The sequence below is a fragment of the Mercenaria mercenaria genome, chromosome 6 (genome assembly GCF_021730395.1).
Source record: "Mercenaria mercenaria strain notata chromosome 6, MADL_Memer_1, whole genome shotgun sequence".
NCBI classification, from domain to species: Eukaryota; Metazoa; Mollusca; class Bivalvia; order Venerida; family Veneridae; genus Mercenaria; species Mercenaria mercenaria.
The window spans coordinates 77,412,795-77,484,883 of record NC_069366.1 but is presented as its reverse complement, the minus strand read 5'-3'; the positions used below and the strand labels follow the sequence as shown (position 1 = coordinate 77,484,883).

At 33.5% G+C, this 72,089-nt stretch overlaps 1 protein-coding gene across 1 annotated transcript; it reads right to left on the bottom strand.

Moving 5' to 3' along the window:
- Positions 1-25,781: 25,781 nt before the first annotated feature.
- On the bottom strand, positions 25,782-70,803 carry LOC123550000 (uncharacterized). Its single transcript, XM_053546912.1, has 11 exons — positions 70,595-70,803; positions 70,128-70,267; positions 68,567-68,659; positions 67,944-68,062; positions 67,702-67,806; positions 66,761-66,923; positions 30,444-30,578; positions 29,479-29,571; positions 27,707-27,822; positions 27,153-27,257; positions 25,782-26,075 (listed from the first exon to the last, which is right to left on the bottom strand). The coding sequence occupies exons 2-11, from the start codon at positions 70,258-70,260 to the stop codon at positions 25,911-25,913; spliced, it is 1,227 nt and encodes a 408-aa protein (XP_053402887.1). The 5' UTR covers positions 70,261-70,267; positions 70,595-70,803; the 3' UTR covers positions 25,782-25,910.
- Between the last annotated feature and the right edge of the window lie 1,286 nt (positions 70,804-72,089).

The window sequence follows — 72,089 nt, the reverse complement described above, 5'->3', positions numbered from 1 at the left end:
TTTATTTAAAGTATTAACTGAATCTTTTGATAAACTTCTAAGCTCTCTTTTTGTCCAATTTCTTTCTAATGGATTTGCTAATAGTAATTTTTCATACTCTTCTTCACTTATTACACGGTCTGTTGGTGGTAAAAAAGACCCTTCTGCCTTTTTTCTCCCATAATCTTTTAATTCATCCCCCAAATCTATTGGTTTCAGAGCTTGTTGTTGTTCTTTGAATAACTCCGGTAAACCCCGGTATGCTTCTATATCTTTTATTTCATCACCTAGTAATGCTAATTGTTGTTTTATTTCAGGTAATGCTTTTAACTGACTTGATAATTTTTCTTTTTGACTTTCTATTCCTTCAGTAATTGGTTTATAAATTTCAGTGTACATATCACGATTTGTAGCTTTTCTAATTTTTTCTTTCATTATTTCTTCTCTAAGAGCCCTCATCTTCTGCCCGACTAAGTTTTTTCTTATTCTTATTTCATTAAGTTTTGATTGCATTTATATATAATAATGTAAGATAATGTAAAATAATGTAAAATAATGTAATATTATTATATAATGGAAATTCCAAATTATGATACAAAAGTAATAAATCCAATAACTTTAAACAAGTTAAACAATATCCTTTTTTGCCGGATTCATGTTTTTGAATGTTTATATGTGGATCTTCTGGATCTGGAAAAACAAATACATTAATGCATATGATACGAAAACCTCTTATATATTATGATAAATTATACTTGTATGCTAAAAACCTAGAACAATCTAAATATCAGGATTTAATTAAACTTTTAAATGGAATTGCAGAAAAAAAAATCCAAATGAAATACTTGACTATTCAGCTGATCCCAGCCAAATTGAACCTTGTGAGAATCTTGAATCAAAAAAACAAAAAGTAGTAATATTTGATGATTTTGTATGTGAAGATAAAAAGGTTCAGAATGAAATAACAAAATACATCATTCAAGGACTTCACAAAAACTGTTGTGTTATTTATTTAAGTCAGTCTTACTATAAAGTACCAAAAGATATTCGGATTAACTGTTCACATTATATTTTATTTGAAAGTCCAAGTAAACGAGAAAATGATATGATTTGTAATGAACAAAATATTAACCCTAACTCTTTTGCTAATGCAACAAATCAAAAATATGATTTCTTATATATTGACAAACCAAGCAAGTTTTTAAGAAAAAACTTTACTGGTAATATATAGATGGGAATTTTTAATGATGTAAAAGAAAGAAGTAAACCTGACAGTATAAGTAAAGTTAAATTTGATATTGATTTAAGTGATTATGCTACTAAAAAACAATTCAAAAAACTTAAAAAAGAATCGGAGTCGTATCTTCACAGAAATAAGGAACTTGATAACACAATGAGCAGAACATTAGATATGGGAGGTAATAACCTTATAAACCTAGGAAATCCAGATAAACCTAATGATGCAGTTTCGAGACGATTTATGTTTAAAAAAATTCAAGGTGTAATAGATGATTATAATCTTGAAGATATTAAAAGTATGAAACAAACACTAGAAGCAGAAGTAAAGAATATTGAAGAATTAACAAAAGATTTTAAAAAGAATTCATTATTAATAGTTCAATTACAAGATAAAATTGAAAAAGAAATGAAAGCTATGGTTGATTCTATTAAAGAACTTGAAGAGAAATCTGATTTGACAGACGAAAACATAAAAGAAGTATTTCGAGTCAATTTAAACATTTTATTCACTCAAATTCAAGAATTAAAAGATAGTATGATTAAACATGAAGAACTGAAAGACAAGATTATTGAAGCCGAGAAAAAGTTACAAAATATGTATCAGTTAGAAATCAGAACAGAAATAAATAAACTAAATACTGAAACTGAAAATAACCATAAAGATTTATTAGAATTAATTTCAAATAAATTTGCAGAATATAAATCTGAACTGGAAAAGGCAGCTTCACAAAGAGTTGATGATCATGACACAGCATTAGATAACCTTAAAGAAGAGCTTAGTTCTAAAATAGATGAGTTTAAAAACAAATTCGAATTTGGATTAGTACTGTTGACAACCGTCATAATTTAAAGTATGCAGACTTAAGTAATATTACAAAAAAATTACAAGAAGATATAACGCACTTTAATGCTAAAGTTGAAGAACATAAAAATGAGCTGGACCTTGTAGTTGAAAAATCAGTTAAACAAGACGAAGCAATTAACACAATTAATGGTCAGCTAGAAAATTTTAAGAAACAACTCCGGATCTTGATTAGTACTGTTGACACACGTCATAATTTAAAGTATGCGAAATTAAGTAAACTTACAGGTTTATTACAAGAAGATATCAACTAATTTAATGCTAAGTTGAAAAAAAAATGAACTGAACTTTGTAGTTGAAAAATCAGATAAACAAGGGGTGTTAATTACTGCTAATACTAAAGCAATTTCCACCAATACTGATGCAATTAATATAATTAAAGATCAGCTGGATGCATATGATAAACAAGACGTTGTTTTTGAAAAAAAGAATAGACAATATGTATCGTGAAAATAAAAGTTCTGGTGAAGCTACAACAAAACGAGTTGATGATTTAGCTAAAGTAATTCTTGAACATGAAAATAAATTTACAGAATATAAATCTGAACTGGAAAAAGTAAAAAAACGTGAAGTGTTTCTTTTTGAATATAACAGTGGTCTTAATTTTGGAGAACCAATACATTCATATATAAAAATGAAAAAGTATTTTGATCGCCACGATGTCTGGATATATTCATTATATGAAAATGTAACTAATAATAATGCGGGCTATTTTGGTGCATTTAATTTGAATCCTGGTAATGACGTAGATTATAAAGATTTTATAAATACAAACCAAGAATATAAACTAGCTGTACCGGATGTGTTATTAAAAAATGTGTTTTCAACCAAAAAGGCTGGAATTTATATAATAGATATTAGGTTTTATATAACGACGTTTTTTTGTCAGATGGAAAAATGTGAACTATCACATTTTCTTTTTAGGTGGTGGCAAAATGGTTTTACAGGTAATTTTCCCGGTGGGAGTGTAAATATGACACCCGAGATAGTTCAAAGACTTCCCCCACTAAAGATTTATGTAGTTATCAAAAAAATTAAAATTTATTTATCAGAAAATACAATGTTTGACATTCATCCTTATGACGATTCATCATCTACAGAAGTATCTTTTGTTCTTATGAAGGATAGTTTTGCCAAATTCTACATATTGGAGGAATATGTAAATTATAAGAAAGTAAACTTTTGAATTAATTACTGTAATATTTAACTGGAATAATTAATATAATGGGAATATTTAATAATATAAATGAAAAAGTAAGTAAAATAGAAAGACAAATAATAAGAAAACCTCCATTGTTTTTAACATGTTATACCGAAGATACTGATAGTGGATTATTTCAATGGAAAACTGTAAATGCTAGTCCTGGTTTAGTTCAAAATGGTAATAATGTAACAATTAATTTTAATTGTATTTTAATTATTCTTATTGATGCAATTAAATTAGATAAAGGAGAAACTAAATTACAACTAAAAAATAAAGAAACTGTAATTCTTCAAAGTAATAATGCAAACACAAAGAGAAAAAATGAATCTATTTCTATTAATTATGCTAATAAATTTAACATGAATTATGTTATTTATATTACTGGTTTTAATGTAAAAAATATTCAATTAACAATTTATGGTTCTACCTTAAACAATTATAAAAAAATCACATCATAAAGATGTTTTAAAAATAAGAAACTATGTTCTTTCTAAAATTAAAATTAAATCATAAAGATGTTTAAAAAATCAAAAATCACATCATAAAGATGTTTTAAAAAATAAGAAACTATGTTCTTTCTAAAATCACATCATAAAGATGCTTAAAAAGTAAGAAACAATGTTCTTTCTAAAATCACATCATAAAGATGCTTAAAAAATTACATCGTAATGATGTATAAATCTTTTTTTATTTGTAGGCTTGGGTAGTAATTCCATCCTTAAGAATAAATCTTTTATCGTCATAACATGATAACGACGTTTTATTTATAACATAACTAGAAACATTATGTTTTTTCGATCTTATAACTTTAAATTTATGCATACTTTGTGTTGAGTTAAACAAAGTATCTTTGTAATCTTTATGAACTATTGTCTTCTTAACAACACTCTTTTTAATTCCTTTACATTTTTTAATCTCCTGGTTTTCCTTCCCAGGCGAATTTTCTAATAAATATGAATACATTTTACTCCGTAATCCAACAAACTCAACTATTGGAATGCCGGCAGCTTCATCTTTAAATTTTCCTATTACTTTTTTATTATTACCGAAGTAAAATTTTGAATTACTTTCGTAATCCCCTATTATCAAATAATTCTTTATCTTTATAAAGTCTTTATACGCATCTTTAGTTTTAATTTCATAAACACAATGAGTCTGTGTCAGTAAATAATAACTTTGCTGAGTTTTTATACTTTTCTTTAATGTAATTATAATGAAAATCATATATTAAATATTTTGATAAGTCTAGAATGCACATTCCGACGTAACAAGGTCTATTTAATAATAAACTTTCTTTTATTCTATGAATACCAAATAAATTCTTGTTAAACATCGTTGAACTAACAAATGAAGGTTTTGCTTTATACTTCAATAAAAATATTTTCATCATGGGTCAGCTTAATATTAACCCTCTTGCGCAGATTTTCCATCGTCTTACCGAATACAGAGTTGTTCATCAACTTAAAAAAGTCCTTTTCAAATGAATTTTTTGCTTCAGATCTTTTCTGTGTATTAAAGTCAATATATTCTTTTAACCAGGAACTTTCATCAAAAGTTAATACTCTATGTATTTTGGTTACTTTTAAACCGAGTTGTGTATACAGTTCAAGATTTTTAAAATGAACAACAAATTTTTCCTTTTTCTTTAAAGTTGGAATCAACTTCTTTACATTGCTTTTTCCTATTTCAAATTTTTCTTTAATGTTTTTACTGTAATTAGATAACCATTCATCTGGTATAATAATTTGTTCTGGAGCTAGTGGGTAATCATTATGTAAAGAATGTAATTCTTCCGGATATTCCAAATCACACTCAACTATAAAATTACTTTTACCCTTTGCTATTAATTTCTTAAATTGTTTTTCGGTTGTCCATTTAAAGTTACCTGTGGGTAAAGACTGAGACATGGCCCCAAACCCTATAAATTATTAGCATCCAAATACATTATATATTTATGTTCCTTTTCGGGATTATAATTTTTCATATATTTATTATTAGCTTTGCTATAGCGATTGGCTATATAGCTAATTCCACCCCTAAGGCCTTTTTCAATAAATAGATACATATCAATATCTGATATTAAATCTAATTTTGTTTTAGTCATTTTTAACATAGCATCCCAGGCTAACCCAGGACTACTAAAATAATGACATGGATCTAATTTATAATATTCAATGCATATTTTTCTGAAATTTTCAAAAACGTCAGTCAAAAGTAAGACATCAGTTTTTAAATATAAATCATGGTATTCGCCAAGACTTTTAATTTTAAATTTTTTCCAAATATTCCCAGCGTGTTCATATTCTTCGTCAGAAATACGTGTTTCATTCAACGCAGAATAAAATTCTTCTTTGGAAGGTAATTTTGTGTTATTAAATTCATCGAATGAATCCATATAATCATACGGATAAACACCCTTTGTTTTTAATAAATTAATTTTACTTTTGGAAATTCTTCCAGAAGATATTTAAATTCTGGAAAAGTTTTTTCCCAAGTTATCCCAAAGATTGCGACATAAATTGAAATGAATCAATAAATACTAAGTCGCTAATCATGAATGCCATGTATTTTTCCATATTGTTTGGAATAACGTTTATATTTTCATTAAATTTTCCTATTTGCTGCATAATGAAATGGCTGTCATAACCTCTTAAATTATGAAAAATAACAGGAATTTTATGTGTTAATTTAAAATTAATATTACACTCTGAGTGAGCGCTTCCTCTGAATTTTCCTGTTATATGGCAGTGGTCTCTTACTTTGATTGAATCTTCTATATATTCTTTTTCACAGATATGACAAAACTTTTGTTTTTTAATTCTTTTTCGTCTTTTATAGACATTCTTAAATCTTTATTAAAATTATTTTTTAATATTTCTTTACAACGCTTTTCTTCGTCAAGCATTTTTTCTATAAATTTATATACAGCATCAGGTCCTCTATAAACCTGGGTTGGTTTGGTATATTTATCGTCATAGCAACAGACGACTTTATACCCATAACACAATCTGTATGTTTTTGGGATTCTTCTGTAAAGGAAGAATCTGGATTGGTTGACTGCTAGATACCTTTTCAGTTAATGCTTCAAAACCAGCATATATCACAAAAGGTGCTTCTAAATGTTTTTGAAAATTTTTAATTCAATTTTACTACCTCAGGTGGCATTTTAACACCTTGGGTACCATTGATATTTAAACAATTTTCTTTATGCTTATTCAATATTTCTTCTTTTGTAAAATGCTGTAAACATGATTTACAAAAATATTTTTTATGCCGGTTTTTTGTAATATTATTCATTAGTCTGTTAAAATCTTTAATCCAGACATAATGATTTTTCTCATCGTTATTAATTAATAATAAATCACAGTGGTCTTCAAAACCACTTTTTGATATATATAATGTATATACTCCATTAGGTTCTTCATAACCAAATACATTAAATAAAATGCTATTTAAATTTTCTATTTTAGGTATTTGATTTAATGTAACAGGAAACTTTATTCCGGTGTAATCAGCATCGTCTATATGTTTTTTATATTTTGAAACTTCTTGAGGACTTTTTTAATAGGAAATTTATATGCCAAATGGCACCACCTGAAACATTCAACTTTTTTTTAAAACTTCTATTAAATCTTTCGATTACTACAGCCTTACCTTCATTAAATGTATGGTACATGTTAATTTTATATTTATTCAAAAATGATTCAAACTTTTTATTATATAATTCTTTTCCTTCATCTACCCATAAATTTACTGGTAATCGTCCTTCTAAAATTATTTTTTCAAATGCTTCAGTAACAGATTCTCCGGTTTTATTCTTTAATGGAATAACCCAAGCATATTTACTGAATATATCAATAACGGTTAACAAGTACTTTACTCCTTTATTATATTTTGAAAAAGCTTGCGTATCAACTAAATCAGCAGACCACGTGTCGTCAATATCATTAACTATCACTCTTCGTTTCCTAAATTTTCTTTTAATTGGTTTGTGTAATTCTTCTGCTAATTCATCACTCCAATTTATTTCGGGGGTAGAGTATACCCCCTTTTCCCGTTTTTTGACTTTCGTTTTTGTCCGAGACCAAGTTTGTATTTCGTTTTAATTATAGGTTTCACAACTAAATGTTTTGCAATCTTTTCTCCAAATGTTTTTGATTTAGTGTTATTTAAGTCGGAAAACATTTGCTTATCGCATTTTTGTTTACTTACTTTTGAACTGTAACAGATATCATGATCTCTACATACTGCATCTAGTTCATTTATGGGTTGTCCATTATCTAAAGCGTTTCCGGGCCCACAATAACGGAAGCCGCCTGGCAAAAAAAGACCTTTCTTAGGTAATAAAGGTAATATTGCTTTATGAATATCAATTGCACCTCCAGAGCGTTTAACAAATTGTGTTTTTATATTACCACAGGATGCACATTGAGCTCTTAACATAAGTCTACCATTTTTTGTTGCAACATATTGAGGATTTATACTATTAGTAAATTTCCTTTCTTTTACACAATATATTTGTTTTTGATTCATTTATATTATATGTATTTAAAATTATTAAAAAAAACCCCACTTTTACCAAAAAAACAAAAGAAAAAAAACCTCCTGGTCCTGGAATCGAACCCCCGGCCGCGGCGGTAATAAAATCTATTTCGTTCCATCTAACCGATTGAGCTATGAACGCTTGTGTATAAACGTGTGTAAATATCGATATTTATAATTAAACGGTTTACCTCTAGCGAAGCGTTTCTTTGATTCTGATGTATTTATATTTTTCTATGTTGACAGTGTTTTTTATTTTATAATACATTTTCAGTGCTTTTAATTAATTTATCAAATAATTTCAAAAGTTAAACATTAAAAAAATAACATATAATTAATCAAATACTTGGAATATTAAAGATAAATTAATCTTATGAAGTTATGAAAGCTGTCCGACTGAAGTACGGATCTGTGTGACTGATAGCTTTGATCACGTTATTGTTCATACATTTCACTACTTCAGGCGAACCTTCCGTGCATTTCGAGACTGTGGAAGGTCCGCCAAACGGGGTAGCTGAGATCTGTCTAAGTTGAACTGGTATCAGGCACTTGAATAAGTGTGCCAGCTGGTTAGAAGGGCCGCCGGGAATAAGTGAGAGAGGTGAAAGGTTAAGTTTGCCCGACCCGGCGGCTCGCAGTCACACAGCGGGCATTTTGTCATTTTTTCTTTTCTCAATATAGTGATTGTTAGTATATGAATGAAGAATGCGGAAGTAATATGTTTTTCAGTGTGTGAATTTTTCTTCCGGTTTTTTTTACACCCATCAATCGGATGTTTTCATAAGTTAAACTTACATTTTTAGATGTTTAATTCCGCTTATTTCCGTTGTATATCCAACAATACAAACTTATTTGTTTATTTACGTCCAGATATTTATAAAGAATAATCTAGCATATCGATTGTCACTCCGCGCGGTAAACTCTCTCTTTGTCTGGGCCAGTATTTGCTATGCAGGACACTTCTATTGAAAATTGTTTCTTAGTGTTTTAAATGAAATATATTTTATATAAAATATATGTTTTTCAATGGGTACAAATACGCTGAGTTAGTATTTTGAGATAGAAACTCTGTTTCTCTTTAAAGACTGGTTGGTTTTGGATTTTTTAAATTTGAATTGGCCGGTGTTGGATTTTTTTAGAAGAGCGTGGGTAATTAAAATTGAAAAAATCAGGCCATAAGTGACAATCTGTATACTACTTAAGTAGTCACCATCAGGTTTCACTGATTCTACACTAGACAAATGTAACAGCAAACACGAGCTTCCTTTTTCAGCTTTTCTAATGAAAACTGTTCCGCGTTTCAAGTGTTGGTATATGAAAATATCGTTAAATTTATTAATTAATTAACATCTTAGAAAAAAGAATGAAATATCAATTAAGTCAAATGCTCTGTGAAGGTATTGATTAAAATCATGCACGGTATTCCTTTCAGTGATGAAAATATAGTCATTCGATAACTTGTATTGTCAATTTCATATTGATAGCAAAGTTATCGCGCTTTTTGTCAATAAATATCACTGATTTTAAAGGCGTATGCTAGAATTTCACCATTTTATCCCAATAACAGATTTTGTTCATATTTCATATATTGTTAGTAACTCTAACTCTTATGTTAGCTCATTCTAGAAGTAACCAAAAAATAAAAAGAAATATGGGGGTCACCGACTTCGTTTTCATTTTATTTCAGGTCATAATGCATGACTAGGGTACAAGTGTATCCTGAAATCTATAGCGTGTCTGCCATAGCATATAACATCAAGGAATCAAATAAATTATTCATAAAGTATAACTGATAGTCAAATCTCATAAGACATAATTATTTCCCTTCAAAACAAAAAGAAATTTTAATGCGATTCAAGAAATAGTTACATGACACTTGTTTGTTGTTGTTGTTTTCGAAGTCAAAAAAGCATCATAATTATAAAATATTGTATATTTCCTTCAATAGATAATATTTCCAAGTCTACATTAAGGAATTTGATTAAACTTGCAGAATGGCAGAATATAAGGTTTGCTTTTAAAATATAAAAAGAAAATGGGTGGTCACCTAATTAGATTTTTCAAAATTTCATTTTGTAATATTGCCTTTTTAAGATGCTGGAGTTTGACCTTCATGCCAAAATAAAAACCGTTGAAAATCCAAAGAAGTCATAAAATTGTGGCCAGACTCCAATAAATTAAACACAAATATTCATAAAGAAACGTCAAATGGGTTAAATTTAATTCACAATTTTAAATAAAAGACTAAAATCTTCGGAAATATGATGTGAGTAAGTGCGAGGAGATATCTACCCCGACACCGGTTTTAGTACACCTTATAGGAAAATTTTCCATACTCAAAATGTGTTATTTTCACTTAAATTGTACCAGTAACCTAAATGCATTGAAAAAATACCAGTTTCAGTTTGATACAATCAATTTTCAAGGTTTTATGGCTTTTTCAGTAACGTATGCTAGCACGCCAAATTTCCTAGAAAATAGCTGTCGCGACATCATTTATGGCCACTTTTCCTTGCTTGGGCTTATTTTTGCCATATTTTATCAAGTGTTACTATAAACTGCACTCAAATCACACACTGTTATTGTAAAATATACCCAAACTCACCCCTGACACCTAATAGTTACAAATATTTAGTCAATAAATATGTATTTTTGGAAAAATAATACACCCAAAACAGTGATATTGAAATATTTTTAGTTTTTCTTCTTTTTCTCTGCTAAATTGCACTGAAATTGTTATTTTCTATCATAATCTGGCCAAACTAGACTATTTACAGCCACATCTAAACAAGTTTCAATTTTTACCCCTGCACAACTTATAGGTTACATTCAATCTATCAATTCAATTCCTTATTTATTTCATATTAACAACAAAACATTCAGACCTCATATTCGGCAATTTAGAGCATTTCAATGAAAAGAAAACCATACATGGTCATTTAGTATAACATGTTTTCTTATCAAAAATAGAAAAATATTGACATGTTATGTTGTATATAAGAAAAATAATCTGTTCTGAGTAACATCACCCTCTAAAAATGCCCCCATGAAAACAGCCGTTTAGCAATTAGGCGTAGGTAGACATTTTTCGCAAATAATAAAACTTATTCCAGGAAATTCACAATGAAAATGGTCTAGATCTTTTCTCAATACAGTCAGCAATAAAAATAAGCCAAACATTTAAATGTCAGCTCCTCATGTCACTCATTATACAGATTTCATCCATAGCATGGAACTACATTTTGGACTACTTCACATGTAACACTGAGTAGTCACTTCCGGTTTGGTGTAATCCGTCCTCGAACTGCGGATGACACTAAAATGACCGAAACAAAACACAAAACATACGTTCAAAAATGACAGCGAGACAATTTTATGCTTTAATGTCAACAGAAATTCATTATCGGAACCGTTACCTTTACAAATACATTCATATGTACATGTACAAGAAAACGTACCCAACAGACTTCATACGGGGTTTCCCTACAAAAAATACGCAGAATAAGCTTGGACGTGGCGGAACAGTGACAGTCAAAAGTTATCAAGCTTTCCCGAAACGTACATCCTATTATTGGTACTAGTTTTGATCACGCGTTAAAAATAAAAGAGGCGATTGTCCGAATATCCAAAACCATGCAACTTTACCGGAAACGGTGCGTCGTTCGATTTCTGTCTTGTGAAATTTTTATCTTGCGTACGCTTTCATTGGGGATTTCCTTACAGAAATACGCAGAATCAGCTTGGACGTGACGGGACAGTGACAGTCAAAAGTTATCACCTTGTCCCGAAACGTTCATCCTATCATTTGGACTAGTTTTGATCAAGCGTTAGAAATAAACACGCTGATGTCTGATTATCCGAAACCGTGCAACTTTACCGGAAACGGTGTCGTAATCGGTGAGTTGTGCGATTTCTGCCTCGCGAAAATTTTATCTAGCATACACCTTTAATACAAGTTTGCATCAATAACTTAAAAAAGATTTTAATCTTTATTTAAGACTCTTCAATGTAGATCACATATTATATGTACACATACAGAAGACATCATTAACAAGAAATACATTGCCATTCAATAAATGAATTATAAGAGACTATGCACAATGCAAAACATATACGATTCATTCGGTAGTTTACACAATTATCTACAAAATAAAACTAAGAAGAAGCTGCTAATCGTTGTTTTAAAAATTAATTAAGACTGCAAATATATGGTTAAGAAAGTGAAAAAAGAAAAAGAGCGCTAATGCACAATTAAAAAAATGTTTAACAAAATCAAATATCACCCGGTCAGACCGTAGATGAACTGATTAGCAGCTACTTCATGGGGTGGTGTAAAATCAGATTCTAAACACATGATTAAAATAATGACTATACATTATATAAACAAATAAAACATTCTCCTATTTTAAGTATTATAAAAAATTTTAAGTATTATGGCACAAAGTCTGATCAAGGATTGCTCAAAAAATGAGCTGGTGTTCTTAAAGAGTAGAGACGTTGACATAACTTTCTGAACATTCGTATTACCAAGTCTGGCTTTTGGACTTGGTTTTCTACTGATACATGTCCGATTCACTCAACATACTTTATCAGGCATGAAACGATAATAGTAATGTTGTAGGTATGTTTCTGTTAGACTTACAGAAAGCATTTGACACAGTTGATAATTCCATTCTTTTGATGAAACTTCAGGCTTCTGGTGTTGGTAATGGCATTTTAAGGTAGTTAAAGGTGGTGTCCCCCAGGGCTCAGTCCTAGGGACTCTCCTCTTTTTGGTCTATGTTACTGATATGGTGAAAAATAATTTTTTTGTTATATGCTGACGACTCTGGAATACTGGTATGTGGCAAAAAATTATCTGATGCAGAAAATGCTGTCTCAGAAGATTTGCTTTTAGTGATCAATGGCGTGTTGACAATAGCTTATCATTGCATTAAAGTAAAACTGAGTCAGTTGTGTTTGGTTCAAAGCACAAATTAAGGTCTAAATCAAAGTTAAATGCTACATTTAATGGCAAAACTATTGACACAACACAACTGTGAAGTATCGTGGGGTTAGTATGGATCAGCAATTGTCCTTTGGTGCCATGGCCAAGTCAATAATGAGATTGCCCTAGGCCGCTCACCGGAGAAACACACCATAAAAGTGTAAACCTGTTTGACCTAGTGATTTCATGAAAACGAATATTCTGACCAATATTCATTAAGATTGGACAAAAAATGTGGTCTCAAACAATTATTTTCTTTGATTTGACCAAGTTACCTAGATTTTTGGCCACACGTGACCTAGATTTCATCAAGGCAGCCATTCTGACTAAATTTTATGAATAGCCAGTGTAAAATGCAGCCCCTATTGCATACAAAGATTTTACTATGAACAGGTGACCTAGTTTTTGATCCCAGATGACCCATATTCGAACTTGACCTAGATTTCATCGAGACAAACATTCTGAATAAATTTCATGATGATCAGATGTAAAATGCAGTCTCTGTTGCATACGCAAAGATTTTAATTGATTTGACCTAGTGACCTTGTTTTTGACCCAAGATTACCCATATTCAAACATGACCTCGATTTCATCAAGGCAGCATGAAAATCCGGTGCAAACTGAAGTCCCTATTGCATATACAAGGTTTTTCTTTGATTTGACCTAGTGACCTGATTTTTGACCCCAGATGACCAACATTCGAAACTGACCTAGATTTCATTAAGGTAATCATTCTGACTAAATTTCATAAACCTCAGCTGAAAAATTACAGCCCCTACCGCATACAAAACGTTTTTCTTCGATTTCTCCTAGCGACCTAGTTTTGGACCCAAGATTGCCCATATTTAAACTTGACCTTGATTTTTTCAAGGCTATCATTCGTGAGTATCCAGCGCTATTCGAGAAATCCGAGCAGAGAAAGTAGAAGAAAGGAGAAAAAGAAGGAAAAAAAATAAACAGTAACTAGAAAATGCTTTTGTAAAAAAGCGCATGTCTCCCCCAATGCAAAGTCCTATAGGCAAGAAGTCAATAGGGGTCAGGAGTGAAAGTCAAAGAGACACTGATGGTTGGCTGCAATAGAGATCATCTACTTGGCATGTCCAGTCATCCCGCTAAATTTCAACACTCTTGGCCTAGTGGTTCTCAAGTCACTGTTCAGGCTCCTGTGACCTTGCCCTTGGATCAAGTGACCTCAAAATAAATAGGGGTCATCTACTCTGCATGTCCAATCATCCTATTAAGTTTCAACTTTGTAGGTCAAGTGGTTCTCAAGTTATTTCCAAAAAATGATTTTACATGAACCGGCCACTGTGACCTTGACCTTAAATAAACTGACCCCAAAATCAATAGGGGTCTACCCTGCATGTTCAATCATCCTATGAAGTTTCAACATTCTTGGTCAAGTGGTTCTCAAGTTATTGATCGGAACTGGTTATCAATGTTCAGGCCTCTGTGACCTTGACCTTTAACGGAGTGATCCCAAAAACAATAGGGGCCATTTACTCTGCATGAACAATCATCCTATGAAGTTTCATCATTCTGGGTCAAGTGGTTCTCAAGTTACTGACCAGAAATGGTTTTCAATGTTCAGGCCCCTGTGACCTTGACCTTTCATAGAGTGACCCCAAAATCGTTAGGGGTCATCTACTCTGCATGACCAATCATCCTATTAAGTTTCAACATTCTGGGTCAAGTTGTTCTCAAGTTGCTGACCGGAAATGGTTTTCAATGTTCAGGCCCCTGTGACCTTGACCTTTAATGGAGTGACCCCAAAATTGATAGGGGTCATCTACTTTGCATGTACAATCATCCTATGAAGTTTCAACATTCTGGGTCAAGTGGTTCTCAAGTTATTGATCGGAAATGGTTTTCAATGTTCAGGCCCCTGTGACCTTGACCTTTGACGGAGTGACCCCAAAATCAATAGGGTCATCTACTCTTCATGACCAATCATCCTATGAAGTTTCAATATTCTGGGTCAAGTGGTTCTCTAGTTATTGATCGGAAATGGTTTTAAATGTTCAGGCCCCTGTGACCTTGACCTTTGTCGGAGTGACCCCAAAATCAACAGGGGTCATCTACTCTTCATGGCCAATCATCCTATGAAGTTTCAACATTCTGGGTCAAGTGGTTCTCTAGTTATTGATCGGAAATGGTTTTCAATGTGCAGGCCCCTGTGACCTTGACCTTTGACGGAGTGGCCCCAAAAACAATAGGGGTCGTCTACTCCAGCAGCCCTACAACCCTATGAAGTTTGAAGGTTCTAGGTCAAATGGTTCTCCAGTTATTGCTCGGAAATGAAGTGTGACGTACGGACGGACGGACGGACGGAAGGACGGACGGACGGACAGGACAAAAACAATATGTCTCCTGGGGGAGACATAATTAGTATTAGATGTAATATTACTATTTCCTGCAAACGTTTGTTGCCATATAAACCAAGCAGTACGAAGCAAATAAATTATTTTTATTTATTTATTTTTATTTATTTCTATGCCAATGGAAATCATACTAGTATTACAACACATGTACGCGTTAGCTGAGATTTGAACTCAGATCTCTTTCCATAAGAGGAAAGTGTTCTTGCCATAAAACTACTAAGGCTTCCTGTTTTGATATTTGTCTTCTGGCCTGTTTCGTCGGGCCCTTAAGGGTGTTTCTCTTGTTGCTGTGTCTTCTGAAAAGGCATTGAGTACATACGTTTTTGGTTCTTAAGGTTTGCTTATTATATATTTATACACGAGCATTTTTGTGTTTTACATGCCATGCCTTTTTGTTTCCATTACGTGTGTAATAGATTCACCTGGACGGGATTACTTTTATTTACACTGCCCCGTGTCTTTGGAACATGGTGGGGGTAAGAGTGAGGTTGGGTGCTCACCATAAACCGGTTTAAGCTCCCCAGTGGTGTTTTTGCCACTGACCGTTCCAAGGCGGTGCCCCACTGTATTCCTTTGTTTGTTCGTTTTGTCCTGATGTGTTGGCTTTGTGTGTGTGTGTGTGTGTGTTCCTTTCCTTTTGTCCTAATGTGTTGGCTGTGTGTGTGTGTGTGTGTGTGTGTGTGTGTGTGTGTGTGTGTGTGTGTGTGTGTGTGTGTGTGGTGCACGCGTCTGCGTGCTGTGGGTTTCGTTTTGAGGAGGCTGCGTTTTTGGTGCGTGACATTCCCTGTTTGATATTTGTCTTTGTTTTTTTCCTGTGTGTGTTGTAAAAACTAAGTATGTGTAAGAGACTGAAGACTAACTCAGGTGTTTATGGTAATGCAGAAAACTAAAGTTTTATAAATATAAAAGTACTTGAAAAAATCCACTTTTCTAATGAAATAAGAATGGCAACACAACATGTGTTGAAGGAACCATTCAATTGGACAGACTATATATCAGCTTGTCTATACCAAAAACCGGGAAAGATAGCTTGAACCCCAGTAATTACAGACCGATTGCCCTTACTAGTTGTTTATGAACGTATGATAAATTCTAGGCTAGTTTGGTATCTTGAATCTCAAGGCATAATTATTAACTTTCCTTAGCGGGTTTCGCAGACAGCGCAGCACAACTGATCATCTTGTTTGACTGGAAAATTTTATTGGTGATGCATTTGTTAAAAAAGAGCATCTAGTGTCTGTCTGTTTCGATTTACAAAAAGCTTATGAAACTACATGGAAATATGGTATTATGAATGATCTTAACGACTTAGGTTTAAAAGGTCGCCTTCCAACATTTATATCACAAATTTTATCTGATCGCAATTTTTAAGTATGTGTTGGTTCTACCCTTTCAGACTCTTTTGAGCAAGAACAGGGAGTTCCACAAGGTTCTATTTTATCTGTTACACTTTTTAGCATCAAAATTGATAATACTGTGAAATGTTTGTTATATGTTGATGATTTTCTGATATGTTATCGTTCAAAACATATGCGTACGATTGAACGCCAAGTAAAACAGTGTTTGAATAAAGTTCAAACTTGGGGCATGGAAAATGGTTTTAAATTTTCCCAATCAAAAACTCAGTGTATCCACTTTTGTCAATTACGGAAACATCATTGTGACCCTGAGCTTTTTCTAAATAGTACAAAAATACCCGTTGTTGACGAAGCAAAATTTCTTGGTGTTATTTTTGATAAAAAGTTTTCTTTTATACCACATATAAAATACTTGAAAGCCAAATGTTTGAAATCACTGAATCTTTTAAAGGTAATTTCAAATACTGATTGGAGAGCAGATCGCAAGGTTTTGTTAAGACATTACAGAGCTTTAATTAGATCCAAGCTAGATTACGGTTGTGTTGTTTATGGTTCAGCCAGAACGTCGTGTTTACAAATGTTGGATACTATCCATAACCAAGGATTTCGTATTGCTCTTGGCGCATTTAGAACATCGCCTGTTATAGGTTTGTATGTTGAAACAAACGAACCCTCCCTTTACACGAGACGTGAAAATCTGCCATTGCAATATGCTCCGAGGGTATCTGCCAACAAAACCAATCCTGCTCATAAAATCATATTTAAACCCAAGTACCACGATTCGTATGACAGTAAACCAAAGTAAATTAAATCTTTTTGATTTTGCATCAACGATTCTATGAAGGAAACTGATTTTGAATTTGATGATGTAAAAGTAAATTTAGTTCTGAATACACCATCATGGACTCTAAATTCTCCAACAGTTCTTTTTGATATGAAAACCGCCTCGAAAACCCTGAAATATTCAAGTCCAAATATAATGAAATCACGTCGACTTAAAAAGATCATTTTCCAATTTTTACAGATGGTTCAAAAGATGTTTCTAAGGGCTGATGTGCCGCAGTTAGCCACCTACCTCAATCAAAATTACGTTTGCCAAATAACACTAAATTTTTTTTTCAGCCGAGGCAAAAGCTATTGATTTGGCCCTAAATTTTATTTTAGAATATAATGAAGAAAAGTTTATCATCTTTTCCGACTCACTTTTAGTATTACAATCAATTTACAACCGAAATACGGAAAACCCTCTTTTTGTGTCGGTTCGTCGTAAAACCCAACTCATTCATTCCAATTTCCAGTCGTTCAGTTTTTTTTACCATTTTAAACAATTATTAAATGTCCAGTAAAATTATTCAATGGAATTGTCGTGGACTTAAAGCTAATCTTAATTAAATTCTGCTCATCTTGTCAAAATATAATCCTTCACTTATGTGCCTTAGTGAAACATTTTTAAAGGAAACCGACAATATATCTTTAAAAAATCACTCAGTGTATAACTTTATTAATTCTAATGCAGAAAGAGCTTCTGGTGGGACATCTATTATTGTAAATAATACATGTCCACATAGAAAAATTGGTCTAAATACTAATATTCTGTCAGTTGCATTTAATGTTACATTGCATCGACCGATTACTTTTTGCTCGATATATATACCGCCTAATTTCAAACTTTATCTTGAAGATCTGGACCATCTTATAAAACAATTACCACAGCCCTTTTTCCTTATGGGGGATTTTAATGGTCATCGTGAATTTTGGGGCTGTTCTGACAGCAACACTAGAGGACAAATTATTGAAACATTTATTGAAAGAAATGCCCTCTGTTTATTCAACGATAAATCAAAAACATATCTTCATCCTGCAACAGGTAACCTTTCTTCACTTGATCTGACAATTTGTCAATCAAACATATGTTTCGATTTTGAATGGAAAGTACAAGATAACTTGCATGGCAGTGACCATTTTCCAGTTATTATTTCAAATACTTCTAACCCGCCTTCAGACAACCCTTCATATTTTAAATTTAACAAAGCCGATTGGAAGCAATTTCAAACTCTGTGTAAAAATGATTTGACTCTAGATAATTTCACAAATTTTTATGATCCTGTTGATCGGTTTTCTGTTATTTTATCCGATATTGCTGACAAGTCTATTCCGAAAACTTCAAAAAATGGTAAACATAAAAATAAACCGTGGTATGATGCCGATTGTAAGATCGCTGTTAGCAAACGTAGAGCTGCGAATAAAAAATTCAATATAAGGCCAACTAAGTAAAATCTACAATCAGTTAAAATTTTGAGAGCAAAAGCGAGTAGAACAATTAAACAAGCAACAAGAAAGTCCTGGCAATCATACGTTTCTAAGCTAAATTCCAGATCATCAGTTAAAACAGTTTGGGCTATGATTCGCAAAATTAGCGGTAAAAGACAATCCTCAAACTTTGGTCATTTAACCAAATCGGATCAGTTGATAGCATCCTCAAAAGAAGATATTGCAAACACTCTTGGTGATAATTTTTCAAAACAACTCTTCGTAAAACAATTATGATCAACTTTTCCAAAACGTTAAATCAACTGAAGAAAATAACCTTTTACATTTTAGTTCAAGTAATGATGAAGATTATAATAAACCTTTTTCACTTACAGAATTACTTGACTCCCTTGAGAAATGTCACGATACTGCAGCTGGTCCTGACCAAATATACTATCAACTTTTAAAACATTTACCACCAGAATCATTGGAGCTCCTCCTCGAAATTTACAACATCACGTGGAAAACTGGAATTTTCAAGATTCTTGGAGAGAAGCTATAGTTATTCCCATACCAAAACCTGGGAAAGATAATACCTACCCCAGTAATTATAGACTGATCTCTCTAACTAGTTGCTTATGTAAAACATTTAATTAGAACGTTTGATTAATTCTAGATTAGTTTGGTATTTAGAATCTCAAGGCCTTATAACAAACTTTCAAAGTGGTTTTCGCAAACAGCTTAGCACATCTGATCACCTTGTTCGACTGGAAATTTTTATTCGTGATGCATTTGTCAAGAAAGAACATCTTGTATCTGTCGTTTTCGATTTAGACAAAGCTTATGATACCACATGGAAATATGGCATTATAAAGGACCTTGACGACTTAGGTTTAAAAGGTCGTCTTCCACTATTTATCTCCGAGTTCTTATCAGATCGCACTTTTAAAAACAAAGAAAAATATCAAACAGGGAATGCCACGCACTAAAAGCGCAGCCTCCTCAAAACGAACCCCCCAGCACGCAAACGCGTGCACCACACACACACACACACACACACTCAAAGCTTACACATCAGGACAAAACGAACAACACACACACACACACACACTCAAAGCCAAGTTCGTGTTGGTTTTACCCTTTCTGACTCTTTTGAGCAGGAACAGGGCGTTCCGCAAGGTTCTATTTTATCTGTTACACTTTGTAGCATTAAATTCAATAATATTGTGAAATGTTTGTTACCAGGGACAGATTGCTCATTATATGTCGATGATTTTTTTTATTTGTTATTGTTCGAAACATATGCGTACAATTGAACGCCAGTTAGAGCAGTGTTTGAATAAAGTTCAAATTTGGGCCATGAAAAATGGTTTTAAATTTTCCAAGTCTAAAACTCAGTGTGTCTACTTTTGTCAAATACGGAAACAACACTGTGACCCAAAGCTTTTCCTAAATGGTACCAAAATAAGCAAAATTTCTTTGATAAAAAACTTTCTTTTATACCACATATAAAATATTTGAAAGCCAAATGTTTGAAATCATTGAATCTTTTAAAGGTAATTTCAAATAATGATTAGGGAGCTGATCGCCAGAGTTTATTAAGACTGTATAGAACTTTGATTAGATCAAAATTAGTTTACGGTTGTGTTGTTTATGGTTCAGCAAGAAAATCTTATTTACAAATGTTAGATACCATCCATAATCAAGGTTTTCGTATTGCTCTCGGTGCATCTAGAACATCGCCTGTTGAAAGCTTGTATGTTGAGGCCGAGAAAAACTTTACAGTATGCTTTAAGGGTGGCTGCCAACAAATCCAACCCTGCTCATAAAATCATTTTTAAGCCCAATTACTTTGATTCATATGAGACCAAACCAAAACAAATCAAACCGTTTGGATTTCGCATAAAATCTTCTATGAATGAAACTGACTTTGAATTCGAAGTAATCAAAAGAAAATTCAATTCCGGATACGCAACCATGGACCCTTGCTTCCTCTACAGTTCTTTTTTATTTGAAAACAACCTTTAAAAAGTCAGAAACAAATCTTGAAATATTTAAATCCAAATATAATGAGATTAAGTCACTTTACAAGGATTATTTTCCAATTTACACTGATAGTTCGAAAGATGATTCGAGGGTTGGCTGTGCGGCCATCAGCCACCTTCATCAGTCAAAATTACGTTTACCAAATAACGCAACAATATTTTCAGCCGAGGCAAAAGCAATTGATTTGGCCCTAAATTTTATATCAAAATATAGTGAAGAAAAGTTTATTATTTTTTCCGACTCGCTTTCTGTTTTACAGTCAGTTCACAACCGAAACATGGAATGTCCTTTCATTCAAAATATTCTTCTCAAGGTTCATGCACTATCTTTCAAAAAGTCTATCATATTCTGTTGGATTCCTAGTCATGTTGGTATTGATGGAAACGAGGATGCTGATACCGCAGCAAAGAAATCCCTTTTATTATAACAATCTAATATGAAATTACCATATACTGATTTTAGGCCAAATGTCAAGAAATACATTTTATCTTTATGGCAATCGTCATGGAACAATGCTTCGTTCAATAAACTTCTTTCTCGTTGTCGAATAGGTCATACCCGTTTGACTCATTCTTATCTTCTGAACAAAAAAGAACAACCAGAATGTGTACCATGTCAGACACCGCTTATTATTAAACGTATTTTAGTCGACTGTGTGGATTTCCTTCCACAGTGCTGTACATACTATGACGTTCAATCTTTGAAAGAGTTGTTTGAAAACATTTCAGTCAGCAATATCTTGTCCTTTTTAAAGCAGATTGGCATTTATCACAAAATCTGAAATCATATATTTTTCTTTACACATTTTGCAATATTGTTGTTTGTCACTAATATTTTAACCCTTTATATACGTTTTTGCATAAATGTTTTAGAGGTGCTTTACAATTTACTTTACATTTTATATGTTTATACTTTTTTACATAATTGTTGTTTTAGAGATGCTTTACAATTTACGTTTTCAAAGCGCTTGTTTTCGGCGATATATGGCCTTTTTGTGTCGGTTCGCCGTAAAATCTAACTCACTCACTCACTAACTCATTCATTTTAACACTGAGGGGCTCTCGATTCCAGCAGTTTTGGGAACACCATACTGCATTTAAATTTAGCATCTCTTTTTCTGCGTACTGATTAGTTCCCTGCCTTTGTCTCACGTGATTTTGCACACGATAATATAGCGAATAGAAACCAGAAACGTAAAACAATTATCACAAAGTTTTGGACAAATTCGTCGTTACAACTTCGTCTGCCGACAAATTCAACAGTCAAAGCACAAAAAGCTCGCCAGTACGAGTCAGAAAGTTTCGTATGGCATGATGGGCAGTCTTCGGGGTATTTCTGTTTAATATTCGACTACCTCGCTGATTAACAAAAGCAAGTGTTTGATGCTTATTTTTGAAACAGTTGCAGTATTACACTTTATTATGTTTGCTTTTTACTACCTGTAGATTATTGTCCTGAACAAAAAAAAACTATTAGTTTCATGCATGCTTAAATGTTGCAAATCTTGGCAAGTAAGTTTTGTCTGCGGACAAGTAGATTTTTAAGTCTCATTTGTCCGTGGACAAGTGAAAATATTGGGATTTCCACACCCCTTCCACTTGATGAACAAAATGTAGGAGTCACATTTCCGGTAAAAGTAATTATAATTATAGCATTTGCTGAACAGATTACATAAAGGATATTACAAGAGTGTCTTTTCATATTTGATATATTACACCAGTTACATAAAGTAATAAAATGGGAGACTCTGCCAAGCATTTTATCAATTTTATTTGTGTATAATAAATTCAATGAGGAAAGTCAGAAATGTAGTATTATTTGAATTACGTGCTAACTTTTTCTCTCGAAACTTCAAGAAATCTTTCTTTTACTATATAAACGATTCAATTTGACAGCCTCTCATAAAGCTTTATTACATGAGTGTTTTATCATTTGTTGTAATGAATTTGTTCAGTGTAATAATGTTGAATCGTTAAAAGAGTTGTTTGAACAAAGTCCTGCCGACAAAATTTCACAATTTTTGAAACAAGAAGGCATATAATTTTAAGTCTAATTGCAGTGCAAAAAAAATAAATATTAAAAATGAAACTAAAATACCGGTGTTTATAAAACGAAATATTTGATTTTCACAGCTGTACAGAGGTACAAATAGGCCAGTGCATTTGATTGCAGCACCTTTATAGAGCATGGAGTTATATACATGTATATGATATCATATTAATGATTGAAACATACCTTTCTATTAATGTATCTTGCGCACTAGTTTGATTAGTTATAACAGATAACAAATTTAAGAAAGTTTGTTTATGTCAAGATATTGCTATATGACCCAGGTATTACCTAAGCCTTTTATATCTAAAGCTATGTAATGGGTCCAATCGCTAAGGTGACTATAGCTTTGACTAGCTGGCGGTTTTGAATGTCCTTTGTAAAAACGTAAAGCTTGCGACACCTGTCTAATCTCACCTTAGCTATTCGTGTATCAATGATTTTAAAAGCTATCAAGCAAATAAATCAATGCATACAACAAATAACGGTCAGTTTAACCTCATATATGCTGGAACTATTATAATACTTTACTGACGCTTTAGCTTAGTTCCTGTCAGACTTTGAATCAACGATTTGCGAGCCCTATCTTACGTATGTTCGGCTTATGTTTTCTGAATTCAAGCTGCAACTCTATATATTTCCCTGATTCCGGATACACTGCATATATGAGCTATCTTATATAGCATCAGCTATAAATACGATCCCTTGTCTGTGCTTCGCAAGTCACGCTGAACCTCGTCTGTAAGCAGGAACTCTTGTACTGCTACTGCATGAAACGGTCACCAACTATGTGTTGAAATTCTTTGTCCAAACCCTCCGATGCTCATCTAATATATGATATCATCTATAGCATTTGACGACTCTAAAGGTATAACTTGTATGTGCTGGCTCTGTAGCTCAACTCCTCATCTAGGTTACACACTGAAACTCTTCTTAGTTTATACTAATTTATTTTAGGTCGATTGTGAAGCAAGTTCTACAACTTATATTAATCACTCTCGACACCTCATTCCTGATGGAATCCATCGCCACGACAGTATGAGAGAAGAGAAGCCAGTTTCCCTTTTAATGCTGAGCGCCAAGCAAGGGAGCTACTGGTACCATTTTTCACGTCTTTGGTATGACACGGCCGGGGATCGAACCCACGACCTCCCGCACTCGAAGCGGACGCTCTACGACTAGGCTATCAAGGCGGTTAACTCTTCTTCTGCCTATGCAACTCGAATTTCATCTTTAGAATAATTTATCCACCCCAACAGTAGCTACAAAAACGTCTTATCAATAAACTTGGAGAAATTATTTGGTTAATCTTCGATGTGTTTACAATAATCGCTTTTAGTAGGAGGATATTGCAAGATACAGAAAACGCTCCAAGTTTAGAAGCTTCCCTGTTTCTTAGCGTACTAAATTAAATGTAAACAATCCATACATGGAACTCTTATCCCAATGGGAATTTTAGTCAGAGCGGGGGATAGAATTCACGAACCGTGTCTCCTGGTCCTCTAATGAGCTCTCTGCCACCTGACTGCCTACTTATATCTCAGCACTCCTGTGCTATCTATGCAAATTCAATAAGTCCTATTAATAGAGACCGATTCTGATTGGTCTAAAATCGTACATAGTAATTTACAACGAGTATTTGGTCTAAAAAATGGCTGATTCCCTTTAAATCTTGCATGTATAATAATGCATGATACCGGTGTCCAGCTGTGAATTCAACCGTACCCAATTCGTATTAATAACAGAAATTCAACTACATTATTATTTGACTAAGATTAATATAAGACAATATCCAGCTGGCATCCAGACTACGACATTGCCGAAGAGCAAAGAAACATATCTAATCATTTCATTATCCGTTACATTTCCATCTATGTTGTTTCAAAGGCTTACTCTTCATAGTAACTCAGTGTGAATAATTATGCAGTAAGAAAAGACACGTTCCAGTCATACAAAAACACATAGCGGTATGAATGGATATGATCATGATTAATATAAATAGATAAAGTAATACCTATAGCTAACGAAGACGAAATAAAAAATAATGATACAGAGCACAACGGGACACCGCATTGGAACCGTCAGTTGAAAAACACAACTGGTGGGTGTGTTTGCACCAGATTAAGATGTACCAAACTTCACTCTTAATCTTTAACTCTTAAATTAAAAGTTCAATAGTTACAAGTATAAATAAAGGTTCATCTTTTGGACACATAGTGGTAACAGAAGATATGGTGTGTAAAACAGAGAATTTTAATGATCTTGAAAATTTATGTAAAACAAACATAAAAAACTTGAACACTAACCTCGTAGTCAACCAATCTGAAGAAAACTGAGGGAATATGTATCAGTTGTATAAATGATCAATTTAGGGTATATCATCTAATAAGGGTAGAAAGACTTGTTCTGGAAAGCTATTACATATGTCAGATAATACATCCTTTTAGATTTGTGAACAAAGTTGCCTCAAAATTGGTTAAACTTTTAATGAAGGCGGCCTTCGATACATTATTCTTTTCAGAGACGAAATGTTTAGAGAGGAGTATTATCCAAGACGCTTATGAAACGGGAAAGTCTTTTTTTACAAATTACATCTGCTCAAAAGTAATTTTCTCGGTACCATATACATTTTTCTCGTATATTTCGCAAATGAAAATTTTCAAAATGTTGTCACTGTCAACAAATAGCTTCAACTATGTTTTTCTAGAAAAGTGAAGTTTATTCAGTATATTAAATGTGTAAAGTTCTGCTATACAAATAAACGGTGTTCAACTTATCTGAATACTTGTTCAACTAGGTGTGCCATTGGCAGCCACAATAGATAATAAAACATGAACAAAATGAATCAAAATTTATTTGTTATAAATTGTATGAAAGAGTCACAATGAAAAGATAGCCCTAGAGCGATAAATGTTAATCTAGATCTTGCACATCAAGTGGAATTATGAAAATATCTGTAAAAAAAGGTTCCTGTCTCATTTCTCCTAATGTAAAAAAGAATAAATTATGACATTCAAATGTCTGTAACCTTTCTTTTCTTAATATAGCTGGCTAGGTTTGTCATGGATGCTATGCGTTCTCTGTGTGCTTTCAACTTCGGAAATGAGTCCATGGTGTTTGGGGTATGATGCATTGGGGTGTCAAAAATGTCCAAGACTGCGAGATCTGCTAGTGTAAGCTGAAGAAAAAAATACGACAATAAATTTCTGTAAATGCGTACTCTCTTTCTTCATTTTTTTTTGTTACCTTAAAGAAATGTACTTTTTTGTTCGATCTGGTTTAAAGCATAATGTATACAACAAAAGAAATTAAGGGCCACTATAAAATCGAAAAGAAACACGTACGGACTTTTTGACTGTGTGGTTTTATCAAATCAAATTCTTGTACACGTAAATTACTTATACAAAGAAGTTTTGAATCTGATACTAGATTCATTAAACAGGTAAACATATTTATATTATTTCTCTCTTGTTTTAATTTTAATTCTTTATTTATCATGGTTATCATTGGAGCAATTTTGAATTTGGACAGTTATATCAGCGAAACTCACAGAAGTCGATTAATTTCGTCTTGAGAGAATGTAACATTAATGTCTTAAAATAGATTTTATTTTTGAAATTTACTATAAAACAAAATGTACTCAGAAACATGTTGATACAATGGATTAAACCGGTCCTAAATAATAAAATCTATAAGGCGATCTTTCTGGAAAAAAACAACAAAATAATAGCAGACTCAGTTTGATTGATTCTGTTCTTGAGGGGCAATGAAATGTGTAACACCCTTCACTCCACCAAAACTTCATCAGTTTACGTCCTCAAGATATTCTGTATAGAGTCTATCATAAAAAAGAAAAGCTTTGGTTTCATCAAGCGGGCAAAGGTTTTAGAATGAAGATTGTTTTTTTTTATTTAAGAAATTAGTCAACTATCAAACAAAACGACGTTGTATTGATTGGGATAGGATTTCTTTCCCTAGTATGGGAATCGCTGGTTTATAAATCTGAGACATTTAATGTGTTTTGTGATTTTCAAAAAATTGGGTTTTGTCGTGTTTTGAGGAAATTGCTATCATGATTGTAACCTTTTATTTTACTGAAAATCCAAGTTATTCACAAAAGAATGTTTGAAATTAATGTGAAATTTCACAGCACTCATTTTAAGAATTCTATACTTTTAGATACTTGCGAAATATAAGGTTTTGTATTGTATACATCTTTATTCTTCACCTTACAATATAAAACATAGACACTTACTTCATTTCCTACAAAGTATTTGCCTCCATTCTGTTCAAGAGCATTTTGGAATAATCCACAGTATTTTGGATAAACATCTTCCTTAAGATTTTTCAGGCATTCTTTCTGGAAAACAAAATAGTTTATCATCACATATAAATTTAAACTAATTTCCATAGATCTAAACACAGACATATTGTTAATGATGAAATTTCATTCTGACTCAAGGGCAGAGCCAAAATCTCATTATGACCTACATCAACGACATAATGACGTTATGATGTCGTAAAATGTGACGTCATACACAATTTAAAACCACAACACAGCCAAAAAAAAACTACCAACTACAAATGTTTGCAACACTTAAAAAATTACCTTTGAGTTATTGTATATACTTGGTCTACATCACTTCTCCCAGGTCGATAAATCCTTATATTGACATCACTATTTGGCAATAACTGGTTCATATGTTTTACTTGTTACTCAAAATTTTATTAATTTGGAAAATATGTCTGTATCTTTTTCTTTAAATGTAAAATGATGTTAACCTTAGCAAATAAATATTTAAAAAGTACCTTCTTTTCTTCATCTTTTTCAAAGAACCATTTAACAACTTCTTTAAACATATCCGCTGCAAGTTCCATGTATTGGTCCACCAAACCTTGCTCCCAGCTATTCTTTCCAGCCAATCCTTTAATAGCAATAACATTTATCTATGATATGTATTCAGCAAATCATAGAAACTTCACTGTGGAAAAATTATTCACGTTCCTCCATTATTATCATTGGGCCACAACGTTCATGTTCATTGATAAAAGCTATCGCAAACGAATCTATATAATGCAATCCATTGACGGAATTCTCAGTGTAGTCAACAGCTTAAGGAATGCGTCTTCCACGTTTCATTTTAATACCTGACGATATTGTTATATCTTCATGTCTTGAAGATTCAATGTTATTAGTACGTTACATCATTTAGCTGACAGTCATTAAACGAACAGTTATGAAGCTGATCGAATTATCAATGTTGGGATCCCGTTGCGTTAGATGCGACCAATATTTACAGGGAATAAGTTTGTATTTTATTGAATAAGAAATACTACATCGGTATTCTAAATTGTTTATTTGGCTTTGAATGGGCCTGACATTGCTTAAATAAAAACAACAAGACTCAAGACACTCGCCTGTAGAAGGATGCCCTTGATATACCAAATATAGAACAAATATTGATCCTGAATAGATTTTGTCAACATCCATCTTATTACCTCTAACGAATATAAAAGAAATTACTTAAAGGGCCCAAACGCCAGTTTTATTTTGTATAATTGTCCTTAGGTATGTATGTTTTATTGACAGATATTCATGATTGTTAAGTTTTACAAATTTTGTAAAGGCCAGCAGGGTAAACTGGTAAGTTTCAATTCCACGGGTCATGCAAAAGTACCGTCTATATGATAATAAATAGCTCTTCAGCGTTTATAAAATAGTTTGTTAGGTACAAGGTGTCATTACATGAACCATTAATATTGATAAAAGTATGTTCCTCAAATCTTTTAAAAGAAGTGAATTGGTTCTGTTAAAAGGGACGTATTAACTTATATCAATCTCTTGTTTCTTTTTCATGAGTATACAGTATTCTTAATCAGTATTGAATGGCATGCCGGTCAGTAGACTGAACTATTGCCAGAGGTGTTTTATTACATGAGATCAGAAATTAATTTTCACAGTTTTATTTTAGAATCTTTTGACTTATTTGCCCAGCAAAATTTTGACGAGTACAGGCCAATCATATGGCACAAACTATGGACCGGCCTTTATGTAAAGAGTCATGTAATAATACTAATTAATGCCCTTCCTGATATCACTTTATTTGGCATTCTGAAGTGAAGGCAATTTTCAGTTTTGTTACCTTGTAATACTGTTGCAAAGCCATTTTGCCTGATAGATAAACTTGTGTATTATATTATAACCAATTTTCCCATAATAAAACTTGAATAAATAGGTATGTGGATATTAGTGAAGACTTGTTTTTGTTTGGTATAAAAACGACACATACTCTAGTCATTTTGGAAAACGTGTCAGCTAAGAAGTTCAATATAAACACGTTTATTTTTTAATACCGGTGGACAATTTACCTATTAAGATCTATTTTCATTTTAATTACTGACAGATCATTGTTAGAAGAATAGATGTGGTCATTGATATAAGTTATAAATAATAAACGTTTTTATACTTATCTGCTCAATTGCCAACTTTTCCTTAATTATCAGAACAGGGACGAATAACAATGGGAAATAGGAAATGGTGTTTTGCAACATGCTATAATTGATTTACATTCAATTCATACCAAATTCCCGTGCTAAGAATCGAGCAATAGCGCCACTTTGTCCCAGTTTTTTGCCATCCACATGAAGAACTGGCAGCTGGCCAAATAGGGTCGCTGAAATATACAAAAACATATTTTAATATCAATAGTATAAATGTTAAATGCTTCATTAACTGATTGTTTTCACCTACTGAAATACCCACACATATATATATCAACAAGTCTCATTTTGACTCATTGCTAATTGCAAAACCAACCAATCGAATGGTTATAATAAGATCAATGAGAAGATCCTTTGAAAACGGTAGAACACAACCAAGGTACAAACGTACTGTTGATTTAGATGTTTTCTTTTGTGTCATTATGCTTATTTGTTTATCATAAACTTTTTACGAGTATATGGGCTACTAATGATCTGGCATTTGTAATTTATGAAACTCAGTAAGACATTTGTGCACATGCTTGCTTATTTGATATTGTAACTATATGTACGAAATACAACATAATGTTATGGCTATTTGAATGTATTGGTATACACTATATATTCGTGACCCTGCATTATGATGTCCGATAATTTGTCCTTTTCATGCTTTGTTTAAATAAACTTTGTACAAACACTACTGTGTCCTTGTTGGGGCATATTTCAAATGGATAATTTAAAAACTACCTTAAACACTAGGCATTCAACACTTACCGATAAAACTAACACTTAAGATTTAACAGGTACCTAGTTTGTATTGAGACCCTATGCTTTTTAACGCTGAACATTTCGGACTATTAAAATATGCTTTAACTTCCCACACATAATCGCGGCTAGAAAAAGATTTTTTAAATTTAAAAATAATAGAATAAAGATTATCTAGTCAGAAACCCGCGTTACTCGATCAATGTATATCTCCCAAGAGCTTCTGCTATAGCACAAGAACAGTACTTTTCCTTCCAAAATGTATAAAAAAACCCAGAATTTATAAGGACATTTAACTTACATGGTTTCACGGATGGCCATTGTTCAAACGTGTATCTTGAATCCTCGAATTCTTTACCAGAAGCATGAAATACATATCTAGTAAGTTCACCCCGAGCTCGACCGTCAAAGTACTCGAACTTGTAAGAAGGCATTACTCAACTGACGTGTGATAAAAAAAAATATATATATTATTAAACATTATAATAGCATGGGTCATATCCTATTTTTTTTATGTTTCTAACTCTTTGATAACTATTTAAAAAGTTAAAATTCACATTCCTTTCGTTTACAAAATAGCATATTAAAGGAAGATAATAAAATACTGACTGTCGAATAATAAAACACATTTGCCACATGTCACTGCAGTAAACTGATTTTCCTTCTAACATAGTCCACCTTGACAACCTCATGTTATGTATTGATAACTTAACCTCATCTTACGTGATTAATTACAGTTATATCCAGTAAGCTCAATAGAGCGCGGATCTATGGATCACGGGATTGGGAGTTCAATCCCTGGTCGAGGCGTATGCTCTCCGTGACGATTAGATAAAAGACATTGTGTCTGAAGTTATTTCGTCCTCCACCTCTGTTCAATTAGGAGAAATTTGCAGTTACATGCGGAGAACAGGTCAATACTGGTACAGAATCCAGGAACACTGGTCAAGTTAAGGGCCCGCCGTTACATAGAAAAACGGCGCTAACACAAAAACAAACAAAGTTGTGTTATGCAAAAATTAGAACATACTTAATAAATCTTTAATTAGCCACATTTTGAATTTTAGAATGGCTGTCCTACGTGCCTCTTTCCTGAACGAGACTACGTATGTTATGTTATTACTTACATTATTCCTGAATAAGTTTTGAAAAGGTATAGCACAGAAAAGAATACAAAATGAGCACTGTCGGACGTTTCATTGTTTTATGCATGGATCTTCTAGTTTTCAAACAGTCAAAGAAAAACTTTTGAAACAATGCTGACAGTAAAGGTAATGCAATTATCAATTAAATAAATTTGCATTTTCTTTAATTTGCAACCCTTTTTCCAAGTAGAGATTTTGTGGTTAATGTATAGGATTGTTTATTCATAGATATAGAAATTAACTCGGAATCTACACCCACTTCAAAGAAGAGCGTACACATTGCGAAAAAATTGTAAGGTAAACGATAAAAATGTCGTGATTAATTTAAAATCGGATTATGAAACATAAATTGTAACTATTCGATCAATCGTTGTTGAAGATATTGCAACTGAGTTATAAGAAATACTAATATTTGAAGTATGTTTTCTTCCTTTAATTCCGTTCTGTAGATGAATGAGAAGCTTGACCCATGTATAATATGTTATCTTGCTTTGTCAAAGAAAATCAGCAGTCGCCTTAAAGTCGCAGTATACAGAAAAATGTACAGTGTTTCAGTTCAAGGTTTTATGTCTTTTTAGTGCTCAGAAATATCTGGTCAGTGTCATATCAATCTGTACAAAAACTAACTTGCAGTTAAAAGTGTTTGTGTTATGGAAACCTATTTGCAAAGTTTTGACCATTTTTTCAAGGTCAGTGAAACATACGTTTACGACCTCCACTTTGAGAGAGGAAAAAGATCAACATTAAAATACTACACTGGTTTATGTAAAATAACTGATACTACATGAAATTGTTTGTACTGCTTGCTTTCGTATTAACATAAACGCCATGCTAAAATTAATATATTTGATGAGGATTTAATATCTATTGATAAAATATTTCAGTAAAAGATGTTTGGTTGTTTATTTGCTTTGGGTTTAACGCCGTTTTTCAACAGTATTTCAGCTATGTAACGGAGGACAGTTAACCTAACCAGTTTTCCTGGATTCTGTTCCAGTACAAACCTGTTCCCTGCAAGTAACTACCAACTTCCCCACATGAATCAGAGGTAGAGGACAAATGATTTCAGGCCCAATGTCTTTTATCAAATCACCACGAAGAACACACGCCCCGCCCGTGGATCGAACCCACAACCCCGAGATCCGTACATCAGCGCTCTCCCTCTTGAGCTAAGCTGGCGGGCTCAGTAAAAGATGTGCAAACAAGTCTTGAATTTGCGCATTTGTTCTTACTAAGATACTGAAAGTCTTACAATATCTTAATTGCCATAACAGGTATAATTCTAGAACGTACAATGTTTTAACTTTCAGGCCGAAGACAAAGCAAGCAAGACAAGCTAATAAAAAGGATATTATCAATAAGCCAATAAAAAGTAAAAGAAAATAAGAAATTCCTACCTTTTGAAATGTTTTAAAACAAATAAATTGCTAAACAAAAATGAAAATGATGAACTGCTTTAAAAAAATATACTAACTTTTATTTTACATCCAACAGCCAAGTTTGTTAATATACATTTAAGTCGGGGTTTTAATCTGCTATATAAACGTTTTAATTTATATGCAGATACATTGTATGAACTCTAAATGAACTATATCTGTTTGACATTTAATAGTTTTGTACAATCATTTTGTATTTGTAGATGACATAGTCAAAAGTAATTTAAAATAGCATTGAATGGAAGCCATTCTAACTACTAAATTAAATATTTGTCTGTTGCTTTTGGAAAGCAGTTGTGTCTGTTTAGAACGATCTCGTTTAATAGTTTGATCATAAAAATAACTATTTCTACGTGTAAAACATCAGAAAAAAGCAACGCAAATTTCAGGTTAGAATGACAATTCTATAAAACATCATATAATTTACCTTGCAGATTAGAAGTTCATCGTCCAAGTAATGTTGTATCCACTGCGAAAAAAGAGTTAATATACGGGAGTGTACTGGATCCCGATATTACCCGTAATACGTGAAGAAATACGGGAATACTAAATAGCGGGCGTGTACGGGCTGTAAATTAAAAGTCCGTATACAATAAAATACCGATTTCCGTATACTTATGAATACGGAATTCTTAGTCTATCGATACCCCTATATTATTAAATACGGAAATTCCCTAAAAAGGGTTAATTCTATCGTATACAACATCTCGTATATTCCCGTATATTCTTGTGTAAGCGGTATATTACATAAATCCGTATATTTACGAAATACGGGACGGAATATTTCCCGTTTCTGATTCATATACAACACCCGTATATTTCCCTAATATACTGTATATACGGGAAATGTATATTTTTGTATATTTCGAAAATACAGGGATTAAATATCCCGTATATTCCTTCGTATACAACTACCGTATATAACCGCGTATATGCCGAATTACGGGATTTTAAATAGTTTTTATATTTCGAAAATACGGGACTATATGTCCCGTATATGTTTCATAAACAACCCCGTATATTTCCGCGTATAATCTGGATATACGGGATATGTATAGTTTGTTATATTTCGAAAATACAGGGATTAAATTTCCCGTATATTTCTTCGTATACAACTCCGATATTTCCCGTATAAAGCCGGAAATACGGGATTTAAATAATTTGTATATTCGAAAATACGGCACTGTTTATGTCCCATATAGCTTGGTTTTACAACTCTATATTTCCCAGTATATCAGGCAACGTAATTTAATACGGGATTTTAATAATTTGTATATTTTAAAAATACGGGACTTATATTTCCCGTATATTCTTTGAATACAACTCCGTATATTTCCCCGAATTCTGGATATACGGGATCTGTATTAAGTTTTTATATTAAGAAAGATACAGGATTAAATTTCCCGTATATTCTTCGTATACAACACGTATAATTTCCCGTAATGCCGGAAATATATACGGGAAATACGGATTTAAATAATTGTGTATAAATTCGAAAAAACGGCGACGTATATGTCCGTATATGCTTGGTATACAACACCGTATATTATCCCGTATATGCCGGAAATCGGGGTTTAAAAAATTATAATAGTTCAAAAATACTGGAATGGCAGTCAATATGGTGTAGTGAAAATTATATTCCTCCGTCCATTTCAAATTGCAAAACGTTTTGCATGTTTTCGAACTGTACGTGTATGTATAATGAATGCAAGATTTGAAAGAAAGAAAATGTTTAATACTAATAGACATGAACTGAAAAAAGCATTCACGGACGCATAACAGGTAGTAAATTTAAAATCAAACATGAATGAATCCATCATTTCACTAGCGCGTATCACCGATTTATTTAAACAATTAAATCTAAATAGCCATTGAGAAAAAGAAAAGGATTAATCAATTCATCCCTAATTTTATTTGTAGGTGTAAATACATCCGTGGAACATCGCCATTGAAAAAATCTAATGCAAGCATAAATTAACTCTTTTTCTGCACATTCCAACGGCTTTTGCATACAAGCAAATATTTATAGAAAAAAGAGGAACAATCCAGTTATATTTTGTACTGAAAAGTATAAAAGACATGTATTGATACTTTTACATATGAATTCAATTCTACTATTTTTTACAACGAAAAATAATAGATGTAATGTGACTGCGTCCAAAGATTCGAACAAACGCCTTTCGTTCGAATTAATACAGTAACGTCTGCTAGCTGACGCTAGGTAGGTCGTTTTTTGTGTTTGTTGGGATTAACGTTGCGCTGACACATCTTATTGGTCCTTTAGGCGACTTTCCTGTTCTTGGTGGAGGAATACCAGGTGCCCTAACGTGTCATTATTTCATCGTGACGACGACGCATCTCTTAATGTCGATCCTCACAAGGAGAATTTTAACACTCTGAGTGAGGCTTGAACCCCATAAGCGGTTATGGCAAACTGGTTTGAAGTCATCGATCTAAACCACTTCGACCACGGAAACCCACTCCAGGTGGTCAAATCTTTAAACCAACATGTAGATAACAATAGCAATTTTGTAATAAAATAAATGCACATAATCTACCGAAGTCATTCATATAATTCAAAGAGCTATAAAATATGTATTTTTATACCTTCTTGTTCGAATGTTCCCTTTCCACTTGTTACTTAATTATAAATCCTTAAGGCGTAAAAATATTTTCATAATCCGCTGACTTTGTTTCGAAGTAATTCTGTGCAGATGTTTCTATGTATATTACTGTGGCATAGCTAGGACATAGAAAAAAATTTAAAATATTTATTTTTCAGTGCGCACGTGTTAGCTACACGGTGCGTATGTGGTAATTACACAGACGGCGCGGTGAGAACTAGACACGTGCGCAGTGACAGCGCGTTTATACAACCATGTGCCCATGTGATAACTAACACGTGCGTTATTTATAGATAGCGTAAATTACGAAGCAAGTGTTTTCTTGTTTTGAAAAAGACTGATATCTCGGATTAAGTTTCGTTTGGTAATATATCACGTTTCGCTACGGTGTCAGCTAACAACTGCGAACGTGATAGCTATCACATGCGAACGAGTTAGCTAAGTATAGTTATAACGTGCGGCCTACGTGTTAATCAACACATTCGCACTGTATCTAACATGAGCGAATGTGGTGCCTAACACTAACACGGTGCACTGAATAAAAAAAATGTTCCCTATGTCCCCCTTCTATCCACTGTAGTATACACAGTAGCAGACTATTTTAATTTCTCGTGGATTTAGGGTCCTTTAGATTGACCTAGCACATTTGAATATTTCGTTATATTTCCATAAATTCATTTTCAATGTCCAAACATAAATAGCGATACGTAATATTACATATATAATTCTTAGTTATATTATACTATCGCCTGTCAGGTAGCTGGGGCGTCAAGCGTTTAGCTGCAATATCAGGGTAGGTGGTTCGAGTTTTGTTCCAAAATGTGATACCTTTTCCGCCATAAATTATTTGCAAACTTTCCACTTATTTGTCGAAAAAAAAAAACGCACCTGATATTAAGGTCGTCATTAATAAAATTTATCATTCACACCGTGGTAAAAAAGTCAACTTATTTAAAATATTCTAGACAAAACGAAAGACACATTACCAGTCCACAAGTCGTACTAAAAAATAAATATCTTTAAATGAAAAAATAATAATTTAATAAAGATAAAACAGTAACGGATAACATCACATTACTTTTACTTTAATGCAATGATAACCGTCGTAACGTGGATGGCGTGACACAAGCTGATTGACTGTAAAAAATACAAAATTGCTTAAAATTAACGAAACGCTCGAAAATATTGGCAAAGATAAATGAGAGCTGTCTTTCTTAAACCACATGATATAAGCAATATTTACACATGATTTACGCATCTCCACAAAAATTAACTGTAGCATTAATTTCTGCCGAACAGTTTTACTGCAACATATTTGTTAATAATTGTACTGCATATTAACTAAATCAGATAGATTATGCCATTACCCTAAGCCTGTAAACGCTGTCTGACAATTTCTAACAACCTTTTAGATTTAGAGGATGAATATCATTTCGTAATGTTAATGACCATGTTTTCAAGATATACGAAAAAAAACTACTTGAAAAAATATTATTATGTAAACCGTCTATGTAAAAAATTTAACGAATTAATGACTATAAGAGTCAAAATAGTGAATCGTCTTGATAATATATCCAAATATAACCACGAAGCTATTCATTAAGAAACGTCAATTTTATAATTCCCAATAGAGTATACATAAGATAATTGTTCAGCCTCAGTAAACAGTCAATGTGTGATTTCTTTGTGTTTTGTTGTATATGTTCATTTGCCCTGTACATATTCACGTGATTAATGATAACTATTTATATTGTTTAGACAAGACGATGTACTTTTGTATGAAGTCTGGAATAACACATCTGTCTGATTCATGTTCTAAACATTTTCTACCCGCAAATTGACAATATCAGAAACTCGATAGAATGCCAATTAACACAAATTAGCGCAAATTAATTGGATCCGGGGGGCTTTAATGCATAGATATTAGTATCCACGCTTCGTCACGAGCTTCGCGCGTTCATAACTAAGCGATAGACATCTGGCTCAAGTGACCGCACGCGATAATCTGTATATTGCATAATTTCATAGGGAAAGAATTTCAGGATTAAGTACTTATTTGATTTATATGTTTTAATTTTTAATAACTATTTTTTTGTATGACAATAACCAGACCATTTAATTATATTTCAATTAATCGGAAACATGGGATGCTTTTTAATGCTTTAACAAATTCAGAAGCGTCCAAAAAGGTCAGTTCAATTTTGTAATCATAATATAAAAAAGAAATTCAATAACCGTTAAAATATTCATTCATTTATTCATTCGACTGATCATTCTTCACAACTAATCATTTAACTATTATTTCATCCATTCTTTCATCCGATAGTCCTACAAGGATTCAGTTACCAAATGTGGGATGTTACAAGTGTTTGAAATAAAAAAAGAAAAAATATCGGCAAAAATCATTTGATAATACCATGGGGTTAAAAACGAAGATTAAAGAGATAAAGAACAAAAACAACTCCAGAGAGAAGCGTTTTTAGTTCGTAGAGAAGCTAGTTAAGGCCGAGTGCTAGCTTAAGAATGAATAAGGAGGCACGCACTCATTCATATAGATTAAAACTTAATCTTCGGAAAAGCTTAATAAAGTTAATAATAACAATCTTTATAATTAGAAAATGGGTACCGGTATCTTACAAAATAACGCTTTTTTTCTAGATGACACTTTTGGCAAAAATATTACAACATCTCTTGCCTCTGTCTAGAGAGAAAATGTTTTTGCTCTGCGAAATATCAGTGTCAGAATGAAGAAATATATACTATTACATATTATTTTATCATCTACAGACTTTGTAAGTCTATGTAAGAGCGGTTGTGATGCGTAATTTTTCAAATATTATATAAAAAATGTTAGGTAATATATAAAAAATTATATTATGTAGGATTTGATTATTAATCTTGAAAGTTATAAGAATTTATAGTGACCTAAAATACATCCTTTGGCATTACCAATTTTTAGAACATCCTTAAACCGATAAAGCGGGAGAACTAAATAATCCAATTTGTCGGGATGTGGCCGGACAAATGTTGTGTTGTAAACCAAAAGAGCTATAATTAATTAAACTTCTTTGTTTGTAACACGGGGTGTTTGTTTGTGGGGTGGTTTGGGTGAATCGAAAACTAATAGCTTTGTTCATAAATAATTTTTAACTGAAGTCATTAAACAGGCAAACGGTTGACTAACGATGTACTTGAATGAAGTTTTAAATTAATATTAAAGTGAAAGGCGGAACAAGTCGAATATGTATATAATATTTTATTTATGTCAAATAAAAGTCATATATATTAATATTAATATGGTATCTAACATATTTAAAATCGTTACATTATTATACATCTAAAACAAACATTTACTTTCAGGACGAATACAGTACATGTACAAACAATAAGTAATTGCTCAGATTAGTCTGTTAATTTAAAACGATTTTTCAACGGACATTTTGACATTTTACAATTAAAGTTGACGATATTTCCGATTGACTGGTATTTTTTACATACTCAGTTTTACTCTCATTTTAAGCCGCTGTAAATCTCAAATATGACCACAAACGTCTTTTATCAGCAGTGGCGCAAAATCATGTACTCAACAGGTTAACCATAAAACCAAAAATTTAAAGTACCTACACTTGTAGTAAGTGGGTTTAACCAATTTAATATGTGACTCCAGTCTTTGAAACAACACGACCGGTAATTCTAACCCAGGCAATATTGCAATAGCACAATAAATTTTAACGTGAGATTAAACATTTGACACAAATTAAATTATCTTATTTTTTAGTGTATCTGATTCAATAAAGGTGGTTAAAATAATTTAAGGAATAACGCAATGTTTAACGAATACTAAAAAAAGCACTGGCCTCCAGATCGTCCGACAAAGAACAGAAAAAAAAAAAAAAATTGAGACGAGCCATAGAGAAAACCAACATAGTACTTAGTTTTCGACTACATGGATCGAGAACCAACCTTGCGGCATCCGCGCAGTCCTGCTCAGGATCCATTCTGTTGCGCTAACAGTTTTTCTAATTCGCAATAGGCTTTGAAAGCGCACAGCATGGATCCTGACCAGACTGCACAGGGGGGGGTGGGGGGGCAGCCCGGATGAGGCAGGCTTGTCTCTATCCATCTATTCCGCAAACCCACTATGTTGGTTTTCTCATGGCACGGCATTATATTTTTTAGATATATGGATATTAATGGATAATAAAATTTATATTTATGCTACGTATACTGACAGACTATAATGTAGCGGAAACATCATGAGAATTAGATGTTTTAACTAAAGTTTACGATAAAAATTGATATTTAAACGCGCATTAACACTAACCCTCCATTGCGTTATATTTGGTAACGACAGTGGAAAACTTCGTTTATTGCCCGCTGGGGGGGGGGGGGCGGGGCAGGGGTCGTTACCCGCGCGACCATCTTTTCTATATATACTCATTTTTATAAGTTTATACGAAACAAAATGATTTTCCTATTTTAAAGTTGCATAATGTGACAGACTTCAGCTTAAAAGGTATCCTTGAAGAACTGATAATGTGATTTTTAATCGAACCTCCTTACAATATTTTACTCCGTAGATGTTTTTGTAGAATTTTATCGTCAAGTCATATCCTGTGCATTTAAGGAATATTGATTAAGGAATAAAATTGAAAGCCTGTTTGCCGTGGTCTATATAATTCAGAAAAAAAACTGTGAAACAATAAACATCTCGCGGGAAGGTCTATATTTGCATGTGTACGGTTTTTTCGGTTACTCTAGCCAGGCCTTACACAGTGCGACGAATAGACATGCCTCGTGCAAACATCATGTCTGAAAACAAAGTGTTCATTTAATATGAATGAAATCGGTAAGTCTGTAATTCGATCTTCGAACATTGCATCAAAAATAGTACCATTCTTTCATTTTACCACAGATCAGACATGTATACACTGTTACATAATTTAAATCGAATTTCGGCAACTCTATAGAAATAATGTAAATTATTTGATACCCTGATATTATTTATTATACTTTTAGTTATGTTAATCTATGAGATTTGATAATTTAAATCCAGATTTACAGGTGGCATATATTTATTTTGAAATATGATAAAGAGATGGTACGTTTATGATGAATTATATTAAGGTCAGTTTTAATTATACGACCGCGGAAATTTGAAAATTCTGGAAGACTCTTCAGATTGTTTAACCAAATATTAAAACGTTTTAGAGCAAAATATTCGTTCAGAACTTGTTTCAGTCACAAAGTTTTAAGAGATGTTTGAATAATTAAAATACAAAAAAAAGCTAACAACGCGACTGTTATGCTTCTCAACAGTCAGATTTCATCAAAATCCCTGAACCACGTAGACCTCTGGTACGAGGAATACTTTTATGTCACTCCTGATAATTTTAATCCAAACTGTACAAAAGATTATTGTGCATTTTGAATAAGTCTAACATCGAGGATTGCGTAATGCGGACAGTAAAGGACCCCTAATTTAGCATAGTTTACGTTAAGACTAGCTTGTTTAAATTATATCCAGTGGCTGTAGTTTTTGACATTTTGGTTAGGAATAAAAGGGGAAGTGTTTTTGATCCATTACGCACTTTATGTGCTATTGAAGTTTTGTGAAGTCAAATCCTCCCTTGAAAAAGTCTCTCCCACGTATTTATGTTATTACACTATGTCAGTTTGAAGACAATCCCATCAGAAAAATGAGGTGAGGAATGACCGACAACGTGTGACGGCACTATGACCACTCATGCATTTTATATTAAATATAATTTGGGAAGATAGATTTTAACTGTAATATAACCATAAAACAAATAAAACACTACTAGATAACTTGGTATAAAATATCAACAGGCAAGTTTAATGATATATAGTTTCTTTTCGCGACGAATGAGTATGGGCGTTCTGACACTTATGAAGTTCGTCATCCCATGATGTCATTTTATATCGTCAAAATTTCACAATCAATTAATAGCTATAATTATCAGTATCTATGAACGAGCAAGAGTCCATTTTTTTATAACTTTTAATGCGTCGCATATTTTTTTTTTTATTCCAGGTTGACAGCAAGAGTTGTTTACTGGAATCAGAAAACGGACGGACTATTTATTTTCACGATAGAGATAATATACTTATGAGTGAATTTTCTACTAGTTTTGTTCAACAGATGCAGACAGACAGGCCGGATGAGCCATTCGTTCTCTAGTGACATTCGTGAACAACAGATAAAAGCTTATACTTATTGAGATCAGGTAACTGATATTTCATTTGGTTCATCATTTGTAAACTGTCTTACATATCGTGTTCCAGTAACAGAACGCAACATGCTCTTTTTAAAGTACATCCTCAAACATTAGGAGTGGTGAAATGCTCGATTTTTAGAAGAGGGGGCGCAAATCGAAAAGCTATAGCGGTAATCTGCATTCATGGGAATAACGAAAACATGTAACAGACAATAGTATAAGAAGATGATACTCAAATGATTTGTTGAGTCAACCGCGTCAGAATTAAATGTGGCGAATTGCAAGTTTTTTCAATTAGAAATGTACATAATAATATTAAGAAATGCTTGATGTTATTGATTACTCATATTTTAATTCTGCTTAATTTCATTTGGACAAGAAATGAAAATGATTACATAACTCGTTTGAAAAACGATTTAAAAAGTATTTAGAGTTGAATAAAATGTAGTTTAATCTGACATGTCTCCAATTAATAACAATATGATTTTTTTCTCAAACCCCTGTCTTTGTCTATTGCTTTTTTCTAAACATACCGTATTCAGCTTAGGTAATCCGACGACATTCATTTTTGTCATCTTCAGTATTGCCCATATACAAAATCAGTTCATATAAAAGAAAAATAACGGTATTTGTATACTACACCTCATATACGGGAAAAGTCTGGTAAATGTATCTTTTAGACATACTGGTCCGTGATTCCCCCGAAAACGAAAACTCACTTCAGTCTAAATGTGACAGAAAAATTCAAATAAAGGAATCTGTATACTCTGGCATATATTGCAATAAACGGGGAAAAACCTGGCCCCGTATATCAAAAACTACAGGTTCGTATATCCCCTGTATAACAATGCAAATACATTCCGTAAATGAACACAAGTACGGATCCGTATATTGCCGTATACCAGCATATACGGGACTCGTCCGTAGCCCGTATAGTAAAAAAATACAGTTGTCGTATTTTCCCTGTAAGTGCCACAAGTACGGGATCCGTAAATTGCGTATACCATGCATATACGGGAACTATCCGTAGCCCGTATATCAAAAGAAACAGTTTCGTATATGACGCCGTATATGACAAAAGTACGGGATCCGTATAATAGTATAACATGCGTATACGAAAAAATCCGAAGCCGTATATTAGAAAATACAAGTCCGTATATGACCCGGTAATTAGATGCAGAGTCATAGTCCGAATATGACCAAAATACGGGATCCGTAGTACTACGAAATCATCGGTAATACGGAAAAAATCCGAAGCCCTGTATATTAGAAAATACAATGTCCGTATATGCCCGTATATTGAGATGCAATTCACAGTCCGAATATGACAAAAATACGGGATCCGTATACTACCGTATATTCGGAAAAATACAGGCTCGTATACGTGTTTCCGAATATTCTAAATACGGAAATGTATCCGTGAAAAAAAGTCTGCAAGACCCTTCGAATACATAAATGAAACTTATGTTAAAGGCATGACACGAATAAACACCATTTCTAGGGATTTTTTTTTAAAGTTCGTATATGCATATATACAGGGAAAATATACATATATGTAAATTCGGCGTATAACGGGATCCCGTATATACAATGACAAATATACGGACTTCCCGTATACTAGATGTTCCGATACGGATCGTATATTAAGGTCCTTCCGTATATTTGTAAAATACATCCCGTATACTCCCGTATTTTCGAAATATACGGGACTGTACACTCCCGTATATTGACCCTTTTTTCGCAGTGATCCCTACAAACAAAATTACAAACGCGCGCACGAGGAATGTCCAAAATGTATTGCAACTTAAGGTAGTGTTTCTACATGGAAAATATTTCTTTGTATGTTGTAGAATTAATTTAGCTATGTTTTTCATATTTAAAAATAAAGCATTGATTACTGGAGAATTTCAGTGAATTCTAAGCATATATTTATTTCACTTTGCAAGATAATTCATTTACTGATACAATAATAACATCACCCCGGTCAAATGAATGCTTAAGGAATTGAAGACTTGTACAGCAGCCGTAATATATAAAAACATAGCATTCAGTTAAACTATATGTATTGGTAGCCCACATGTTTCATGAAGTCAGATTCAATTTTGAAATCACGCGATATGACATACTTGTGATGCATAGCCGTAAAGAAATAAAACAAGACAGAATATTTCACGTTGGAAATCTGTTTCAAAGATTTTTTTCATTCAGCTGGATTGAGTGAATACTCAAAAATCGAAAAAGCAACGTGATTGTGAAAAATGGTATATTTGTTAAAGTCATGATAAATCGACGATGTGGATATTTTGTGCTGATTTATAATCGATCTGGAAATTTTGACTGTTCTAATTTTAAAGAACAACTAAGAAATAAGAAGTAATAATTTAGAAGTCTCCCTCCGGCTTTGTACGTACACGAAGCTCTGACGTTTATAACGAGTCTTTGAACACTATGTCTTGTCGCCACTGGATAAACCTTTTCAGGCTATTCAAATATCTATTAAATCATGTCAATTTGCTTTTAAATCATAGGTAGTCAAATCTTAATGGTCACGGATTCAACAAAACAGATAACCTGATCTCTAGCCTGACTGGGGTTCTGTCTTTAAGTAAAGAGAAATATCTTATTCAGTTATAAGCTATCACTTTTTGAACGTCCCTTTGAAAGCCTTGTCCTAATTCTTAACACTGTATTCATGTTTGAAATGTGTCCAGATGATTTAAGATTTACCATTGACCGCCATGTTCCAATTTTTAACTTACATTCAAACTTGAGATAAAATCCTCTACCTGTACAAATATTGATTCATCAATTATGTTATTTGTACGGTGTTTAGGTTGGAAAATTAGTGGTCGCTGTTTTGGTTGTTTCAAATTTACACAGCTTTACTCTGTAGTATAGTGTTTATCCTTGGTAGATAGCGTCTAGCTCTAGCTCAGTCGGTCCAGCGAGGAGTGTGAAACGCTGATCAATGCGGATAACCACTAAGGTGACTATGAAGGTAGACTGCTTCCAGACTAAGTATGACCGGAAATCAAGTACAAGCTTCCGTTGAAGGGCATTGCGTCATGCATATATTGCGTACCAACGAAGCAGCATCCCAAAATCACCACATTCTTCCCTTTTCTAAAAGGATAAGATCCATTCTGAAGAGAACTAAGTATGTTACTGGCTAGTGGATGTTTCATATTATGTTAGCTCATAGTAACAATGACCGAGCATACAACTAAAATGAATATCGCATCTGGAAGCAACCCGTCATCCGTTGCTATTTTTGCCAAGAAGACCCTTTTAAGCAGAATATTGTTGCATCATCAGAAGTGTTTATGGAAAGATGTGAGAGTATTAAATGTACCTGAATAGACCATTCCACCTATAACAAGCTAGCAGGATGGCTTCCTCGCATGAATAATTCTACGTCTTAAGTGCGGTTTCGAACCAGTGTCATTGAGGGGCCAGTGATTTAAAGTTAGCGACTTTAACCACTCAGCCATTGAGGCCCCACATTAATTATAGAACAATGAATAAATTAGATATTGGTTATCATCAAAATGACATGTTTGCAGACAACAGTGATGGATGTGTAAGGCAATGTGGCAGTACGAGAGAAAGAACAGAGATGTACTCGGTGCAAAGCCAGGTGACATATAATTTCATTGAAAGTAAGAAAGTATACACTTTTATAATAATGTAATATGTAAAGTTAGCTGCTGTGACTACTCACAAATTGTCTTAAGAGAAGTATTCAGTGCAAAAGTAGCATACCAGTAGTTACAATTTGAATGTTCACACATAAAGATAGTTTGAACCACTTCAAAGATATTGTAACAAATTGCTCAGATGGTAAATGACAAAATGAAATCTGATTTCGTGTTATTATCTACTCACATTTTCTTAAAAGAATTTAAACAAGCTGACCCTCCATTGTTGTTCAAACAGTTCTGCTCTGACAGTCCAATTTTGAAGTTATGCTGGGTTATATGCCAAACAGCATGCAGTGTACACTCACTTTAGTCTTCAGGAAAAATAAGCCAGTTCTGGTTTGTATTCCAAGTATATGCGTTTGGAGAAAACACTGCGAAATACTGTTGACTGTAGCGTAAAATTGAAAAAGTGGAAAACCACAGGTCGCCCAACACGACCTAAACGACAATGTTGCAGGCTCGGTTTGATTGAGCCTGTTCATGGACGGTAATGGAAATGCAAGCTACCGTCCACGCCCTCTAGCCCCGTGTTGAGCAGAACTCTTACATTTACACACGTTATAAGTATCAGAATATAATTTAGCGACACCAACAAAACTCATATCAAAGGGAACACAAGGCATGTGACGGACATAAAATAATTTGTCAAGTCGGATCTATATTATGTTTTCATATTAGTTCATAGCATTATTTATTAGCGAGTCAAGGAAAAATGCATTTTTTGCAAATGTTTTCCATTTGATTCTTTGTGCATTTATTTAAGATAAATTGGCAGATCTGCTTAACAGAAAAGGAAACATGCTGCAATTCAAGAAACACCGAAGACATTCACCAGAGAAACGCAAACAGAGGTGCCTTACACCCGGTCTGAAAAGGATGAAAGGGAATTAAATTCCACTTTTAACAGTAGTGCTAATGAAAGTTATTCTAGGGAGGATCTGGACTGGCCTCCTTATGAAAGTGACATTGTAGATGAAAAGACAGATGAACAAACATTAAATGAAAGTTCAGAAAGGAAATTCATCGTCTTTGAAAAACAGTTGGACCAATCGTTTGAAAAGTGTAATTTATGTGGAAGTAGACTTCTTATTACAAAAAGAACAAATGGAACACTTTTGAAAGTAGAGGCAATGTGTGAAACATGTCATACGAGGAGTGAATTGTATAGCCAACCCATGTGCGGAACAATGGCCCTTGGCCCTTGGGAATTTAATTATTGGGGCAGCAATTTTGTTTGCAGGTTTGAGTCCTGCTAAAGCATATAAACATGTTTACCTTCTCTAGAATTGTTACATTTTGTGATAGAACGTTAGGAAATTGTCAGAGACTTTAAAATGTACCGAGGACTTTGAACCAGGTTTAGCAAAACGAAGAAATCAAACGGGTCGGAAAACCAGGACGCCTTGGAGGGGGTGCCAGGTGTGATTCGCAAAGTCACACTGCAAAGCAAAGTATGAATCATACTCTCTAATGGATTTAGAACGCAATGAGATCCTGGATTGCAATTTGTTCAGATAATTTTCTTTTTTACATTCCATAGTTCAATCAATATTTTTTCAGTTAATAGTACTGTTCTTAACAAGTAACTGACTTTTCCTAATAAATACAGAGATGTCTTACACTTGTCATTTCCAGTCAGACATCATTCAGTACACATGCATTGCTAAGGATTCAAAACAACAACATCCTATAAGGAATTACTCTGCACCACCAAGTGATATAACTGGGTGTGTGAATATGGAAAACAACATATGTAAAATACATGTAGTAACTACAGAGGATAGCATGACCATTCCTTATACAAGTAGTTTCATTACTATTATTACAGAGTAAAATGGTAAGAATTTATAAAGGTGGTCATTCGTCCTGAGCCTGAGATTGAATATATAATGCACATTCAACTTAGAATGTATTGTAACTTAACAACAATTGAAAACTATACTATGATGTAACTTAAATTTAACATACAGCAAACAAGAGAACATGCTTGTTGCCAGGCCCATACCATATACTAAATGTAACTAATTTAAATTATTTCAATATGTATTGCAAAGTAATGCGGTAAAGAGTTCTTACTGGATGGAACTAGAAGGTTTGAAGCGCTTTAAGAGTTTGTCAACGAGGCAGGTCTGAAAATTTCCCACTGGTAACAGACAGACATGCCCAGGAAAGAGCAACGGCTAACAATTACCTGCTGGTTTGATGTTTGGTATTTTGCAAAAGGTAGGGTTTGAAAATGTAAAGTTTGAACAAAAGTTATGTTAAATTATGGAAAAACGCTAAGCACATTGACTGTTTTTAGACATTCAACCAGTACTGCTTGTGTAAATATATATTGAGGATACGCCAATTAAGTTCCAGTCTCATCAGCATTTAAACCTGTGACTTTTTGCCTTCACCTGTAGCTGTAGCCTGGAACTGATGATGATAAGCGGCAGTGCCTAGCTGTATGATTAATAGACATTTCTAACGTAAACGTAAATCGGAAACGGATTACTGAATCCGTAAATGTTATTTGCAAATAATGGTCTAAAGGAGATACTATTGCATTACTATTGGATGAAATTACCTCCCCTAGACCACAAATTAGCCTAAAATTTTACGGATTCAGTATTCCGTTTCGTAATTACGTTTACGTTAGAAAGGTCTAATACGAAGTTTTATAGATGTGTAGATTTTGATAAATTCTAGGCATTTTCGGTATGCCTGTATGTGTTATACTGTTTTAGGAAAATGATATGGAGGCCCCTGATGCCTGTGATTCTTTAAATATACGGAATTTAAGTATGTGCATCTATTGTTAAACAAAACACACTGTTTTGCTTTAATATTTCACTCTTAAAAAATTTTGTATAGTAAAGTCATTTTGAAATCAAGTGTCTTATTACTGTTACTTTAAAGCACAATCGAAGGATTTTATTGTCCCTCTGGCCATTTAATGCTCGGGTTTATCCCTTAATTATTGATCCCTACGTATATTTCCAGGAATATACAAGAAAACTGAGGCAGTTGGGAAGAAAAGGGCTGTGAAAAGGTTCATCAATGGGCGAGATCGATAAGCAATCATATGTACTGGTGTGTTGCGTCTAGTGATGATGATGGGGAACTGATCGCACAGAAATGGCTGTTGATATTGAACCATGTCAGGAATGTCTATGAGGGTCACGGGGACATATTTCAAGCATGTTTACACGAAGCATTAGAAAACAGACTATGGATGAAAAGGGGTATATTTTTTTTATTACTTGGGTATACACACTTCTCTAGTTGTACACATTTGTTGAAAATATGTAAAATGTACGAAGCTGAGAACTGTATTTTTGTCTCATGGCTATGATATTCTATATTGTTGTCAAGAAACAGCTAAAACATCGTGATCACAAGTTAAATATCCTGTGGCTACAAGATAAAGAAAATGCCTACACTTGTCACTTCGGAGCTTTTGTAGAAATGTGAAAAAAACAACATCTTGAAACAGGAAATCAAAACAAATAATTTAGCTATGTTTTGTCAAACACTTATTAACAGTATGTTAACCATGTTAAGTATATATTCGTTTTTGCATTTTTCATTCCAGGTTGTGCCTGGCTGCGTTACATTTCAACGAGGATGCTAATCGAGCACAGGCAACAAAATGGGACGGCATACCACAATACTCTGTGTCGTATCAAAGAGGGCGTGAAACTGGAGTTTCTAAAGAAGTGAAAGTTGAAATGACTTATGGTATAATTTATTAATAAATTTCCTGCCTGATATCATGTAGTCTTAGATGACTTCTGCAGCATTGCCAATACACAAGGCACTTGAAAAATTGTAATTAATGATTTACAAGATACCGTCAGCACTTTTCATGAGGAAATGGGAAGAGGCCATGGCCTTTCAAATTCGGAAATTCATATTCGATGATTATTCATTTTGGGGAAAAAGCATTTGCTTTAAACAAACGTTTTTCCTTTTGCAAAAGATGTCAGTAGTTGCAGAAGAAATTTGATGACTTCCTAATCCTAAATGGGCTCATTACTTCCTTATTTGTGATTTGTTTTCACATTTTGAGAAGAAGTTTCACTGCTGCAGTCGGGGTAAATAATCTTGTTTTTAATTGGAAGGCGGCCAAATATCGGCCTCTGTCACATATAGATAAAACACCTTGCCTGAAGTTTAAGAATATAGAAGCCAGACTACAGTGGAAAAAAAACTTTGCAGACCAGCTTTTTCTATTGTAATTTACAAATATTTAGACAAAGGAATTTTTAATTTGTACAAAACTTCAAAAATCAAACTTTTCCTATATTCACCTTTATGTCGCATATTTGATGTTATAACAATGTATTTTCCATCGCATTCTGTTGAAAATAGTTGTTTTCCTAAAAGCATTCGTCTGCCATTTCTGATACGGTTTCACGGTGTATAAAAAACGGAATTCCGTTCAGCGAGCACCTGGAAACAGCACGTGACAATGAGAGAAATAGTCAATAGAGCGCACACGTAGCTGGCACACAGTAACAAAATGACAGTAAGAATTCTGGGTAAAGAGGTTAGATATTTAACGGCGAATTTTCTAATATACGGTCTTGCATGCGATGTAAATCATCGTTAGGGTTTTTTCAACAGCTTATAGACAAACTGTAAAGGGAATGTGACATCACTTATTATATATAGATTTAAAGGTAATTTTAATGTCTTTTAAGTGCATGTATTTCAAAGTGCATACTTTGAGGATGGATAGGGTGTGATAAACAATTTTGTACGTATGGTATCAATGGAGAAATGCCGTCAGCGACCATGATCAACAACACACACCCCTTATGGCAGGGAAATGACAGCACTTACTGTACATCAGGTGTAAGGTATCTATATTGTCTTTCAGACGCATTTAGGCCCAAAGTCATATATTGGGGATGAATAGGGTATAGAATTCAATCTTCTACTTTAAGTCTTCTTACAGAACGCCGTTCGGAGCACTTTTGAACAGCACAAGACCCTCTTTTAGGTAATGTGACACCGGTTGTTATACATCATTTGAAAGGTATATATACTGTCTTTCAAATTCCTATCTTGGAGATGAACTACGTAGATCATTCAATCTTCTACCGTAAGTATTGGGTGAGGAATGCCGTTCGAAGCATTTTGAACAGTCCATAGACACTTTCACGGAATATGACACCACTTGCCATACATCATTTTTAAGGTAGTAATATCTCCTTTCAAATGCGTTTATGCTCAAAGTGCTTTCTTGAGGTTGAATTTGGCATATCATTAAATCTTCCACATTAAGTATTATTAGAGAACGCCATTCGAAACCCTTTAAAATTGCCCACAGACCATCTTTCAGGGAAGGTGACACCACTTGTTATGCATCATTTGAAATGTATTTATACTGTCTTTGAAATGCATTAAGGCCCAGGTTCTTTTTTGGGGGAGATGAATAAGGTAGATCATGCAATCTTCTACCGTAAGTATTATAAAGAAAAGGCCCCTCTTTCAGAGAATTTGACACCACATTTCATACATCATCTTGAAGGTAATTACATTTTCTTTCAAACGCATTTACGTGGAAATTCCTATCTTGAGGATGAATAGGGTGTATTATTAAATCTTGTACCATAATCATTCCTTGAAAAACGTCGTTCGGAGCATTTCTGAACAGCCGACAGACCCTCTTTCAGGGAATGTGACACCACTGACCAAACATCATTTTAGAGGTATTTACATTGTCTTTCGACCGAATTGGTAATTACACCCTATCCATCGTCAAAGTACGCACTTTGAATTACATGCATTCAAAAATACATTAAAATGTATAATAAATGGTGACACATTCCCTGACAGTTTGTCCATAAGCATTTGAAAATACCCTAATAATGGTTTGCATCGCATGCAAGACCGTATGTTCTGGGAAATATCTGATAAAAAAATCCTGTCATTGCATTGGTGAACCAAAAATTAATTGTCAGGTCTGACTTTTGCATGAAAATCTGTGTGTAGATAACATTTTACAAATGTTTTGCTTTACAGATTATGTCCGTGAGCTTATGGCAGAAGTTCTCCTTACCCGGGAAGTATGCGAAAAGCACAAAAGTGTTCTTGAGAGAAGATTTCTGGAACAGAGAACAGGACCCAGTGCAGGGGATGACACCCGAGTTTGCCCGGTACCACTTGCGCAGAGTACGCCACATTGACGGCCATGAGAAGATCTTATACACAACAAATTTCAAGATTTTATAGATGAACTATACTTGCCACCTGACAAATTGCTGACATAGACTTAGTGAACACTTCAGAGACATAAGTGGAATGGAATAGTAAAATAATGAATACTTTGAAAGATAAAATATATTCTTTTTTTGTCAAAACCACTTCAGTTGACTGCAGTGTTTATGTTAGCTTTTGAAATATTTCAAGATGTAATTTGATTAAATTTAATTATTCCATCATAAGCTAATGAAACTTTCAATGGTATTGTTTTGACAGAAGAAAAGCCCAATAAAATTTTGGGGCTTGGTACAGAAAACAATCATTGTTCAAGGATGAGATTATTGTTACATGTACCATTGATACTGCATTTTTATACAGTGCTTACTGCATCTTACTTGTTGCAACTTCAGGTTTATGTCCTCTTTTGTTCAGAGAATACTTTTGTGTGTAAATAATTTTATTGTTATAAAAAGTAGATAGTTTGTAAATCATTTATAGAAACTCTGTACTGCATTACACAAACAGTTAAATTTGCTATTCCTGTGTCGTAGTCGAAGATATCATAGACTTTATTAATGACTGATTATCTATGTTGATATTCATTAGCATGACCTGGTTTCTGATTAACATACCCAAAAATATGGGAAATATTCCAGGAGCTAAAGCAAAGCAAACCCCGACTCAGAAAAAGTTAATAGCTGAAGGTTAAGATGCTGGGTGATAGGAATTCTACGAATAAAAAACGGCCGAAATAAAAAAAGAGGAAGAAATCGACGTTGAACTGCAAAATTAGTAGTGCGAATTCTTCAACAGTAGAAAATCGAACCCTAAAATTGTCGGTATATTATTTCTGTATTTTCTCTTACATAAAATGTACACAGTGGGAAACACAGAAAGCAATGTCACCCAAGACTATTACATAAGAGTTATCCACAAGAAAAAAGACGCCGATTCAAGTAAGAAAGCTCTTTTAATTTTTTTTATTCGGAATACACAGCTCCATACGCCCAACAATGTAATATTTTACTGTAATGTTCCATGTTGTGCGTATAGCTTATAGCTTGCGTTTTCCTGAAAATGCGAGCAATTGATAAAGAGGGCATGAGCAGTACCAGACTTTTTTTCTAAGAAAGCATTTATAGAAAGCCAAGGGCGTTCCCATAATACGTCCCGTCTTTCGGACGCGCGTATAGAAAGAGATGGCTGAGTATTATGCTAGCCACTGATATTAATTTAAAAGTCAAAGCTGTCTTCATTTCACGAAACTACGTCCAGAACGAATGTTCAAAGACATAAGTGTGGTACTGCTCATGTTCTTTATGCAATTGTTCGCGTTTATTTTGGAAATATTTTAACTTTACGTACAACATGGAACACTACACTTCTCATTTGTTGTTGATTGATTGAGAGTCACACCTAAACAGCGACTTTCCCAGCTGTTGATAGTTGAGGAAGATACCAGGTTCCCTTTCGAGCATTATTTCAGTTATTTCAGGGACGAGCGGGAATCTGCATAGAACAAACGACATTCCGTAAGCAAGCTGAATGACTTCCTCGCATATAGAATTCTGTAACCAAAGCCAGGTGAGCGGCAAACTATTTAGCGACCTAAGCCACTCAGCTCTGCAGGCCCCACGAATCAATACTAGAAATCAATATTTGTAAACCTTTACATCAAAGTAAAACATGTTTTACTTGTATTTATGCAACTATTTGACAAAAAAAAAACTAATCATCGTGAGCTTTTATGTACTTGTTTTGCCGTGAATCGCTTCTATTTCGAATATAGCAGGTAGGAAATATTTGTCTATATGAAACGTAGTTCAAATTAAAACTGTGTTAATTGAGGTCTTAGATTAAGTCACTAGGTCAGATCATAGAAAAAAGTATTGTTACCACTGAAGGGATCACATTTTCAACTTGATCATCAAACACCTTTGTTAAAGTGGCATTATGCTCATCTTACTGCACATAGTGTGTTTTGGTGAATGTTTTATAAAACCAAATTTCGGTTGCTGTGGATTTAAATGTGTTAAATTAACGATAATTTTAGTTGTAAGTAAAATGGTATTTTTCTTTTAAATTCTCAATTATATTTTTTTAATATGTGCCACATAGGTTAGTGCAAAATTTATCAGTAATACTATGAAAACTTGACTTAAGGCTGTGTCATGTCACCAATAACAGGGACCACAATGGAAATAAGAGAAACTTTGTGTTTATCTTTTTTTGTGTTATCCCTGGTATTTGGTGTGCATATCATGGTTCAAAAATCTCTATGTGTTTTACTATTGCTTTGTAATGTTTTCATTTTATATTTTATATATCATACATTGTTTTATGCCATGATTAAGATGCATGTGCACTAATTGCCGAATAAAACTTACTTACTTACTTACTTACTTACTTAATGTCGCATAAGTATTTGAAGTTGATTCTTTAGAAATAAAGAAATCGGACTAATAAATTAATAGTTCTTTTCTTCAATCTTCAACGCAGTGATCTCCTTTACCTATAGGTAGAAATTTCTGAAGTTGAAGGGTAGCAACTCCTGCGTGCAGTTTGACTTTTCTTAAAAAGACTGCCCCAGTCAAAATAAGAAAAGTCATATTTGGAAAGTTATTATTTCGTACTGGTAACAGGAAGAGTTTGGTATATTGGGTTAAAAGCTATAATTCCCTCAACCCTTTTTACACACATCTATTTCAGCTGGATTTTTACTTGAAAAATGCGCATATTTCCACTTTAAAAGGTCTGGCTCAATAAAATCTTGGTCGAGTTCAATACTAGGTTATCTTAGGTCCAAAAAGTAGGTCACTAGGTTAAATTATAGAAAAATGTGTTCATGCTTTCGAGGTCAAATTTTGTATTTATCATTAATACATTATCAGAATGTTTGTCTCTATGAAATGTAAGTCAAGTTTCTGTGTGAAAATCTAGGTCGCTACATTTAGGTCAAAACATTTAAAGCTGTTACTTTTCAAAAGGACATTTTTTTTTACCTGAGCTTCATGAGACTTGTTGAGAAGTTTGTCTGTTTCCAATCTAGGAGAGGCTTACTTGACCAAGTGGTTAATGTCGCTAACTTCAAATCACTTGCCCCTCAGTGATATGGGTACAAGCCTTATTCGGGATGTTGAATTCTTCATATCAGGAAGCCAGTTGGCTTACGGAAGATAAGCGGATCTACTCAGGTGCCCGACAGTGATGAAATAATACACAGACGGACATCTGGGCTTTTCCTCCACCATCAAAAGCTGTAAAGTCGTCATATAACTTATCATTGTGTCGATGTGACGTTAACCCCAACTAAAACAAACACAAGAATAAATCTGTAACTTGGTCACTTGTTTCTTGTCTGTTTTTGCGGGAGGTAGGGTGTTTGTAGGTAGGATGATGAGGGGTGAGAATAATGACACGATACTTAGAGACAGTATCAAGATATACCCCCATGCCTAAGCTGTAAAGCGTGAGCTGTGAGCAAGCTAGGGCCATCATGACCCTCTTGTTGTTTTTTCTGCTGCTTGCATGGTAGAGGGGTTGCGGAGGGGTTCGATTACAGATGCTAATATGGCAATGTGATAGTTATCCTGCAGCTGAGAAAACTTTCTGCTTGATAACTGGAAAAGACTTGGAATCAGAGCATTTGTACTTTGTTGGATGCTTGCTTGTGCAGTTTCTGATCTTTAACTAGAAAAGGATTTCGACCGTCAAACTTCACAGGATGAATGCCTGTGGTCAATTGATGACCCCTACTGGTTTTGGATCAGTTGATTAAAGTTCAAGGTCAGAAACTAAAATGTTTTCCGATCAACGTCTGAAAAATAATTTGGCCTGCGGCCATTAAACTTGTGTACAGCCATCAGATGGCCCCGTATTAGGTCTAAATCAAGGTCCAAGTATACTTTAGACTGAAAGTTTAAACACTTAATAACATCTGACGGGTCGTCATGGGGATTGTGCAACTACTCACGTTATGCTAAATTCAGCAATTGTGTGGTATCTATTGAAACAAACGCTTTCAAATGTCTTAAACTTTCATGAAAGGACAATATGTGTTTTCTTTCAGTTTGTTTATTTTAGAAATGCACGGCAGACACTTGAGACTGACTTTCTCGATATGCTTCGTATGGCGTAGACCATCTTTTTAATGGTATTTGTGTCTAGGATAGCAGTATTCACAGAAAACAAAATAAATGAAGTATGTCTTAACCAACAACGATTCGCTCAATTTAAGTGACCTTAAAATTGGTAAAACTTTTAATTTTTGATAACGGCCTTTGGTATATTTTTCTTGAAAGAGAAAACTGTTTTGAAAGCAGAGTCATCAAAGACGCTTTTAAAATCATATAGTCTACATGAGTTTTTAGAAAAATGTTTTACCTGCTTATGCGTTTTTTTCTTGGTGCCATATAAACATTGTTCTCGTTCATTTTGCAAAATGAATGATTTCAAAATTTTCAAGGTTAAGGTGTTGTTTCAATCTTTTTACTATAAAAGTAAGGCTAATAGTTGAATGTAAAGATGTTTACATTTGCTATCCAAATAAAAAGTGTTCACCGCATTCAATACTTATGCAACTAAGCGTGCAATTGGCAGCCACACTAATGAATAAAACATGAACAAAACGAATCTAAATTGGTTTATTTCATATTCTATCGAAATGTCACACTGAAATGATAGTCATACAACTATATATAACAATATCAAAATCTTGAACATCAATAGGGATAATGGTCATATCCGAAAAACATTGGTGTCCGGCTCATTAATACAAATAACTTATTCAATTTATTCTAAATATTTTATGTTTTTTCAATATAGTGTGCAAGGTTTGGCAGGGATGCTATGCGTTCTCTGTGTGTTTTCAACTTCGGAAATGAGTCCATGACGTTGGGGGTATGATGCACTGGAATGTCAAAAACGTCCAAGACTGCGAAGTCTGCTAATGTGAGCTGAACAAGAAAAAAAATAGAACAATTGACTTAGTAACTGTACAGACGTTCTTTCTTTACTGTTTTTCCATGTCTCCTTATCATTAATGAATGTATTTTTTTGTTTGATACAGTTAAAATATTAAAAGAAACTATTAAAGATCACTATAATTGCGTAAAAAAGTACTCAGGAAATTTTGCACTAAATGGATTATTTCTTGTAACTAATTTTATACAAAAAAGTTTTGAATTCGATACTAAAATCATAAAACAGATTGACAAATTCATCGACTTTCACCCTTGTTTTATTGCTAACTCTTATTACATATGTGATTGAATAAGCAAGCAGAAATTTTCAGTTCAGACAACCACTTTAGGGAAACGCACAGAAGTGAATGAATTAGAAGTTTTGATAGTAGGTAACTCACTAATTAAAAGTAGATTTTATTATTTAACAATAATTTTACTACAATATGTAGTTCATAATTTATTGAACATTTCCAAGAATCAAATAATCTAATCATAAATAACAAAATATGCGAATGATTCTTTGGAAGCGTAAAGTGCAACCAAGAAAAATGATAGCAGATTCGGTTTGACTGAGTCCGTTCAAGAGTGGTATTTAAATGTGCAACACCCCCCTTGCCAACAAAAGTTTTATCAGTTCACGGTCTCAATTTTTAAGTCACAGATTGGTTTAATCACACGCGCAAAGCAAAAATCAATCAATAAGGAAACGAGAGTGATGAAATTGATTGTTTTATTACAAAAATTGTGTAAGTTATTAAACATTAAGACGTTGTTTTGTTTGAGCCGTGATTTCTTTTCTAATAATGTGATTCGCTGGTTTATAATTCTTAGACAGTTACTATATATAAAATTATATATTTGTGACTTATTAAAAGTAGGATTAGGTCAGGCATTCAAAAAATATTATGATTTTATCCTTCGATTTTATTGAAATTCACTGTTACTGACAATGGAAATTTGAAATTCATGCGAATATTCACGTCATTCTATTTTTGGGGTCCGGATCTGTACTCCACCTTACAATACAAAAACATAGACACTTACGTCATTTCCTATAAATATTTGCCTCCGTTCTATTCAAGAGCAATTTGAAATAATCCACATTATTTTGGATAGATAGCTTCATTTAGTTTCTTCATGTGTTCTTTCTGGAAAACAAAATATATAATATCATCAAATACATATTTATGATATTTCCATTGGTCTAAAAAAAGCCACATGAATAATGATAAAAATTCATATTGACTCGGTGGGGGCCTTAATTTCATATTGACATACAGCAACGACGTCATAAGTTTGTGACACCAAATACCGTGACGTTTTACACCTTTTATTTGTTGTTTTTTTTTTGTTTTGTTTTGGTTTTGTTGGGTTTAATATAGTACCGACACAAGTACAGTGATATGTCGACTTTTCAGTTTGAAGGTAGAGAAAGACACCCAAATGCTCCTCCTTGAATTATTTCATCACGGGCGGGAAACTGGGTATAACTACCGACCTTCCTTAATCCAGGCTGGGTGGCTTCCGCACATGAAGAATTCAACGCCCCGAGTGAGACTCGAACCAACATCGACGAGGGGTTAATTATTTAAAGCCAGCGACCTTAACCACTCGGTCACTGAGCCCCCACCCCCACCCCCACACACTCACAATCTGGGGAAAAAAAAAACACAAAAAATAACAACCACAACAAATGTTTGCAACCCATTCCACAAGTAACATTCGAATTACTAGTTTTAATAATAAAACAGTTGTTGTCTTTAATCGGTTAATATGAGATGTTCTCGATCTATGAAATGTGATATCGACATCTGGCTACACCCTCGATCAACATCATTTTTCCCAGGTTGATAAATCATCATATTGACCTCACTTGTCTCTATGGCTGCTTTTGTTCTTTAAATGTAAACTTTTGTTCAGTCATAGTAAAGAATTATTTGAATAATACCGTCTTCTTTTCCTTTTCTCCGCCCGTTTCAGATTCACTTTTGATAATTTCTCGAAACAAATCCGCCGCAAGTTCCATGTATTGGTCCACCATACCTTGCTCCCAACTATCCTTCAACAACAATTACACGTATGTATTGACATGTCATAACTAATTTAAAAAAAGTCTTCACTGTGAGTTTTTTACTTTCCTTCACTTTTTGAGCGGAACATAACGACCATATTCATTGACTAAAGCTATCACAAACACACCTTACACAACTGCAATGAACGGAATTTTTGGAATAGCCTACGGCTAAAGAAACGTTACATTTTATTACCAGAATTCATTGTTATATATTCACCTGTTCCAGAATCGAAGAAACTCGTCTGTTACATCATTTAGCATTCAAGCATTTTAATTATAATTTGTATATTTTTATACACTTTGTTGTGATATGTTTGTTAGGAAACACTAATCAAGCGGAAAAGCGTTACACAAATGTAAAGTGGAATTAGATAAGCATCATGGGAAACAAAGAACAAGTTCTTTTTGTCAGTGTATATAGTTAAGAGGATTTATATCATCCGCGAATTGTCCTAACTTCTTATCTACAACATGGTCAAACACAATTTAAGTTACGAAAGTGTCAAGGATGCTGATAAAGGAGTTGAAACATGAACACTTACATTTCTTTTTGTGGATTTTAGAATATTTACACTCGTAGTTCCTTCCTAGTTTCGTTTACATAATGTTTAAAAATGTATAAATTGTTATAAAATAAAAGAATTCCTAGGAATAATTCAAAAGGTATTACATGGGAGTAATTACAGGCTGGGCATTAGAAACAAACAAGAAAACTAGTACCCAGGGATGATAGTATCCAAATAGGTAAACATCGTTTTAAACGGTACAAATTTACGTTTTTAAGTTTATAGAACATGCCTCTAGTTTTTGTTGTCTTCTGATATTGGTCCAATGTAATGAACCCATTGTACCTCATATAAAATCTAACATTTGGTTGTTTTTATCGAACAGAGAGCACTTTTGCATAGAACTAAACCTTGTCAATTATGTAATAACCTATATACCCCGTCCGCTATAACAAAATTTGTAAAACTAAACCGACGTGAATACTTGTTTATACACATCTACTCAACTATCAACTTTTTCTAAGTTATAAGTACATGGGCGAATACCAGTTAAGCATGTAAATGGTGTATTGCTACACTTGCATTTTATGCCTACCAAATTCCCGTGCTAAGTATCTTGCAATTGCGCCACTTTGAGCTAGTTTTTTGCCATCTACGTGAAGAAGTGGCAGCTGACCAAATGGGGTCGCTGAAAGATACATACATTTTCAATGTAGCAGCATAAATGTCCAACCCGCATGCTTAAATGAATAGGGAGTCCGCAGATCTTTGCATCACAGGACCTTGAGTTCGATCCCTTGGCGGCAAGGGCAAGGAGTCATTTCGTGATTTATCGTTGATTCATGTGTAGAAGTTGGCAGTTTCTTGTGGAGAACAGGCTGGTACTGGACAGAATCAAGATACACTGGTAGACTATCTGAACACTGTTACATAACTGAAATATTGTTGAAGGATAGCGCTAAACCCAAACAAATCAATAGAAAATAAATGTTTGATGCTTCTTTAACTGATTTTCCGCCTAACATATTTTAGTTACTGGAATATACTGATCAACGGGTCGAACCATCCAACTATTGATGAAAAACATCTTTGTAAAACATATATTTGCTTAGTTGATGTATTGTTTAAATGTATTGAGGGACACTTTAATGTCCTGGCTATCTTGGCATACTGTTTGAATATATTTGTAGATACTATGCATTATTATGTCTAATAATATGTCCAGTTCATCCGTTTTTGAAAAAAACTTTATATAAACAGTACTCTAGTTATCTACTGAACACGTTCCAGTTAAACGTGTTACTTAAAACCTTGTTTGTTATGAGACCTTGCGTTTTGTAGCACTGGACATCCTAGGCTATTTTATATTTCAAGCAGTGTCTAGGCTAGAAATTGTTTTGGTTAAGGTAGAAAAAAAAATTAAAAAAAGATTATCTGCTCGATAGTCATACTTACCAGATAAATGTATTTTTCCTGCGCGCATACTATGCAGCTCAGGAATAGAATCCATTCCTTTCAAAATGTATGACAAACTCTAACTGTATTAAAATTTATACTTACTTGGTTTCACAGTTCCTCGAAGTCCTTACCATCAGCGTGAAATACATATCTAGTAAGTTCACCCCGTCCTCGATTGTCAAAGTACTCGAACTTATATGCAGGCATTTCTTAACTGACGGGTAATACAGTATAAATATCTGATTAAACATTATAATAGCATGGTTAGTTATTTTTTATGTTAAACCCATTGACGGTCCGAAATTGCTTTCGTTATACACAAGCATGTTAGAGCGAAGCAGTAAAAAAAATTGACTGTCGTATAATGAATTTCAAATGCTTTTGCTAAACAATAACTACAGTAGGGGCCTTTGTGGAAGAGTGGTTAAGGTCGTTGACTCCACATACGCTTAGTTAACAATGGTTAAATACATTGGATAAAGATACTCCACAAAGTAAAATAAAAAAGTGGAAGACCACAGGTCGCCCAATACGACATAAATAAAAATGTTGCAGGCTCGGTTTGATTGAGCCTTTCCATGGGCGGTAGTGGAAATGCAAGCTACCGTCCACGCCCTCTAGCCCCGGGTTGAGCAGAACTCAAAATTTACGCGTTATTAGTACCAGAATATTTAGAGACATTTACAGATGTATTCATATTCTTTCCGCACCTGTTTCGTAATAAAACGTATTAGCGTCTGATGGCCCTTTCACGCTTCCGTAGAATCAACATTTATGATTGAAAATATTTCTGAAATGTCTAGGTCTGCAGCTCTCAAACTTACATCAGAGGCATATACTGACACTTTCAGATCGTTAAAAAATGCTGAAAATTGACTCCCCAATAGCAAAACAAAGTCCACGCGCATATATTTTGACGAGGTGACCCCTGCGCATGACCCCTGACTATCGAGCAATGCAAAGGCGACTTTCGTTTTTCAAGTTTAGCATGTCTACTTTCATTTTCTTTACTTCCGGAAATAGCTGAAGGTCGAGTGACGTTATTTTTCTTTGTTGTCAAAAACATACATATGCCTGGTGAGATTGCATAAAAATGTGCCCAGTGTCCGAGGGATATAGAGGTGCACATTGAACCTTCAATGATGCACAGAGTGAAATTCCATGAAATGCGGCGTATGGTCCCCAGATAAAATAATGGTTTTGTCCTAGAAAACAATGGACAGAACTTAACAAACTGGAATTTAGAGAGCGGATCTGTGGTTACGGAGCCTGCATATCATAGAAACTGCCAAAAGACAAAACGCAGGTATTATATCCAATGGGGCGATTAAACAATATCCAAAGCTTTAAAAGTGGAAGTATTGGAACCACCGAATTCGTAATGTTCAAGCTGAAAACTTAAACAGTACACTAACACAACATAAATGTCGTGCTGAACGATCGGAAGAGATCGAAATTAACAGCTTATATACTATCTCATGATAAAAGCTTTAATTTGCGCTTTTGGGTTCTTACTTAGGCAACAGATTCAATCAAACCGAGTCTGCTGTTATTTTGTTGTTTGTTTGGGTTTTTTTGTTTGTTTTTTGTTGTTATTTTTTTTTTTTTTTTTTTTTTGTTGTTTTTCTTTTTTTTTTTGCTTGATAGCGTCCTATGATTCAAAAGGACCTCTTCGCGGAATTACTGTTCAAGTTATAGAAATCGAGATTGTTTTCGTAACGCTATTGTATTAATCTATTCATTTATATCAGTTTCAATAGATAAAATGTAGAGAAACAAATCTCTTTGACATTAAAGACATTAAACGTTTTGGAATTGTTGCTGAAATATTAAGAACTGATTTTAATTAAGTCTAAAATAAAGCTAAAAACAACATAGGTAGTTTCAATGGAAACCAGTCTAACTGTTAAATATTTTGAATGCCTGAAAGTTTGTTGTCATTTTCTGACCAGTTGCAGCTGTTTCTGTGCTCTTTTATAAAATTATTTCGTTTAGCAATTTAAACATAAATTATCTATTTCCAAGTGCCAAACCCCAACTATTTCAAATCAAAATGAAAATTATGTAAAACATTATCTGACTTACCTTGCAGATTTGACGTGCACCTTTCAAGTGATTTTGTACCGCTACATAAATTAAACGCATGAGTGAACGAGGAGTGTTCTAAAAGTACTGCAGATTTAGGTAATTATTATCCCCCCGCCAAAGGCGAAGGGGATATTAGAAATGCTCTCCGTCCGTGCGTGCGTGCGTGCGTGCGTCCGTCCGCAACGATCTTTGTCCGGAGCATAACTCCAAAAGTACTGGAGGGATTTTCTTCAAACTTCATACACTGATAGAACACATTGGGAGGAAGTGCAGTGTGCAAGAACAATAACTCTACCTTGCCTATTTTTTGAGTTATTCCCCTTTATCATATTTTCTTTAAAAAAATTTGTCCAGAGCATAACTCCAAAAGTACTGGAGGGATTTTCTTCAAACTTCATACACTGATAGAACACATTGGGAGAAAGTGCAGTTTGCAAGAACAATAACTCTACCTTGCCTATTTTTTGAGTTATTCCCCTTTATCATATTTTCTTAAAACATTTTGTCCGGGGCATAACTCCAAAAGTACTGGAGGGATTTTCTTCAAACTTCATACACTGATAGAACACATTGGGAAGAAGTGCAGTGTGCAAGAACAATAACTCTACCTTGCCTATTTTTTGAGTTATTCCCCTTTATCATATTTTCTTAAAACAATTTGTCCGGAGCATATCTTCTTCATGCATGGAGGGATTTTGATATATCTTGGCACAAATGTTTACCACCATGAGGCGGAGTGTCTTGCGCAAGAACCAGGTCCCTAGGTCTTAGGTCAAGGTCACACTTAGAGGTCAAAGGATACAAGAATGAAAACCTTGTCCGGAGCATTTCTTCTTCATGCAAAGAGGGATTTTGATATAACTTGGCACAAATGTTCACCACCACGAGACGGAGTGTCATGCGCAAGATCCAGGTCACTAGGTCTAAGGTCAAGGTCACACTTAGAGGCCAAAGGTCAGATACAAGGATGACTTTGTCCGAAGCATTTCTTCTTCATGCATGGAGGGATTTTGATGTAACTTGGCACAATTAATTATACACCATCATGAGACAAAGTGTCATGCGCAGTTCCCTTCTTTAGAATTACTTCCCTTTGTTGTAACTATAAATAGCTTTTATTGTAACTTTTTCATTACTTGTCGTAGGGAAAAATCGAGACCACTTTTCTGTAGTACAACATGCATGCTATATCCAATTTTGAGGTGTATTTTGACCAATTTCTACCTGATAAAGATTTTTGTGTGGACTTGCATTTTTTTTTTTTTTTTTTTTTTTTTTTTTTAAGATTAACTTTAAAACCCCTGATGCGGACCACAACTAACGGTTCCTCAAAGCTTTCCCCAAAATTAATACTTTCAGACACTAACTTGCCAGGAACTTTAGCCTTCAATTATAATATGCCCGGCGGGGGGATTAGCCATGTGTAACATGGCTCTTGTTCTATTTGGGAAACTATTTCTTATACATTGCAGAATGAATCAAACTCTGTTTTCCATATTTTGTTAACAACAACTGAAAACAAAATTAGTGCTTGCAGGAGAATTTCAGGTTAAAAGAAATGTGTAAAATATGTGTATGTATTTATTTCATTTTACAAGGCTATGATACTGATACAATTCTAACATATTTACAATTAATTCTAAGACGCATTATGGCCAAATAACGTTGATATACGTTACAGTGAATATTCATAGTTGCAGTACATGTACCATATTGATCACTTATATGAATGTTAACGGATTTGGATAAATCAGTACGATAGTCACACCATAAAATTAAGTAACACATTGGATTCAATATAATATTGGTTGCACAAATGTTTCTTGTTAAAATTATATTAACGATACCCGTAAAACAACGCGATATCATATACATGTGAGGCAAACCCATAAAAGCAGAATATTTAAAATCGGGGAAAAAATATACCTTTATAAACATTTGAATTAAGCTTTTGACTTGGTATGGTTTTCTATACAAAATGGCCTAAAATAATGAAGAACATTAAATTAAACATTTAGATCAAACATCTACAAACATGTATTTGAACGTCGTAGTGAAAAGAACATTACCAACGTTTCTAGTTGCAACGTCACTGATTACGTCATTTATATGTAAAATACTGTAAAACACTAATAAACAAATTTGCTATAAAATCAAGAAAGAAACAATATCCGCAAAACTGGAAAAACGTTTTCAATATTTACATGGTTATGTATAAGAAAGAGCTACCTCTATATTTGAAAATGGAAAGTTTACCACTTGTGCAAAGATCCGACGTTTGGACAGCATTGCATGAACATTTTTAAAAGAGGCTAAACAGCTTACTAAAATGATTTTCTATGCATTTTAAAAGAAACGTTCTAGTGTTGTTTTTTTTAACAACAGCATTCCGAAGTAAGAAAATATTAAAACTATATGAACAATATATTCATTGAATAAGAAGAAACAAGTGTTTTATCAGATAGACCTAGACCCTACAGATTCGTAAAATGACAAGTTCTACTCGGTTCTGTGGTTAGAAGTAAAATTTTAACATTTTGAACGTAACTTGGTTAAAATTGATTTACGTTTCAAGTGATTATTGTACTGTTTTTATTTTGTGCCGCTTTCAGATCTACATTGATTTGAAAATATATTCGTGGGTCCCCGTAGATTGCTAACTATACAACGATGTTCAGAATATATTTTATGCATAAGTTCATGCTTTTCCAGCTTTATTGAAACAGCATTGAAAACCACACTCCTTAAAATATAAACTTTGAAGACTTATCTAAGCCATCAACTTTTCATTCTATTTATCATTGATTTCAATGAAACGGCAGATATTTCACATTCTGTATATTCTTTTAACTTAATGCAAATGTACATAATTTTGATAAATATTTTAGCGAGTGAATTATCGAAAAGGAAAGTGTTGACAGACTTAATACTTGAACTTTACAGACGTTGGTGAAATACATAGAGGCTCTTACTTATGTGTCTTTTCATGTTGAATTTATTAAACGAGTTAATTAACATAATAAAATGCGAGGTTCGTGACAACCATTTTATTATTTTTATTTAAAAAGTTAAATAAACTTAGTACAAGTGTTTTTCTCTCGTTCTTGTAGGTGAATGTGTCTATAAAATGTCCACCTGAAAGTCCCTTCACAGGTCTTAGATATCTAAAATGTCAAATTTCTTGAGAAACAACAGTTGGATAGCTTTAAGATGGGTGTAGAACAAAAAACTAAGGATAAAGTAAAGCAGTTGGGAAATGTAAAGGTTATGGGCAAGTTACGTTTCAAATGAGAAATTCAGAGAATTTATGGGAAGAAATGGTCACATTAGCTAGTAGTTGCTACTACCTACATGTCTTAGGGAAACTGTTCTAAAGGTTGCCCATGACTCGCTGTTGGCGGGGCATCTTGGAGTTAGGAAAACATGTGACAGAGTTTTAGAGAGATTTAATAGCCATGTGTAGTTGCAGATGTAAGACGATATTGTCAGTCATGTGATATATACCAACGAACTATATCTAAGCGTGGAGTTAGTAGAGCACCGATAGGTAAGATGCCTTTGATAGATACTCCATTTTAAAGAGTTGCTACTGATATTGTTGGCCCGAACGAACCTATGACTGATAGGAAAAATCAATACATTTTGACAATGGAATCGCTTTGCCTAGTATTGAGACTCTAAATGTTTTTATGGCCTTGGAGAATTTTTGTTTTCAACTTTTTTTACAAAAAGTTGCAAAACTGCACTTTTTATGCTTTAAACATGGTCGGTGGTTTTAGAAATCAACTTACTGACGCTCTTAAGACATAACCCCCTTATTTGTATTCATTTTTTGACACAAAAATAATTTCCGAAAAGTCCCACTTAATCAAAAATAATCTAGAAAATTTATGCGTACGACAGATTATATTTGAAAAATTCAAATCGGTATTAATTTAGTAATCGATATTAGCCAAAACAAGGATATCAAAAATAAACAAAACAAGTCCGATGTAACTGGCATTTTACTTATCATAAATTATATCGAAGTAAAAGAAATATGGTGAACATACATCCAGGACAACGCAGATGTTTTACAAAGACAATTAATTACATTCAAAATAACCAGAAGTAATTACATTTCTGCACTCATTTTGTCCTGTGACTCACTTTGTCGCATGTAACAAATAAGTAGATTGTGTTACATTTAAATGAACGTCTCCTTTCTATTTTCAATATAGCTGGCTAGGTTCGGCAATGACGAAATGCGTTCTCTGTGTGCTTTCAGCTTTGGAAATGAATCCATAATGCTTTTATTGTATTGCATCGGGGTGTCAAAAATGTCCAAGACTACAAGATCTGCTAATGATAGCTGAAAAAGACAAATTTACTACACTAAGTAACTAATGTGGAAGTCATATTTAGATATTGGTAGAATAGGATACCGTTGTTTACTTTTACCATGGTGAAATTCGCTCTTTTTGCGAATTTTAATCATTTACTAGGAGCGTTAAAATAATTTCTGAGTCATTCGGAATTACGTACAAGATGCAGGAAGGTTTCTACTTATTCGGGGTTTGGATCCAGACTGATAACATGATTTCGAAGTAAGTTTAATATAGAACAAAATAAATCAACTGGTTAGCAGATCGGAAGATGTTCGTACTGTTTTATTAAAACCTTGGAGTTTCTTTGTTTGTATAAAAATTAACAAACTGAGACTGTATTGTTTGATCCACCACTTCCATGAGCTTGCTCTTTCATTGCAAGACTTTGTAATAATCTAACAAAACTCAAATGGCCACTTTGAAAAACAAAAATACAATGTGCTACACAACTCGTACATGAAAATGTTTCTAACTAAGGAGTCCTGAACGTTTTATAACAATCCATCAACAAACAAAACAAAACTTGAAATTCAGAAATATGTACAAATTGGTTAAAATTTACAATGGGAAGTACCCGATTAAACTAGATTTTAATATTAATATTAATTAAGGTAATTTTTTCAAGAATCAGGAATAGACCTTGTGGATTAGAAAGAATACAGCTAATCACTTCACAGTAGGTACCTGCATAAAATTTCAAAATTTGAGGGGAAAATAAAAGTTTAAATAAAGATGTGTACAGAAGGAAAAATACGGACTTACTTCATTTCCGACCATAAAGTTGCCTCCATTTTGTTCAAGAGCATTTTGAAAGAATCCACAAAATTTTGGACAGATTACTTCATACATGTTTTTGGCTAATTCTTTCTGGAAAATAAAACAATAAAATGCTATATGTTGTATCAATTTCTCTACACAATATCTGAAAAATACTTAACATCACATTTTACATCTTTACATTTTAAGTTATCTTTAACTATAGGTAAGAGTTATTTTACTGTTACCTTCTTTTCTTCATCCTTTTCAAGAAAGTAACATTTAGCAATGTCTTTAAACATATCCCCTGCAAGCTCCACGAACTGATCGATCACACCTTGCTCCCAACTATTCTTTCCAGCCAGTCCTATAGCAGCATTAATAATTTAATTTATTTCTTTGGTTCTCTAAGGTGCGTTAATAGGCTTTTTTGGTTGCTTATATGTGAGGATTTGGTTGTGTTAGATATACTCAAAGGTTCATGATGGTTTGATTTAAAACGACTTTTAAAACTGTTCTTTCATATATATTTCTATAACGTGATTACCAATTATTTCTTTGTTTCTAGAAGGTGCATTTTTATACGTTTTTCGTAGCTTTACCGTGCGGATTTGGTTGTGTTGGATATACCCAATGGTTCTAATCGTTAATTGTAAAAACGACTTTTAAAATTTTCTTCGTATGAACGCGACAGGCTTTGATTAATGCTACCTTATCATGGCATTCGCTAGTAGGGACTCGTCGTGAGGAATTTAAAGCATGTGTATAAGAAATAATACTATCACAATTCATCAGTAGTTGAGCTTCAAGTAAAATAGAGATTATAAAATGGTGTATTACTGCGTATCATTGATTTGCATTATATGCCTACCAAATTCTCTGGCTAAGTATCTTGCTATAGCACCACTTTGTGCAAGTGTTTTGCCATCCACTTGAAGAACAGGCATCTGACCGAATGGGGTTGCTGAAAGAACATATATGATACTTAATAACTTGATATTAACTGTCGTGTCACTATCAGTTACGCGTAATGTCCTGTGCAGTTAACGTATTTCACATAATAGTATACATCGAACTGGAAATGAAACGTTTTTCGTTTCAGAATCGGTGAAGTGCTTTCACATATACACCGACACTGAAATGACCTTAATACATATCAATGAAACAATGGCGCCGAAGTAGACGGCGGAGAATGAAAATGGTACATATAATAAGAAACACGAATTTGGAAAATATCGCATTCTTGATAAGGAATTGCAAAGAAAAGATTTACTCACTTGTGGAAAACCTACTTTTTTCACTTTTTCGGAGCAATTTCAGTGACTCAACTAGCATTTCAATTCGTGCATGTTTTCGGTACTATTCTGTTCCGTTCCGGAGTATATCTGAAATCGCCTTTGATTTATGCGTTATAATTCTGTTTCGGTTTGGATTCGGCTGCAGTTTAATGTATAAATGGAATGAATGTACTTATACTTGAGATGCAATCAGCCTACATATAGCTTAGCATTCGCATGCATTTGGACTCCGTTTCTTATTTGTCGTATGATTGCCGGTAAAATTTGAATGATCAAAACTAATGTTTACATCTGTGTTATTGGTCTCCTATTTTGACTTAAACGATATAAATAGTGAAGTACATTAATGACATGTAAAATCATGTTTGAATTACAAATAAAACATTTGAATCATCACACTTTTAATACACGATTTGAAAATGCATTTTACTAAAATAGTGTATACGCGGGCTGTTCGAAAAAAAGTGTAACCACAACAATTTATGTAATTGTTCATATTTTACATAACATAAATGTTTAGGACGAATTTGTTAATTACATATTTGAACAGGATAAAATGATGAATAACTTTGCTACGTAAGTTTGATTACGGTACTTCAATATCTACCATCAATAACAGGTAGTTTTATTTCATTTAATAATTTGGCGCATGTACTTTGAATAATTATTTAAAAAAATGTAAAAAAATGAGGTCTATAATTCAACAACTAAAGTTGGAATTATGTGAAATACTCTTCAAAAAGTTTACATTGACTCTAAACGTAAGCGTAGTGTAAACATATATGAACACTTGTCCCTGAGTGTTCGTAGGAAAGGAGATTTGGAATGAAAATCAGCCCTAATTATACTATTTGAAAAAAAGTGCTGATTTATTTCGTTTTTATAAATTCTGTGAACATTTAAGTGTGTAAATAGTGAACGTCTCGTGACCTTTACATACTTACATGGAAATACGGGTCAAATATGACCCCCCCCCTCTTTCAAACTGCGATCCTTTGCACACCCCCCCCCCCCCCCCCCCCCCTTTCAAACTGCGATCCTTTGCTATTAACGAGGAGACGAGAAATCATTTATTCAAAAGTTATATAATTTTGCTCAAGTACAGGGAGACAAAGATTAAACCTATTATCTTACATGGTTTTACAGATGGCCACTCTTCAAACGTGTATCTTGTATCCTCGAAGTCCTTGCCAGCAGCATGAAAAACATATCTTGTGAGTTCTGCCCGAGCCCGACCGTTAAAATATTGCAGCTTGTAGTTTGGCATCTTGCACCTGGCCCATGGGTAAAATATATCCATCTTACTATACATGATCATTCCGTTGGTTTTGATTTTATTATTTACATGGTTTTAAACAATTGTCAAAACTTCACTATGGGATTTGAAGAAATATATGATTTTCTTCAAAATAATCATGAATAATTTTTTAAAAAATAAGCATATTAATGAAATGTGAGAAAAAAAACATCAAATTAATTGGTTGTATCTATTTATAAGGGAAAAAGATATTTAAACAAATAAATGATTTCAGAAATAAGCCTTAATTAGCGGTACAATATAAACTTCAAAATTATTACACCCGGTTAATATAAAATGATACCTGAAAGACTGTTCAAATTTTAAATGTATTTCCGCACAAAGGTGGCAGCTAAATGTCCTACTAGTATTAACAGTATATTATCCCGTTTTGCAAACAAATAATAATTTTCAGAATGAGATAAGTATAAATCCAAATAAGAATGTACAAGAATTTGAAAAAAATCAAATTCTTATGTCGTCTAAATCCACAGTTATATCATCCTACATTTAACAGATTCACACACACGCGCGTACGAGGAGTACTTCAAAAGTATTGCGGGTTATGGTAGATGTTCACGTGGAATAAATTTCTTACAACATAGAATAAATATTAAAACTCTTTTGTTTATTATTCTAGATCTACTTGATTTTTATCTTTAAAAAAAAGTTGTTTACGGAGGAACTTTAGCTGATACCGAATCTTAATTTTTTCAGCACCAATTGCTGACTTATCACAACACTCAAATCTGATAAGTCGAAATAAAGTAAGTATATATATGTTATATTCATACCTCAAGTTCAGTTGAAAAACTCAAAGTTAGAGTAGCTTGTAAGGCTAATAACTACTCCTAATTATAACGTCACTTGGACCTGGAAGTAAGTAAATCTGCTGTAGCCTTGCTCATTCTGAAAGGTTATTTTAAGCCGGAAACCAGTCAACTCCGCCTAAGAGAAGAGTTAGTAACGTTCAGCTCTTCTATTAGGAAGGTATTTTAAGTAGTTACCAAAGTAACTGTTGTCCCTGAGCTAAACTCGCTCGTAGTATCAAAAAGAACATTTAAGTGTATCCTGATATGGGCCTGCGGCTTTAGGACCAGATTCATACAGGAACATTGCCATTGGACAATCATCTTGTCAGATGCAGGAGTGTTCAGAACTTCAGACAGCATTATAGCCCTGATCGAAGTTTTAAACGTCATCTACCAATAATGAAAATTACGATTTTACCTCGTGTATTACTTAAATACGAATCGGAAGGAGGTCCTGTGTGTTCGTCAATGCTGGAAATTTGCCATCTTGCACATCAGGGTGTTTAATGGCTCTCTTGCGTCTGACCAACTACATCTATATAGTATATTTGTATTATTTGTTATATAAAACCAGATAGAAATTGAATACCTTGATAGTTCCTCCTTCTGCTTTATGGTACAATTCTTATGCTTTATAGTACATTTCTAAAAACATCATTTTACCAAAACTCCATAATGACACTCTATTGGTGATAAACTAAACCGGAACTCCAGGTTGTTGAGCGCCGATGAAATACCAAGGCGTATTTCCTGTTTATGGACGTTGCTCTACCGCGCTTTGTTTAAATACCTTCCTGTAGGAAAATTGTGCTCTAAAAAAGTAATTCATTTGCTTTTATTTTTTTAATATGACACGCAAGAAAAAAGTTTTTAACGCCGGAAGGACGGTGCGAATGAGAATATCCGTCTCACGGGCAACTGTTTTTGCGGTAACTCGGTACAACCTCTATACCAGGTAAACAGTTAACCTCCAGCCGGATATCCACT

What these genes read in the sequence shown, in the direction of transcription:
- LOC123550000 (XM_053546912.1), bottom strand. Translation starts at nt 70,260, where the DNA reads ATGCCAAACTACAAGCTGCAATATTTTAACGGTCGGGCTCGGGCAGAA. An exon ending in AAAAGGATGAAGAAAAGAAG is followed by an intron (nt 67,807 to 67,943) that starts GTAACAGTAAAA and finishes TTTATTTTCCAG; the next exon opens with AAAGAATTAGCCAAAAACAT. An exon ending in AAAAAGATGAAGAAAAGAAG is followed by an intron (nt 27,258 to 27,706) that starts GTACTTTTTAAA and finishes TTTGTTTTCCAG; the next exon opens with AAAGAATGCCTGAAAAATCT.